Here is a 72,089-nt window from a genome sequence, read left to right on the forward strand (position 1 = left end):
GGTACTATTTGTATTTTCCCAAACCTTTGACAGGCCTGGCATCCTTTATAATACTTGAAGCAATCTTCCAGCATAGCAGGCCAATAATATCCCGAGCGTCTAATCAACCACTTCATCTTGTGGGCTGATTGATGAGTACCACACGTACCTTCATGGACTTCATGTAAGAGCCGATTGGATTCAATCGGCCCCAAACACTTAAGCAGTAGCCCTTCCAGAGTCCTGTAGAACAAGTCGTCCCCCATCAGAACGTACTTCATGGCTTTGTAACGTGCCTTCTTAGGTGCCCCCCGAGCCAGATCCTTCAAGTAATTGAAGATATCGGCTCTCCAATCCCCCTGATCCAGCAGGTTTATTGGGAAATCAGCTCCATCCGCCGTATCCTTATAACCTGAAGCCATCTGGGCAAGATCATTGGCCTCCGAATTTTGTACTCTTGGTATCCAATAGAAATTTATATATCTGAATCGGGCCATTAGCTCCTGGCATTGTCTCCACAACGGAAACAACAACTCACTCTCACATCGGTATGCTTCCGTGAGCTAAGAGATGACCAGTTTTGAATTTCCAAAAACTTCTACTGCTTCTGCTCCGGCCTTAAAAAGTAATTCCATACCTTTGTGCACCGCTTCATACTTAGCTAGATTATTGGTGCAAGGTGTTAGCAATCTGATTGAAAAGGAATATGTTGCCCCCCGAGGCGAAACGAGCAGGATACCTATGCTAGAACCATCTCCACAGACCGACCCATCAAAATACATTGCCCATGCGCGGATGGAAAGCGCTGCTATGTCTGAGCTGGTCCTTTCTACAATGAGGTCAGCCAGCGCCTGCCCTTTGACTGCCTTCGTAGATTGGTATCGGATATCAAACTCTGACAAAGCAAACATCCACTTACCGAGTCGGCCTTTCAACACCGGGGCCGACAACATATGCTTCATAACATCTGATTTGCAGGTGACAATCGTTTCGGCGGAAAGCAGGATGTGGCGGAGTTTCGTACAGGTAAAGAATACACAAAGGCATAATTTCTCAATTTCGGGGTACCTGGTCTCTACATCTAACATCCTTCTGCTGAGGTAAAAAACAACTCTCTCCTTGCCATCATGCACTTGTACGATGACCAAAGCAATAGAAGTGTCACCTACTGACAGATAAACATGGAATGGCTTACCCTGCTGGGGTGGGACTAACACGGGTGGTTTGGATAAATACTCTTTGATATCTTCAAATGCCTGTTGTTGCTCTGCCCCCCAGCGGAACTTGTCGTTGGCTTTAATCTTTACCAACTCCATGAATGGCTCGATTCTTCCTGACAGATTGGAAATAAATCTCCTGACAAAATTGATCTTGCCAATGAGTTGTTGGAGTTCCTTCTTTGTAGTAGGTGGCACCATTGTTCTTACAGCTTCTTGACTTTTTAGGCCGATCTCAATTCCTCGTTCATGAACCAGAAACCCCAGGAACTGACCGGCCGATACACCAAAAGCACACTTTTTTGGATTCATTCTAAGCCCGAACTCCCTAGTTCGTTCCAAAACTCGCCGTAGATCTCCCAAATGCCCCTCAGCCGACGCAGATTTCACCACCACGTCATCAATGTATATTTCCACCAGCTTACTGATTAAGTCATGAAACATATAATTCATGGCTTGTTGGTATGTAGCACGAGCATTTTTCAGCCCAAAAGTTATGACCACATACTTGAATAGTCCCACTGCACCTGGTACTCTGAATGTGGTCTTATGGATATCCTCTAGAGCTATAAAAATTTGGTTATAACCAGCATTGCCATCCATGAAACTTAACATCTTATGACCAGCAGCTGCATTAATCAACGTCTCCGCAACTGGCATCGGGTACTCATCCTTTGGTGTAGCTTTGTTGAGATCTCTGAAGTCCACGCAGACTCGCCACCGGCCATCCTTCTTCTATACAGGCACAACACTGGAAATCCATTCAGCATACCTGCATGTCCTGATGAAGCCTGCTTCTAACATCTTTTCGACTTCTTTCTTGACTTCTTCTAGGACTTCGGCCTTCATTTGCCGCGCTCGTTGCTGGAATGGCCGAAATCCTGGCTTAAGAGGGAGCCGATGCTCAACAATACTTCTATCCAACCCGGGCATCTCCATGTAATCCCAAGCAAAATAGTCCGCATATTCTTTCAGCAGCACTATCATCGGCTCTCGCAACTCTGGATTCAACTTCTTGCTGATAAATGTTGGCCGTAGCTTATCCCCAGGACCAATGTCGATTTCTTCCAACTCGTCAGCAGATGTAAATCCGTATCCTAGTTTTCCTTCATCCATTAAGTCGACATTGCAAATAAACGAAGAATATGATGTAAAAGGATTCGGCCGATCGCAGGGACTGGCCGACATGTTCTTTTCATTAATTTGTGCCACTTTACAATCAACATATGGCTGGCTGCTCGAGCGGGCCTCTTTGTGATCGTTATAATGATGTAACATGGTTGACAAAAATAATTCACTTCTTATTCTTTGGGGCTGATCGCAGGGATCGGCCTCTCCTGTTACCTTGGCACAAACTGTAACACGCTAATGTAAAATTTCATATTTTATAATAAATTTAGTTGGCCTCAATAAAGTTTCTAAGGTTTTTCTTTGTCAGCTTGCATTTAATTGTAATTTATTTTATAAGGAATTAAAATTTTAATTTAGTTCAACATGTTTGTGCATTCATGCTGGTGCAAAAGTTTTATTTGGTTGAGTGCATAGGAGTTGAATTGAAATTTGATTTGAATTCAAATAGATTTGAGTTGGTTTGAAAAAGAAAAGGAAAGGAAATAGGAAAGCAGGCCAGCCTAGCGGCCCAGTCCTTCCCGCGGCACGATCTCCCTCGCACAGCCTGCCACTTCTTTTTTCCCCCGCCGGCCCACGTTCCTTCCCAGGCCCAGCAGCGCCGTGCGAGCGCCCTCTCCCTGGCGCGTGGGGTCCGCCTATCGGTGCCCCTCTCCTCACCCGCCAGCGCAGCACACGCGCTCTCTCTCTCCCCCCCCCTCTGACCGCTTGGCCCCGCTCGTCAGCACCCTTTCCCCCTCTTCTCCTTCTTCCCCGACGCGCAACGGCCACCCGAGATATCCGGCGAGCCTCGGCGCCGGGCCCGCACGCCGAGGATGCCCCACCGCCCCACAAATAGGATCCCCCAACCCCCCTGCGCCCTTATCCCCTATCCCGTGGCTGACGCCCCAAACCCTAGCGCCATCCCCGCCTTGCTCCGCCGCGTAGAGCCCCTGCTCCGCTGTGGTCTCGCCGCACCTCTGCACCCCAGCCACGGCCAAACCCCGCAAAAGCCCCGCCTCACCGCCAGGAAGCTCCCCAAGCTCACCACCCACGACCCCGACCTGTGTAGCGCCGGAATTGCACCGAGGACCGCCGCCGGTGAGTTGCTCCGCCACCTCGATTCCTCACTGTCGGTGGTTCCCCGACCTTCTTGACCCCAGTATCACCTCCGCAGGAACAGCACGGGTAGACCTGTGGAGCCCAGGAGCCCGGAGAACCCCTACAGTAGTCCTCTCCACAAGCGCCGCCTCATCTCCACCGTCCGCCATCGGTGTCGACCCCCCTGCACTGCTTCTCCGGCCAATTCGAGCCCTCGGTGAGCACAGGCGCCCTCTCCTATCCCTCTTGCGCTAGATGTTGTAGACCGTAAGCCGTTCCTGCAGCCGGAACACCGCACGCCGGCGAGCGCCGCGCGCGCAGCCCCGAGCCCTGCCAGGGCCAGAAAGTGCCCCAGGTGGATCACGCGTGTCACGCTGATCACGACAGACCCAAGCCCCGCTCGATTTGACCCCCAGAGCACCGTTTATGGTGAAGTCTAGCGAACCCCGAGCCGCGCTGCCGCGGAAAGGAGTCGTCGGCGTTACAGCGCCGCCGCCCCGCGCCCTGATAGGTCCTGGACATCCGATCGTGAACGGGCGATCCAGATTAGAACGATCCCAGATTGGGATCGGACCGTCCGATCCACCGCCGAGATCGGACCGTTCGATCCATCCCCGTACCACGCCCCCAATAGGAGATCGGACCGTCCGATCCAGATCCGACGGCCTCCGACCGAAGATACCGGTTAGCACTTGCCCTTTTGCTAAAGAGTCCCTGGAGTTCTTAGAAATCAACCCGCAGTCCACGCTAGTTCAAAAGTAATTGCGTTTAGACCCTTTCTTTTACGTTTTAGACCCTGAGCTTCTTAGATATAGAACCCACCATCTAGCCCCTATGTTTTTGCATGTTAGACCTTAGATCTAACATTTAATTATGTATATGTCCCTAGATTTTGCGCAGAACCCCTGGAAACTTCAGTTTTCTCACAGAAAAGCCCCTGGATCTAGTTTTAGCTCTAGTTTTCGTGTCCTGGCTCCATTTTAGGTGGTTTTTGCGCTCACGCGATCATTGTAATGCGTAGAATAGTTCTAGCCTAGTTTTGTGCGTTGTTTTTATGTAATGTTTTACTGTTTCTTAGCTTTTGCTTTGATTTGCATGTATGTGTATGTGCTGGACCATGTTTTGGCGTTGCGATCGTGAATAGACGTTGAGCCACCGGAGGAGTACCAGGAGCTAGCTTCAGAGCCCTTTGAGCAGCAGGAGAACTTTGAGGAAGGCAAGTATAACATGAACATCCTATCACTTTGAAATACAATTTCATACTGCATTTTGACACTGTGTGCCTATAAGTATTTCCTAGCCACTTTTATCCTTTATATATAAATATCTTGGGTTGCATTTTGGTTAAGTTGTGCTAGGTGCTGCGCTCTCACACATTATGGTCCTTTCTTATTAAATTTGATTAATGGTATATGCAACTTGATTCTGAGAGTGGCCCTCTGTGCTGTGTACTTGAGCGGCTCACGTCTCGTTAAAATATGTTTTTATAGAAACATGGTTTAGTGGGCCAGCACAGTGCTTAGTGCTTGTTTGGCCACTCTCCATAAGGACCGGTTCGTAAAGCGACAACCTAGGACAACCGCGCAACCACAAGACTGGGATGGGACGGTCTTGGCTTACTAATTAGGTCATTTTGGTTTGGGAGTTACTTACCTGCGGGCAAGAGGGGTGATGAGGACATCACTCCTTTGGATATACAAGAGGTTCCTTCGCTGGACATTCAAACCATTCAAGCTCCAATCACAAGAGCTCGCGCGCGACAATTAAATTTAGAGGTGAGCTCGCTCCTAAGCGTTTCTATTAATAATTGTGAGAATGGTTTGCTACCTAATTTTTACAATGTGATTAGGAACCAAGAAGAGGTCCAGGGAACACATGGAGAGGAGCATGGAGGTGTGGAGGAACAGCAAGGGCCGCCAAGCCACATGGAGACCCAATCCAATTTAACTTCTAGTCCACCTCGGAGTCCAGGAGCAGCCTGATGTAAATTGGACGCCCAGGCCACATCCGGAGTCCGAATTCGACGATCCACATATGGACGGAAAGATAATTTCATGGAGCTTCTATTGGCGTTGGTTTCAGGACCAAACTCCTTCTGAGTCGTCGGAAATTGTCCGAGGAAGTTGGCGTCCAGATTCTGTCCCGGTGCTGCGACATCGTATTTTGGCCTTTGGGCCGTGTATCTTTGTTGAGCCCATTAGGGGCGCGTCCAGGGGGAAGCCACGCCCCTATTCCCTATATCTCAGCAGCCGCCGCCCTCATTAGGGTTTGGGTTTTGCTTTAGATCAATCTGTCTTGAACAGTCGCCATCTTTCGGTTTGTAGAACCCCAACTTTCGAGCTTAATCGTTCATCTGCAATTGTCACTTTAATTTAAGTGCTGCGTTTCTTTCGAGTTCTTGCTTGTGTTCTTCATTTCGCAGGCAGGGATTAGCCTTCTCGGTGAGGTCAACCGGATTGTGACTACAGTTGATAACCAGAGGAGTTGTGGTGCTAAGATTGCGGGGTTCAAGTTGCTGACTTGAAGCCGAATCGGTGTGTCGCATTCTGACCAAAACGAATTTTCCTTCACCTGACGGAAGATCGGGCACCCCCGTTCATATCAAGTGGTAATCAGAGACTCAGGTATTACCGTCAGGCTTTCCCTAGTTTAGTTTGTTCCATCATCCTATAACTCCAGAAAATTGCCATACAAAAAAATATTCTGCTGTCCTAGAACCCTTGTTTAGCCTTTGCAATTTCGTTTTCAGACTCGCTTTGTTCAATTTCTGTCCGTGGTCGAGTCGTGTTGTTGGTTTAGGGTTTGTCTTCGTCGTAGTTCAACTGCACCATCGCTGTGTTTTTGTTTCCACCGCTATCCCATCCACCATTACCCAGATCCCAAGTCGATCCATCCCATTACTCGACTTGCCCTCGCTAGCCGCCTTGTGTGAACTCTCGCCGTGCCAGCCCTAGATAGGTTGCGAGCCGCCTTGTGCCTTCCGTCTTGCACCGCAGCCCCCCTTGGATTCATCTGGTGATTACCCATTGCGCATACCAGGGAGAATTTGTGCCGCTGCTGATCTATCTGCCGGGTTGTGCCTTCGCAAAAAACATAACTTGAGATACCTTCCATAAAACAGGCATAACTTTTCGCTCGGTTCTCCGTTTTGGCTGAAATTTTTACAGGAGCTTGGCAACGAAAAGTTGCACATACAAATTCACCCGGCTTTGCCGGTCAGGCCGTTCTCAAAAAATTCAAAAAAAATCAGGAAGATAATTAAAAAATTTAGTTTCTCTCCAGCACGCTTTTCGGCATACCTGTTTGATTTTCTGTAGACCACATCTGATCTCTGTTTTAGGTGAAACTTGGTGTGGTTCCTATTCTGGTGTTGCTTGTACTGTGAAAAATATCAAAAAAATCATTGAAAAAAGAAAATCAAAATCAACTAGGCTTTGCACTAGTGCCTTATTGGCATTGCTAGTACAATATTTACGGTACTGCTATTCTGATTGTTCTGTGAGATTCTTCCATTGTGCTTTGTTCCAACTTATTGTGCTACGCCTAGGATACATCTTAGCCAGCAATTGTGACTTGTACTTTGGATATTTATTGAACTTTGCTGATCTGCACTCGATTTTGTTCCACATACACATACATATTGTGCCTGTCCTACAGCTCCATATACATACACTTCATCTCAGTGCAGCGAAGGACCCTTGCAATCTTGGTACCCTCTTCTCACAGGTTTTTCACCGTCCACCGATTGTACCATCCCACTGCTTGTATTGGTAAGAACTTGGTAAGAACTTGGTAAGATGCGTGTGAGGGTGTGATTCCACCACCAAACCCAGGGTCTTTTTGTTTCACTAACCATGCCGGATGACAGGCCTGTTTTGTCTAGTGAATTGCAGGCCATGAAGGATGAACTCAAGGAGTTTTTCGCTAAGGAGATAAATAAGGTGGCGCAAGACGTCCAAGGGGCCAATCATACGATTGAGGGTGTGAACAAACGCCTCTCTACACTGACTGACAGGGTTCAACGTCTTGAAGTCAACCCTTCCAAGAGCAAAGACGATGATGATGACTGGCTAGAGGATGATGATGACATCATTTTTGGGTCTGATGGCGAGCCTGATATGGCTAAGACTCGTGCGGAGAAGGTCCGTCATCAACGTCTTCGCAAGAATAAAACAGGTATGGGAGGAACCAAACATCGGCGCACTACAGGTAATGATGATCCTTATGCCAAAGTCAAATTTACCATACCTTCTTTCCATGGTCGTTATGATGCAGAGGAATACTTAGATTGGGAGATGACAGTTGAACAAAAATTTGCTTCCCATCTTGTTCCTGACCAACATAGGGTTAGACAAGCCACTAGTGAATTTAAAGATTTTGCTATAATCTGGTGGCAAGAATGTGCTCAATTAAATATACAACCTGATTCATGGGACGCGCTTAAGATAGCAATGCGTGATCGTTTTGTTCCTGCATCTTATAAACATGATATGCGTAAGAAATTACAACGTTTAGATCAGGGTGATATGTCTGTTCAGGAGTATTACGCAGAGCTTCAAAAGGGCATGGTTCGATGTGGTGTAGTTGAGGATGCTGAGGATAAAGTGTGCCATTTTTATGGTGGTTTGAAACATGAAATTCAGGACATTATTGACTATAAATCTTTTACTACCACCAACCAGTTGTTCCAGCTTGCTATGCTTGCAGAAAAAGAATTGCAGGGACGACAACAGCAGCAGCAACCACCTCAGAGCAGGAGCACCTCCACCAGATCCTACATGCTTAAGTCTTTTACTCCCAAAGGTGCTTCCACGGCGGTGTCACCAGCTCCAGCAACCACGCCCGCCGATGGTAAGTCTCGTGTGCAGGAACCGACCAAGAGTGCCTCACCAGCAGCACGCTCTTCCTCGGGCATTCAGTGCCATCGTTGTCAGGGCTTTGGCCATGTGATTCGAGAATGCCCAAGCAAGCGGACATACATTGCCACTGCTGATGGTGGCTACGTCAGTACTTCAGATGCTGAGGACGACACTACTATTCGCTACCGTCATCCTATACCTCGGTTAGATGATATGCTTGATGAGTTAAGTGGCGCTATAACTTTTACAAAGATTGATTTGCGTAGTGGATACCACCAGATTCGCATGAAGTTGGGTGATGAATGGAAAACTGCTTTTAAGACAAAATTTGGTTTATATGAGTGGTTAGTGATGCCTTTTGGTTTAACTAATGCACCTAGCACTTTCATGCGTTTGATGAATGAGGTTTTACGTGCTTTCAATGGTAAATTTGAGGTGGTTTATTTTGATGATATCTTGATATATAGCAAGTAACATGAGAAACATTTGGATCATCTACGTGCTGTTTTTGACGCCTTGAGAGCGGCGAGCTTTTATGCTAACCTTGAGAAGTGCATTTTTTGCACCGATCGAGTTGCTTTTCTTGGCTATGTTGTGACTCCTCAGGGCATTGAAGTGGATGGTGCAAAGATTGATGCCATTAGGAGCTGGCCTACTCCTCAGACTATTACACAGGTGCGAAGTTTTCTTGGTCTTGCAGGGTTCTATCGGCGTTTTGTGAGAGATTTCAGCACCATTGCCGCCCCACTACATGAGTTAACGAAGAAAGGTGTTTCTTTCCATTGGGGCCCAGCACAAGATCAAGCTTTTGATACTTTGAAAGCGTGGCTTACTTCGGCGCCCTTGCTGCAACTTCCTAACTTTGGTAAGACTTTTGAGCTTGAATGTGATGCTAGTGGCGTTGGCATTGGTGGCTTGTTGATGCAAGGAGGTAAACCTGTTGCTTATTTTAGCGAGAAATTGAATGGGCCTACTCTGAATTATTCCACGTATGATAAAGAATTTTATGCTCTTGTTCATTCTCTAGAGACGTGGCAACATTATTTATGGCCTAAGGAATTCATTATTCATTCTGATCATGAATCACTTAAGTACCTTCGCATGCAAAATAAACTGAACCGTAGACATGCCAAGTGGGTTGAATTTATTGAATCTTTTCCATACATCATTAAACACAAGAAAGGGAAAGATAATGTTATTGCTGATGCCTTGTCTCGTCGTTACACCATGTTGTCTCAACTTGATTGTCGCATTTTTGGACTTGAGTCGATTAAGAGACAGTATGAACTTGATGCTGCTTTTAAAGATGTGATCCTAAATTGTAAAGAGGGTCGTGCTTGGAATAAATATGTGCTGAATGATGGGTATTTATTTAGAGCTAACCGCCTATGCATTCCAGTTGGATCCGTTCGTCTTCTCTTGTTGCAGGAAGCACATGGTGGAGGTTTGATGGGTCACTTTGGGGCCACAAAGACGTTGGATGTGTTGGCCAACCATTTCTTTTGGCCACAGATGAGGCGAGATGTTCAGAGGTTCGTGAGTCGCTTCACTACATGTCAAAAGGCTAAGTCACTCTTGAATCCACATGGTTTGTATATGCCTCTTCCTGTTCCTTCTATTCCTTGGGCGAATATTTCTATGGATTTTGTGTTAGGATTGCCTAGGACTAAGAGGGGGAGAGATAGCATTTTTGTTGTGGTGGATCGGTTTTCTAAAATGGCACATTTTATACCATGTCATAAAAGTGATGATGCTGTTCATATTGCTGACCTCTTTTTCCAAGAGATTGTACGCTTGCATGGTATGCCTTCTACTATTATTTCAGATCGTGATGCGAAGTTTTTGAGTCACTTCTGGCGTACTTTGTGGAACAAGTTGGGTACAAAATTGTTATTTTCTACCACTTGTCATCCGCAAACTGATGGCCAAACGGAGGTGGTGAACCGTACCTTGGGGACCATGTTGAGGGCTGTTTTAAAGAAGAATTTGAAGATGTGGGAAGAATGTTTCCCTCATGTGGAGTTTGCATACAATCGAGCAACACATTCTACCACCAAGGTAAGTCCTTTTCAGGTAGTGTATGGTTTTAACCCCCGCGCTCCTATTGATATTTTACCTTTGCCTACTAGTGAGCGAATTCATAGTGAGGCTAAAGACCATGCTGAATTTATATTGAAAATACATGAAACAACTAAGCAAAATATTGAAAAGATGACTGAAAAATATAGAGTTGCTGGTAACAAAGGTAAGAAAGAATTAAAGCTTGAACCGGGTGATCTTGTGTGGTTACACTTGAGAAAAGAACGTTTTCCAGATTTGAGGAAGTCTAAGTTAATGCCAAGAGCTGATGGTCCATTCAAGATACTTGAGAAAATTAATGATAAGGCATACAAACTTGAGTTGCCTTCCGAGTTCGGGGTTAGTCCCACCTTTAATATTTCAGATTTGAAATCTTACTTGGGAGAAGAGGATGCGCTTGAGTCGAGGACGACTCCGATTCAAGAGGGGGAGGATGATGAGGACACCACTCTTTTGGATATACAAGAGGTTCCTTCGCTGGACATTCAAACCATTCAAGCTCCAATCACAAGAGCTCGCGCGCGACAATTAAATTTAGAGGTGAGCTCGCTCCTAAGCGTTTCTATTAATAATTGTGAGAATGATTTGCTACCTAATTTTTACAATATGATTAGGAACCAAGAAGAGGTCCAGGGAACACATGGAGAGGAGCATGGAGGTGTGGAGGAACAGCAAGGGCCGCCAAGCCACATGGAGACCCAATCCAATTTAACTTCGAGTCCACCTCGGAGTCCAAGAGCAGCCTGATGTAAATTGGACGCCCAGGCCACATCCGGAGTCCGAATTCGACGATCCACATATGGACGGAAATATAATTTCATGGAGCTTCTATTGGCGTTGGTTTCAGGTCCAAACTCCTTCTGAGTCGTTGGAAATTATCCGAGGAAGTTGGCGTCCAGATTCTGTCTCGGTGCTGCGACATCGTATTTTGGCCTTTGGGCCGTGTATCTTTGTTGAGCCCATTAGGGGCGCGTCCAGGGGGAAGCCACGCCCCTATTCCCTATATCTCAGCAGCCGCTGTCCTCATTAGGGTTTGGGTTTTGCTTTAGATCAATCTGTCTTGAACAGTCGCCGTCTTTCGGTTTGTAGAACCCCAACTTTCGAGCTTAATCGTTCATCTGCAGTTGTCACTTTAATTTGAGTGCTGCGTTTCTTTCGAGTTCTTGCTTGTGCTCTTCATTTCGCAGGTAGGGATTAGCCTTCTCGGCGAGGTCAACCGGATTGTGACTACGGTTGATAACCAGAGGAGTTGTGGTGCTAAGATTGCGGGGTTCAAGTTGCTGACTTGAAGCCGAATCGGTGTGTCGCATTCCGACCAAAACGAATTTTCCTTCACCTGACGGAAGATCGGGCACCCCCGTTCATATCAAGGGGTGGTAAGCTTCTATGGCCCTCGTGCTACGAGGCTTGGTCTGTGCTATGTGCTTGTACCCCCTCGAGGCTTGCTCCATAGTTGCTGATCCAAAATCCTTAGCGGTTACACCTTATTAACATGTTCTTTGTAGCAGCCTCGTAGTGTGCTTACTAGTCATCTCACCTAAGGAAGTGTGATGAATAACTAGCATAGCTCACAACTTGTGGGTAAAGATGTGCAACCTCTCGAGAGTGTAAAACTGGTATACTAGCTGTGCTCACGGTCATGAGTGGCCCAGATCCTCCATCTGATTAGTGGGGTCTATCTGGCTTGGATTTCAGTAGACTCATGAGTAATTTTAATTAATTATTCAGTAACTTGGGTTATGGTAATTCATCCACTTGTAGTAAATAGCTTTAATAAAATTTGCCCAGATTAAAAGCTAACGCAGTTGAGTCAGCTAACCATAGAGCCTCATAGTTTGTGTTATACTTGTTGAGTACAAGTTGTGTACTCATACTTGCCTTCTCTACTCTTCTGTTCTCTTTGGGATATCTTTGACTGCTGCTCAGTACCAGGCGACGTGGAGGACTACATCAGCGGACTCGACTATTTCTAGGTGTTTGTCTCCCAGCCGACGTCCCTGTGGCGCCCTGTTCTTCATGTATTCATTTTATGCTTCCGCATTCCTTGAACTAATTCTTGATTCGGTTGTAATAAAGAATTCATTTACAATTTATACGCTTCTATTCGTGATATGTGTTGTAATATCTTGATAATTCTGTTGTATATATGCATGACTTGATCCTAGCGTATATATGATTACTCGGTTTATGTCCTTGTAAATCGGGTGTGATAGAATTGGTATCAGAGCCATGTCGACTGTAGGACGAAGCCTAGGTAGAACCGGTCGAGTTTAAGGACCTCTTTTCTCTTGTCTTGCTTCTGCCAAATCCAAAATTGTTTCTGCTTCTATTCCTTGAGTCCTAAACTTTGGTCTGCTTGCTCTCTCTCTTGTTCTTTCCGAGGGTCAGTTTAATCCTTTCCGTAGACGTTGACCTGTAATTTTCTATCTGTCCTCATAAGCCTAGGATGCCTTTGCAAAAATACGCTAGAGCGTCTGTTTGTTTTAGTCGAGTGGTGTGATCAACTCGGCTAAAGTGTGGATATTGAGTGTTTGTGATTGTGCAAAATGTTTAATTTGGATTTTTGGTTGACTGCATAGTTTAGAAGTTAAACTTGCTCATGCAAATCGACTTTAACGCAAACTTGAATTAAGTAATAAAACTAAGATAGATTGTTGGGGGTAAAACCGTACACTCTTTACTCTCTACCTTATCCTGCCAGAGTTTTCTTCCGGAGTTGTACAATATCGGTCTCTTATAAATTTCGTTCTGCTGCAATCAGATGGTGAACACCAAGAGCACCGATTCCGGTTCTGGCCAGCAGGGGAAGAACAACCAGAGTACCGGCCAGCCGATGCTGATGCCTCCACCCCTGACTCCGAAGCAGTTCTTCCAACTCCAGATGCAGATGATGGCTACCTTGAACAACACTGTTCAGGCTCTGTAGCAGATCCACACTCGGCCGCCGCCTCCTCCGTCGCAGCAGCCCCGCGATAGGCGTGCGGACTTTCTGAGGGGTCAACCGCCGACATTCTCCCACGCGGCTGATCCACTCCAGGCAGATGACTGGCTTCGTTCGGTAGAGCGTCAGTTGGACGTCGCTCAGTGCGACGACCGGGAGCAGAGTTCTATACGCGGCAGGGCAGCTGCGAGGCTCAGCTCTCGGTTGGTGGGAGTCTTACCCAGCTCGGGACCGTGACGCCCTCACTTGGGTCCAGTTCCGGGAACGCTTCAGGAACCATCACATCCCCGCTGGAGTCATGAAGATGAAGCACAAGGAGTTCCTTGTGCTTAAGTAGGTAGATTAGAGTAAAATCTTTCCGCAACTCCTTTTGAGCTCAAGCCCACCCTTGTTTACCTCCGTGAAATAGGAAATGCTGAGTAATTTCCATCTTCTTTTTCTGGTACTTATCATTTCAGGGAGCTATGACAGTGACCGAGTACCGTGACCATTTCCTCCAGCTCGCTCGCTATGCCCCCGCTGAGGTCGCCAATGATGGTGATAAGCAGGAGCGCTTCAGGGAGGGGCTGGACGATCACATTGAGTACGCGCTCCTGAACCACCGCTTCGATAACTTCAACCATCTGGTTGAGTCCGCCCTCAACACCGAGCGCAAGTGCTGGGAGATTGAGGACAAGAATAGGAAGATGACTCCTGCTGCGTCTGGCAGGAACACTCGGCCTCGGTACCAGCACCCGCAGCAGCAGCAGCAGAAGCCACTTCAGCCGTACCAGCCGCGACAGCAGCAGTACCCGCCTCGTCCCCAGCAGCAACAGCAGGCGGGACAGGGCCAGAGGTTCCCAGTACCTCCGGCACGCTCAGCTCCACCGGCTCCACCAGCTCCGTGGCAGGGAGTGCCTACTCCTCCTGCCGGACAGTAGGCTCCAGCACCCGCACGGGCGTGCTATCAATGTGGCGAGCCGGGACACTACGCCAACGCTTGTCCCCGGAAGGTGCAGTCTGGACCACAGGGGCGCCCAGCTCACCCAGGGCGCCATCACAGGGTAGGGTGAACCACGTGACTGCCGAGTCGGCAGCCGAGGCTCCTAAGGTGGTTATTAGTACGTTCATGGTTAATACCCACCCTGCTACAGTTCTTTTCGATGCTGGTGCTACGCATTCGTTTATTACTCAGTCATTTGCTGAGAAACATCATATACCGGTATCCTGCATGAGGACTCCTATGGTAGTTACTACACCTGGAGGCAAGATCCATACCTGCTCTATCTGCTCCAGGATTAGTGTGATCATAAGGGGGGTAGAGTTCCGCACCGGGCTTATCGTCATTGACTCGGTGGGGATCGATGTGATCTTGGGAATGGAGACCCTTGCTAGATGGGGTGTCAGGATTGATTGTGCTCAGAGGACTGTCCACTTGTCAGCACCGGATGGACAGGAAGTCACAGTCAGTGCTTCGGAGCCCTCTGGATTTCTTTGTCAGATGGAGGCTAGACCCACAGATGGCATCCGCGTGGTGTTTGAATTCCCGGATGTTTTTCCGGATGATTTGCCAGGTATGCTGCCTGATCGCGACATTGAGTTTTCTATTGATCTCTTGCCTGGCATAGCTCCTATTGCTAAACGGCCCTATCGTATGGCACCCGTTGAGCATGAGGAAGTTAAGAAGACCATTGACGAGTTGCTAGCCAAGGGCTATATCCGTCGTAGCTTCTCTCCTTGGGCTTTTCCTGTATTGCTTGTAGAGAAGAAGGATGGCGTGAAGAGAATGTGCGTCGATTATCAGGATCTGAATGCAGTCACCATCAAGAACAAGCATCCATTACCCCGTATTGAGGATCTCTTTGATCAGGTTCAGGGTGCTTGTGTATTCTCAAAGATTGATCTGCGTTCGGGTTATCACCAGCTGAAGATTCATCCCGAGGATATCCCGAAGACGGCATTCACCTGCAAGTATGGGCTATATGAGTATACGGTCATGTCCTTCGGCTTGACCAATGCTCCGGCTTTCTTCATGCATCTGATGAACAAGGTTTTCATGGATTATCTAGACATCTTTATGGTGATATTCATTGATGATATCCTGGTATATTCCAAGTCAGAGGCAGAGCATGAGAAGCATCTGAAGCTCGTGTTGCAGAGGTTGAGAGAGCACAAGCTATATGCCAAGCTCAGCAAGTGTGAATTCTGGATTGAAGAGGTTCCATTCCTCGGCCATGTCATCTCCAAGGGAGGTATTGCGGTAGATCTGAGCAAGGTGAAGGATGTGCTCGAGTGGGAGACACCGCAGACAGTGAAGGAAGTTCGTTCCTTTCTGGGCTTAGCACGATATTATCGGAGGTTCATTGAGAATTTCTCCAAGATTGTGAAGCCTTTGACTTCCTTGCTAGAGAAGGGTGTGGATTTCTCCTAGACTGATGAGCATCAGATGGCCTTCGATGAGCTGAAGAAGAGGTTGACTACGGCACCAGTCCTTACTCTGCCAGACCAGAGCAAGAGGTTCACATTGTATTGTGACGCTTCGAAGGATGGTCTCGGTTGCGTTCTGATGCAGGAAGGCAGAGTTATAGTTTATGCTTTGTGGCAGTTACGCCAGCACGAGCTGAATTATCCCACTCATGATCTGGAGTTAGCCGCTGTTGTGCATGCTCTGAAGATATGGAGGCATTACTTGTTTGGGCAGAGGTGTGACATTTACACCGATCACAAGAGCCTCAAGTACATTTTTACGCAGAGTGACCTGAACATGCGGCAAAGAAGATGGCTAGAGTTAGTCAAGGATTATGACCTGGAGATTCACTATCATCCGAGCAAGGCCAATGTTGTAGCAGATGCTCTGAGCAGGAAGAGTCATGTCAACATGGCCATGGCTTTTCAGATGCCTCAGGAGTTATGCGAGTAATTTGAGCAGTTGAGTCTAGGTTTCTTGCATCACACCTCGAGTGCATCATTCGAGGCAGAACCAACTCTAGAGGCAGAGATCAGGCAGCATCAGAAAGAAGATAAGAAGCTGCAGGAGATCCGTGAACTGCTCAAGATTGGCAAAGCACCTCATTTTAGAGAGGATGATCAGGGTACCTTGTCGTACAAGGGCCGGATATGTGTGCCAGATGTAAAGCATCTCAGGAAGCTGATTTTGAGTGAGGCTCATGATACAGCATATTCCATTCATCCGGGCAGCACGAAGATGTATTATGACCTCAAGGAACGATTCTGGTGGTATGGGATGAAGCGTTCCGTTGCAAAGTACGTGGCTATCTGTGACACCTATCAGCGTGTCAAGGCAGAGCATCAAAGGCCAGCAGGTCTATTGCAGCCGTTGAAGATTCCAGAGTGGAAATGGGAGGAGATCACTATGGACTTCATTGTTGGATTGCCTCGTACTCAGAAAGGGTACAACTCTATATGGGTAGTAGTGGATCGGTTGACGAAGGTTGCCCACTTTATTCCGGTGAACACTTCTTACTCCGGTGCTAGACTCGCAGAGTTGTACATCTCTAGGATCGTCTGTCTGCATGGTGTTCCGAAGAAGATCATATCTGACCGAGGATCTCAATTCACTTCACGGTTCTAGGAGTAGTTGCATGACTCATTGGATACGAAGCTACGCTTCAATACCGCCTATCATCCTCAGACAGATGGGCAGACAGAGAGAACCAACCAAGTGTTGGAGGATATGCTTGGAGCCTGCGCTATTCAGTATGGTACCAGCTGGGATAAATGCCTGCCGTTTGCAGAATTTTCCTATAACAACAGTTATCAGGCCAGTCTGAGGAAGTCTCCTTTCAAGGCCCTGTACGGTCGGAAGTGCGGAACTCCGCTGTATTGGGATTAGATTGGTGAGAGGCAGTATTCGGTCCAGATATTATCGAGGATGCAGAACAGCTGGTACAGCAGGTACGAGAGAACCTGAGGGTCGCACAGACTCGTCAGAAGAGCTATGCGGATGTCCGGTGATGGGATCTGACCTTTGCAGTGGATGACCATGTGTATCTGAAGGTCTTACCAATGAGAGGAATCCGCAGGTTTAATGTGAAAGGGAAGCTAGCCCCTAGATACATCGGTCCATTCAAGGTGTTGGAACGGAAGGGTGAGGTAGCATACCGTTTGGAGTTACCTCCCAATCTCTCAGGAGTGCATGATGTCTTGCATGTATCTCAGCTGAAGAAGTGCTTGAGAGTGCCGGAAGAGCAAGCACCACTAGAAGGGTTAGATGTACAGGAGGATCTAACCTACACCAAGCATCCGGTGAAGATTCTAGAGACGTCTGAGAGAGTTACTAGGAACAAGAGGATCAAGATGTGCCGTGTTCAGTGGAGTCATCACACCGAGGATGAGGCTACTTGGGAGCGAGAAAATGAGTTGAAGAAGACATACCCCGATCTCTTTGCTAGCTAGCCTATCTGAATCTCGGGACGAGATTCCTGTAAGGGGGTAGGTTTCTAACACCCTAATGTAAAATTTCATATTTTATAATAAATTTAGTTGGCCTTAATAAAGTTTCTAAGGTTTTTCTTTGTCAGCTTGCATTTAATTGTAATTTATTTTATAAGGAATTAAAATTTTAATTTAGTTCAACATGTTTGTGCATTCATGCTGGTGCATAAGTTTTATTTGAGTGAGTGCCTAGGGTTGAATTCAAACTTTGTTTTGAATTCAAATAGATTTAAGTTTGAAAACTAGAAAAGTAAATAGAAAAGGGTTTGGAAAAGAACAAACCAGCCCAGCAGCCCAACTCCCCGCGGCCCACCTTTCCCCTCACGCGGCCCGCCTCCTCCTCCCCGCGCTCAGCCCAACTTGGCCCTCTCTCTCTCTCTCTCTCTCTCTCTGGCCGCTTGGCCCCGCTCGGCAGCGCCCTTCCTCCTCCCTTTCTTCTTCCACGCTGCGATGCGCCGCGCAGCAACGGCCCCGCCGATCTCACCGGGATTCCGCTCGAGCCCGCACACCGAGATCCCCCGCTTCCCCCTTTAAACTGCCCCACGCCCTCCTGCGCCCTAACCCTAAACCCTACTGTCGCCCCAAAACCCTAGCACCACCGTCCCTGCCTCGCTCCGCCATGCGGAGCCCCTGCTTCATCATGGCCTCGCCGCCCCGCTGCACCCGAGCCCCGGCCAAGCCCCGTAATAGCTCCGCCTCACCACCGGGAAGCTTCTCGAGCCCTACAATCGAGCCCCCAACCCGTGCCTCACCGGAATTCCGCCCGGCCCAGCCTGTCCCGGCCCAACAGCGCCGCGCGAGCGCCCTCTCCCTAGCACTTGGGGTCTGCCTGTCGGCGCCCCTCTCCTCACCCGCCAGCGCAGCACACGCTCTCTCTCTCTCTCTCCCTCTGACCGCTTGGCCCCGCTCATCAGCACCCTTTCCCCCTCTTCTCCTTCTTCCCCAACGCGCAACGGCCGCCCGAGATCTCCGGCGAGCCTCGGCGCTGGGCCCGCACACTGAGGATACCCCACCGCCCCACAAATGGGATCCCCCAACCCCCCTACGCCCTTATCCCCTATCTCGTGGCCGACGCCCCAAATCCTAGCGCCATCCCCGCCTTGCTCCACCGCGTAGAGCCCCTGCTCCGCCGTGGTCTCGCCGCACCTCTGCACCCCAGCCATGGCCAAACCCCGCAAAAGTCCCGCCTCACCGCCAGGAAGCTCCCCAAGCTTGCCACCCGCGACCCCGACCTATGTAGCGCCGGAATTGCATCGAGGACCGCCGCCGGTGAGTTGCTCCGCCACCTTGATTCCTCACCGTCGGTGGTTCCCCGACCTTCTTGACCCCAGTATCACCTCCGCAGGAACACCACGGGTAGACCCGTGGAGCCCAGGAGCCCGGAGAACCCCTGCTGTGAGAGCCGCCCAATTTAACATCATTTTAAGTGAAACCGTCGGACCTTATCGTAAACATGAGAGCTAACACGCGTTCGCACAACTGGGGCACCACGGGTTAACCCACATCTAAACTACCAAGGACCCACTTAACTTTTCACCGAAAATAACGTTAAACCCGGTAGTCCCGGTATGTGCTCCAACATATGCCCAAGATCATGCACATGCACATACCGTCACAAGCTCATACGTCACCAATGATCCACAAGTGCCAAATTTTAATACAAAGTTAAGCCAATAACCATTACAACATTGACATAAGGGAAGGTTCCAAATCTGAATTTTAAGGTTCAAATAAAGGATACAAGCCTCGGGCTCACAATAACATAGAAGAGATAAAAACCATAGAGTTTAATGTTTATCATGATAACCCCAAGTACGATACGCAACGGAAAATATAACGATAGATAATATTAATGGCATCTTGCTCAAGGACACCATTGACCATATTGGCCTATTCCTCGCCCACGCCGGGTTCGGCGGGGTAGAAATGGTCACACACCACTTCTGGCTCACCTGCAACTTAGTATAACAAAGCAACATGAGTACAAAGGTACTCGCAAGACTTACGAGAATAATTAAATCAAGGAATATGCATATGAAGGCTCACAAAAAGGCTTTAGGGCTAAGTAATATTAAATAAGCATGAGCTCCCTAATTCCACCATCTAGCCTCCTAGCATTTTAATTAACTTGCCCAACCCACCTCAAATTTTAGTTAATTAGATAACTCCATTTCTAAGTATCAACAGGAGGTAATATGAAACCAAACACTTGACCAAAACTTCTACGAAGATTTCGTAGGATAAAGAGCTTGCTCATAACCGAGAGAGCGGCAATTCGAATTGATTCATTAACCTTGCAAGGGTGTACATCTTTACCCACACGACACAAGGACCATGCGACTCACCCAACCGATCACATTGGGCAAGGGAGTACTCGCATCAACCTTTCCTGATAAGTTGTAACCGTTGAACATCACGCCTAGCTTGCACGAGAGTTACCTAGGTCCACCGGGGACACCCCTAAGCCTCTCTACAAAGCCCTATGGCCACGCATCTAGGACCGTGCATCAACGATTAGAACTAGAGGGTAATCGGTTTATCCACCCCATGAATGGATATGTGGTAGTACGATAAGTGCTCAATTTCCGAGGTCATCCACGGACGGTCCTTAATCGGTTCAAGCAGACTAAACCTTCGAGACTCCTTTCTCTAGACCCTACCTTCCACTCAAACCTCGAAACCACACTTCCAACTAGACCGATCCAAAACCAACAACCCAACACCGGACAACGTATTTCAGATAACAAAATGTGGGTGAAACAAGTGATCCTATTCCAATTTTCCCTACAAGCCATCTACCAACTCTAGGCACGACTAAGCATTTAGATAATTGGGTTGCAACTAGCTACGTGTGCCAAGGGCATGGATATACAAAATCAAGAGAGGACATTGCATGAAAATAGGGCCAACGATGCAATAGATAAATATTAACATAAGCATAGATACCCCAAGTGAAATAACTAAATTTAAGCAAGTTAAGTAGGTCAAGGGATCATGCTTAGCTGCTTGCCTTGGTTCTCTTCTTGTTCAACAACACACTCGGCTCCCGGCTCGGTCTCAACGATCTCGGTGGGCTCAACGGGTGCGTTCTCCGACGTCTCGGTCACTATAATGCATGAATGAGATGTGTGCATTAGAATGATGCCGATGACATGAAAAGAGATGGCATGATATGAAATGGAAATGAAGTACCACTCAACGCAAGGAGGCACGCAAGCAATGTACACGAAGCTCGATCAATAAATTAAATTCTAAGCCCGAAGGCGAACTTGCTCACACAACAAATAGCAAGAATAAATCATGATTTTATTTCTGCACACAGGGGATCTCAAGGGACAATCATGAGAGTTGAATTTGCAGCCCAATTAGTTTTGTGGAATCACTTATTTACAATTTTAAGCCACTAGAATCAAGTTAAATCTTAAAAGCCATGCAAAACATCTTCAAAACTCCTAATAAAACTACCAGTGGTACAAGACATGATAACAAGGATAACAGAAGTGGTTTTATCATTTTATCAATTTTCAATCAAAACTTACACACTAAACAATTTTGCAGGCAGAATTTAAGTAAACACATTAAAACTCTAGCAAACAGCATGAAAACACCTGCAACAACTATATCATCGCCTAGTACTTTCAGTAAGGATTCCAACAAGACTTGATTTAACATTTTTAGAGCACCACAAAATAAGTTAAGCATTTAACTAGGTTTAGAAAGGATAAATTATAACTAAGTGTACAGAGCTTTAACATGTATAAAATTAATTTCTCTAAGTAGATCTATTACAGAGGAGTCAAACAAAACAAATCTCACAATTTTTGGAGACCTACAACAGTTTCTATGCAATTTACAATTTCACACATGAAATGACAAAAAGGAAACGAGGCGGCAGCGCAAGATCCACCCGGGCCGGCACCCAATAGGCGCCGACAGGTGGGCCCAGGCGGCCAGCGCATGCCCCGGGCAGAGTCAAGGCCAGCTGCTGTGGCCTTGACTCGCCACGGGAGCAGCCCGCGCGCGGACGCGCGCGCGTGGCGCGACGCAGCGACGGCCAGCAAGCGGAGGCGTGGGAAGGGGCGCGAACGGGGGCGGGGCGCACGCGCACCAGCAGCACAGCACGACGGTGAGGCTCACTCACGGCAAGGGTGAGCGGAACGGGGTGGCGGGCGGCGGTGCAACGGAGCACGACGGCGGTGAGAAGAGGCGGGTGTCAGGAGGCTCGGGCGGCGAAGGGGGAAAGGCCGGGGGGAGCTTGAATCGGGCGAGGGGATGGAGGAGGTGCTTCGCGTGCGGGGAATCGGGCGGAGGTGGAGCGACGGCGGTGGATTGCGGCGGCGAGCGGCTCGGAGCGGAGGGAGCGGCGGCTAGGGTTTTGGGCCGAGGAAGGAGAACGGGCGCGGTTTGAAGCGGGGAGGGGAAGAGAGAGCGGCGGGCGCGCGGGGAAAACGAAGCGGCGGCGGCCTTGACTCTGCCGGGGTGCGCCACCGGGGTGTGCCACCGCGCGGGCGCCAACGGGCGGGGGCAGAGGCGCGGGAGGCACGGAGGGGGTGGCTGACACGCGGGCCCGAGCGCGCGGGAGAGAGAGGGGAGGCAGACAGGTGGGGCCGGGAGGAGGGGGAAAAAAGAAAGGCAACGGTTCAACTTGCAAATTCAAAAACATGCATTTCCCGGGCTCCAAAATTCACCAAATTTTTACTAGAGCAATATTAAACCATCAAGAACACAATGCAACCACTAGAGCTCAAAAATCTATTATGGATTGTTCATAAAATTCAAACAACATTGCAGTTTTCATTGTTTCCAAGAATTTTATAGCTCGGGTTAAACATCCAAAAATTGAATAAAAACTCTACAAATCACCATTTGAACTCTAGTATTTGAATCAAATCTTTGGGGGCACAGCCACATAGCAAATTTTGAACTTTATTCACAAGCTACACTCAACAATAACAAGAAAAATTAAGTAACTCAAGTCAAAACATGCACATGATGCTTGATTATGCTTGGATGATGCTCATGATGATGTTTTAAATTTTTAACCATGTGGTTTTAATTTTTGGGTCGTGACACCTGCAGCAGTCCTCTAAACGAGCGCCGCCTCATCTCCACCGCCCGCCATCGACGTCAACCCCCCTGCGCTGCTTCTCCGGCCAATCCGAGCCCTCGGTGAGCACCAGCACCCTGTCCTGTCCCTTTTGCGCTAGATGTTGTAGACCGTAGGCCGTTCCTGCAGCCGGAACACCGCACGCCGGCGAGCACCGCCGTGCAGACCCACCTCCGCCACCGCATGCGCAACCCCGAGCCCCGCTAGGGCCAGAAAGTGCCCCAAGTGGATCATGCGTGTCACGCTGATCACGACAGACCCAAGCCCCGCTCGATTTGACCCCCGGAGCACCGTTTACGGTGAAGTCCGGCGAGCCCCGAGCTGCGCCGCTGCGGAAAGGAGTCGCCGGCGTTCCAGCGCCGCTGCCCCGTGCCCCGATAGGTCCTGGACGTCCGAACATGAACGGGCGATCCAGATTAGAACGATCCTATATTGGGATCGGACCGTCGGATCCACCGCCGAGATCGGACCGTCCGATCCACCGCCGCCCCGCGCCCCCGATAGGAGATCGGACCGTCCGATCCAGATCCAACGGCCTCCGACCGAAGATATCGATTAGCACTCGCGCTTTTGCTAAAGAGTCCTTGGAGTTCTTAGAAATCAACCCGCAGTCCACGCTAGTTCAAAAGTAATTGCGTTTAGACCCTTTCTTTTACGTTTTAGACCCTGAGCTTCTTAGATATAGAACCCGCCATCCAGCCCCTATGTTTTGCGTGGTAGACCTTAGATCTAACCTTTAATTATGTATAAGTCCCTAATTTTTGCGCAGAACCCCCTGGAAACTTCAGTTTTCTCACAGAAAAGCCCATGGATCTAGTTTTAGCTCTAGTTTTCGCGTCCTAGCTCCGTTTTAGGTGGTTTTTGCGCTCACGCGATTGTTGTAATACATAGAATAGTTCTAGCCTAGTTTTTTGCATTGTTTTTATGTAATGTTGTACTATTTCTTAGCTTTTGCTTTGGTTTGCATGTATGTGTATGTGCTGGACCATGTTTTGGCGTTGCGATCGTGAGTAGACGTTGAGCCACCGGAGGAGTACCAGGAGCCAGCTTCAGAGCCCTTTGAGCAGCAGTAGGAGAACTTTGAGGAAGGCAAGTATAACATGAACATCCTATCACTTTTAGATACAATTTCATATTGCATTTTAACACTCTGTGCCTATAAGGATTTCCTAGCCACTTTTATCCTTTATATATAAATACCTTGGGTTGCATTTTGGTTAACTTGTGCTAGGTGCTGCACTCTCACACACTATGGTCCTTTTTAATTAAATTTGATTAATGGTATATGCAACTTGATTCTGAGAGTGGCCCTCTGTCCTGTGTGCTTGAGCGGCTCACGTCTCGTTAAAATATGTTTTTATAGAAACATGGTTTAGGGGGCCAGTGTTACACCCGATTTATAAGGACATAAACCAAGTAGTCATATATGCGCCAGGATCAAGTCACGCATATATACAACAGAATTATCAAGATATCATGACACATATCACGAAATAAAAGCATATAAATTGTAAATGAATTCTTTATTACAACCGAATCAAGAATCGGTTCAAGGAGTGCGGAAGCGTAAAATAAATACATGAAGAACAGGGCGCCACAAGGACGTCGGCTGGGAGACAACGCCTAGAAATCGTCGAGTCCGCTGATGTAGCCCTCCACGTCGCCTGGTACTGAGCAGCAGTCGAAGATATCCCAAAGAGAACGGAAGAGTAGAGAAGGCAAGTGTGAGTACACAACTTGTACTCAACAAGTATAACACGAATTATGAGGCTCTACGGTTAGCTGACTCAACTGCATTAGCTTTTAATCTAGGCAAATTTTATTAAAGCTATTTACTACAAGTGGATGAATTACCATAACCCAAGTTACTAAATAATTAATTAAAATTGCTCATGAGTCTACTGAAATCCAAGCCAAACCACCAAAAACAAACGCCACTAATCAGACGGAGGATCTGGGCTGCTCATGATCATGAGCACGGCTAGTATACAAGTTTTACACTCTCAAGAGGTTGCACAACTTTACCCACAAGTCGTGAGCTACGCTAGTTGTTCATCACACTTCCTAGGTGAGATGACTAGCAAGCGCACTACGAGACCGTTACAAAGGACCACATTAGTAAGGTGTAACCGCTAAGGTTTCTGGATTGGCGATGATGGGACCCACCTCACGGGGGTACAAGCACACAGCACAGACCAAGCCAGAGGAGGAGGGACCATTGAAGCTTACCACCCCTCTTGCCCCGCAGGTAAGTTACTCCCAAACCAAAATGAACTAATTAGTAACCCAAGACCATCCCATTCCAGTCTTGTGGCTGCGCGGTTGTCCCAGGTTGTCGCTCTATGAACCGGTCCTTATGGAGAGTGGCCGACCAAGCACTAAGCACCGTGCTGGCCCCCTAAACCAAGTTTCTATAAAAACATATTTTAACGAGACGTGAGCCGCTCAAGCACACAGCATAGTGGGCCACTCTCAGAATCAAGTTGCATATACCATTAGTCAAGTTTAATTAAAAAGGATCATAATGTGTGAGAGCGCAGCACCTAGCACAACTTAACCAAAATGCAACCCAAGGTATTTATATATAAAGGATAAAAGTGGCTAGGAAATCCTTATAGGCATACAGTATTAGAATGCAGTATGAAATTGTATTTAAAAGTGATACGATGTTCATGTTATACTTGCCTTCCTCAAACTCTCCTAGCTACTGCTCAAAGGTGTCTGAAGGAGGTGGCTCCTGGTACTCCTCCAGTGGCTCAATGTCTACTCACGATCGCAACGTCAAAACATGGTCCAGCACATACACATACATGCAAACCAAAGAAAAAGCTAAGAAATAGTACAACATTACATAAAAACAATGCACAAAACTAGGCTAGAACTATTCTACGCATTACAACGATCGCGTGAGCGTGAAAATCACATAAAACGGAGCTAGGACGTGAAAACTAGAGCTCAAACTAGATCCAGGGGCTTTTCTGCGAGAAAACTGAAGTTCCAGAGGGTTCTGCGTGAAAACCAGGGGTCTAAACATAATTAAAGGATAGATCTAGGGTCTAACACGCAAAAGCATAGGGGGCTAGACGGCGGGTTCTATATCTAAGAAGCTCAAGGGCCTAGACGCTAAAAACAGGACTTAAATGGAATTACTTTTGAACTAACGTGGACAGCGGGTTGGTTTCTAATAAACCCAGGGCCTCTTTAGCAAAACTGCCAGGTCGAAGGGGTATCTTCTAATCTGGGCCACTGGATCTAGATCTAACGGCTCAGACCCGATCTAACTCGCGAACCGTTATCTAAGGATCTCGGCCGTTGGATCCTGATTTGACGATCTGGACCCCAGCTTAACCTAGATCTAATCCCGGGCGTTGGCTTCTGATCTGGCGGCTCTGGGCGAAGCGGTACGCGGGATCTAATCTCACGCGCTGATCTCGGATCGGACGGCCAGGGTCGGTTGGGCGCGTGGGGTGGCGGCGCTGTAACGCCGGCGACCAATCCCGCGGCGGCGCTTCGCCGGCGTTGGCCGATCTTGGCCGTCCGGGCTTGATTCTGGACAGGGTTTGGCCCGGGAGGAAGCTCGCGGCATGCGTAATCCACCTGGGTGGTTTGCATGGGTCTGCAGCGGCTGTAGCAGCGCGCGCAGCGGCGGGGGCAGGTCTGCGCGGTGGCGCTTGCCAGTGAACGCGCTCGCGCGCAGTTTCGGGCACGGGACTGGGCTAAAAAGGGTGTGTGCGCGTGCGTAGTGCCAGAGTGGCATGGAACCGGGCTAGTGTGGGGTTGTGCAGTGCCGCAGGCATGCTGCCACGGTGGAGCAACGGCGGCGGAGCGCCTGCGTGCGACACTCCAGTCTCTGCGGTGACCTAGGTGCTACGAGACCTAGCGCAACAGGAGGAGCAGGACCATGTAGTGCTCATCGAGGGTTTGGTCCGGGCGGAACTGCAACGAGGCAGCGTGGCCGCGGCAGCGCATGTGCGAGATGGCGTTGGAGCTCGGTGGCGGCTGCAGTGCGACGGTAGGGCACAAGGAGGGGTCACAGGCCCAAATAAGGGGGAGGCCGTGGGTCTAGGCGTGCACGCTGTGAGCACGGCGGAGATCGCGGCCGGCGATGCAGGGAGAGCGGATCGCGCAACAACCTCGCGCAATCCCGGGCTTTGGGGCTCGGCTTCTAGAAGGTGAGGGCGCAGGCATGGCTGGTCAGTGGGCCTTGGGGCATGGTGGAGCGGGGCCACGGGCAGCGAGGGAGCGGCCGGGACGGCGGAGGAGGAACAGAGGAGGTCGGGCGCGGGGAACAAGAAGGAAAGGAGAGGGGGGTGCCGACAGGTGGACCCGCCTGTCGGTGGCTGGTGCGGTTGCGGGCTGAGGGAGGCGGGGTGAGGGAGTTGGGCCAGGTGGGCCAAGCGTGGGGAGGGGAAAGAAAAGGAGAGAAACGGGCCACGCGAGGGGGGGGGGAAGAGGTGGGCCGCGCGAGGGAGATCGGGCTGCGGGAAAGACTGGGCTGCTGGGCTGGCCTGCTTTCCTATTTCCTTTCCTTTTCTTTTTTTCAAACCAACTCAAATCTATTTGAATTCAAATCAAATTTGAATTCAAACTCCTATGCACTCACTCAAATAAAACTTATGCACCAGCATGAATGCACAACATGTTGAACCTAAAATAAATTTTAATTCTTTGTGAACTATATTATAATTAAATGCAAGCTTGGCAAAATAAATCCTTAGAAAATTACTGAAGCCAAATTACATTCATTATGAATCTCAAAATTTTACATTAGGGTGTTACAAACCTACCCCTCTTACAGGAATCTCGTCCCGAGATTCAGACAGGCTAGCTAGCAAAGAGATCGGGGTATGTCTTCCTCAACTCATCTTCTCGCTCCCAAGTAGCCTCATCCTCCGTGTGATGACTCCACTGAACATGGCACATCTTGATCCTCTTGTTCCTAGTAACACTCTTAGATGTCTCCAGAATCTTCACTGGATGCTTGGTGTAGGTCAGATCCTCCTGTACATCTAACCCTTCTAGTGGTGCTTGCTCTTCCGGCACTCTCAAGCACTTCTTCAACTGAGATACATGGAAGACATCATGCACTCCTGAGAGATTGGGAGGTAACTCCAAATGGTATGCTACCTCACCCTTCCGTTCCAACACCTTGAACGGACCGATGTATCTAGGAGCTAGCTTCCCTTTCACATTAAACCTGCGGATTCCTCTCATCGGTGAGACCTTCAGATATACATGATCATCCACCGCAAAGGTCAGATCCCGATGGCGGACATCCGCATAGCTCTTCTGACGAGTCTGTGCAACCCTCAGATTCTCTCGTACCTGCTGTACCAGCTGTTCTGCATCCTCGATAATATCCGGACCGAATACCTGCCTCTCGCCAATCTGATCCCAATACAGCGGAGTTCTGCACTTCCGACCGTACAGGGCCTCGAAAGGAGACTTCTTCAGACTGGCCTGATAACTATTGTTATATGAAAACTCCGCGAACGGCAGGCATTTATCCCAGCTAGTACCATACTGAATAGCGCAGGCTCGAAGCATATCCTCCAACACTTGGTTGGTTCTCTCTGTCTGCCCATCTGTCTGAGGATGATAGGCGGTACTGAAGCGTAGCTTCGTATCCAACGAATCATGCAACTACTCCCAGAACCGTGAAGTGAACTGAGATCCTCGGTCAGATATGATCTTCTTCGGAACACCATGCAGACAGACGATTCTGGAGATGTACAACTCTATGAGTCTAGCACTAGAGTAAGTAGTGTTCACTGGTATGAAGTGGGCAACCTTCGTCAACCAATCCACTACTACCCATATGGAGTTGTACCCGTTCTGACTATGAGGCAATCTAACAATGAAGTCCCTAGTGATCTCCTCCCATTTCCACTCTGGAATCTTCAACAGCTGCAATAGGCCTGCTGGCCTTTGATGTTCTGCCTTGACACATTGGCAGGTATCACAGATAGCCACGTACTCTGCAACGGAACACTTCATCCCATACCACCAGAATCGTTCCTTGAGGTCATAATACATCTTCGTGCTGCCCGAATGAATGGAATATGCTATATCATGAGCCTCACTCAAAATCAGCTTCCTAAGATCCTTCACATCTGGCACACATATCCGGCCCTTGTACCACAAGGTACCCTGATCATCCTCTTTGAAATGAGGTGCTTTGCCAATCTTCAGCAGTTCACGGATCTCCTGCAGCTTCTTATCTTCTTTCTGATGCTGCCTGATCTCTGCCCCTAGAGTGGGTTCTACCTCGAATGATGCACTCGAAGTGTGATGCAAGAAACCCAGACTCAACTGCTCAAACTCCTCGCATAACTCCCGAGGCATCTGAAAAGCCACGGCCATGTTGACATAGCTCTTCCTGCTCAGAGCATCTGCTACAACATTGGCCTTGCCCGGATTATAGTGAATCTCCAGGTCGTAATCCTTGACTAGCTCTAGCCATCTTCTCTGCCGCATGTTCAGCTCACTCTGTGTGAAAATGTACTTGAGGCTCTTGTGATCAGTGTAAATGTCACACCTCTGCCAAACAAGTAATGCCTCCATATCTTCAGAGCATGCACAACTGCGGCTAACTCCAGATCATGAGTGGGATAATTCAGCTCGTGCCGGCGCAACTGCCACAAAGCATAAGCTATAACTCTGCCTTCCTGCATCAGGACGCAACCAAGACCATCCCTCGAAGCATCACAATACACTGTGAACCTCTTGGTCTGGTCTGGCAGAGTAAGGACTGGCGCCGTAGTTAACCTCTTCTTCAGCTCATCGAAGGCCATCTGACGCTCATCAGTCCAGGCGAAATCCACACCCTTCTCTAGCAAAGAAGTCAAGGCTTCACAATCTTGGAGAAATTCTCAATGAACCTCCGATAATATCCTGCTAAGCCCAGAAAGGAATGAACTTCCTTCACAGTATGCGGCACCACCCAATCAAGCACATCCTTCACCTTGCCGGGGTCCACCGCAATACCTCCCTTGGAGATGACATGACCGAGGAATGGAACCTCGTCAATCCAGAATTCGCACTAGCTGATCTTGGCATACAACTTGTGCTCTCTCAACCTCCACAACACGAGCTTCAGATGCTTCTCATGCTCTGCCTCTGACTTGGAATATACCAGGATATCATCAATGAATATCACCAGAAAGGTGTCCAGATAATCCATGAAAACCTTGTTCATCAGATGCATGAAGAAAGCCGAAGCATTGGTCAAGCCGAAGGACATGACCGTATACTCGTATAGCCCATACTTGCATGTGAATGCCATCTTCGGGATATCCTCGGGATGAATCTTCGAGAATACACAAGCACCCTGAAGTTGATCAAAAAGATCCTCTATGCGGGGCAATGGATGCTTGTTCTTGATGGTGACTGCATTCAGATCCCGATAATCGACACACATTCTCTTCGTGCCATCCTTCTTCTTTACAAACAATACAGGAAAAGCCCAAGGAGAGAAGCTGCGACGGATATAGCCCTTGGCTAGCAACTCGTCGATGGTCTTCTTAACTTCCTCATGCTCAACGGGTGCCATACGATAGGGCCATTTAGCAATAGGAGCTGTGCTAGGCAAGAGATCAATAGAAAACTCAATGTCACGATCAGGCAGCATACCTGGCAAATCATCCAGAAAAACATCTGGGAATTCAGACACCACGCGAATACCATCCATGGGTCTAGCCTCCATCTGACAAAGAAATCCAGAGGGCTCCGAAGCACTGACTGTGACTTCCTATCCATCCAGTGCTAACAAGTGGACAGTCCTCTGAGCACAATCAATTCTGACGCCCCATCTAGCAAGGGTCTCCATTCCCGAAATCACATCGATACCCTTGGTGCCTAGCACCATCAGATTTGCACTAAACTCTACCCCCCTTATGGCAACGCTAACTCTGGGGCAGAAGATATGAGACCTCAACTGCCCTCCAGATGAAGATACTAACATGCACCTCTTTAATGTGCTAGTATGAATACCATGATGCTCGACAAAAGACTGAGTAATGAAGGAATGCGTAGCACCAGTATCGAAAAGCACTGTAGCAGGGTGGGTATTAACCATGAACGTACCAATAACCACATTGGGAACCTCGGCCGCCGACTCGGCCGTCACGTGATTCACCCTGCCCTGTGATGGCGCCCAGGGCTGAGCTAGTCGCCCCTGCAGTCCAGACTGCACCTTCCGAGGACAAGCGTTGGCATAGTGTCCCAGCTCTCCATAGTGATAGCACGCCCGTGGGAGTGCTGGAGCCTGCTGTCCGGCAGGAGAAGTAGGCACTCCCTGCCGCGGAGCTGGTGGAGCCGGTGGAGCTGAGCGTGCCGGAGGTGCTGGAAGCCTCTGGCCCTGTCTCGCCTGCTAGTGCTGCTGCTGGGGACGAGGCGGGTACTGCTGCTGCCGCAGCTGGTACGGCTGAAGTGGCCTCTGCTGCTGCTGCTGCGGGTGCTGGTACCGAGGCCGAGTGTTGCTGCTAGACGCAGCAGGAGTCATCTTCCTCTTCTTGTCCTCAATCTCCCGGCGCTTGCGCTCGGTGTTGAGGGCGGAGTCAACCAGATGGTTGAAGTTGTCGAAGCGGAGGTTCAGGAGCGTGTACTCAATATGATCGTCCAGTCCCTCCCTAAAACGCTCCTGCTTATCGCTGTCATTGGCAACCTCAGTGGGGGCGTAGCGAGCAAGCTGGAGGAAATGGTCACGATACTCTGTCACCGTCATAGCTCCCTGAAATGATAAGTACCAGAAAAAGAAGATGGAAATTACTCAGCATTTCCTATTTCACGGAGGTAAACAAGGGTGGGCTTGAGCTCAAAAAGGAATTGTGGAAAGATTTTACTCTAATTTACCTACTTAAGCGCAAGGAACTCCTTGTGCTTCATCTTCATCACTCCAGCGGGGATGTGATGGTTCCTGAAGCGCTCCCGGAACTGGACCCAAGTGAGGGCGTCACGGTCCCGAGCTGGGTAGGACTCCCACCAATCGAGAGCTAAGCCTCGCAGCTGCCCTGCCGCATATAGAACTCGCTCCCGGTCGTCGCACTGAGCGACATCCAACTGACGCTCCACCAAACGAAGCCAGTCGTCTGCCTGGAGTGGATCAGCCACATGGAAGAACGTCGGCGGGTGACCCCTCAGAAAGTCCGCACGCCTGTCGCGGGGCTCCTGCGGTGGAGGAGGCGGCTGAGTGTGGATCTGTTGCAGAATCTGAACAGTGTTGTTCAGGGTAGCCATCATCTGCATCTGGAGCTGGAAGAACTGCTTCGGAGTTAGGGGTGGTGGCATCGGCGTCGGCTGGCTGGTACCCTGGTTGTTCTGCCCCTGCTAGCCAGAACCGGGACCAGTGCTCCTGGTGTTCTCCATCCGTTTGCAGCAGAAATGAAATTTATAAGTGACCGGTATTGTACAATTCCGGGAAGAAAACTCTAACCGGATAAGATAGAGAGAAAAGAGTGTACGGTTTTACCCCCAATGATCTATCTCAGTTTTATTACTTAATTCAAGTTTGCGTTAAAGTCGATTTGCATGAGAAAGTTTAACTTCTAAACTATGCAATCAACCAAAAATCTAAATTAAACATTTTGCACAATCACAAACACTCAATATCCACACCTTAGCCGAGTTTATCACACCACTCGACTAAAACAAATAGACGCTCTAGCGTATTTTTGCAAAGGCATCCTAGGATTATGAGGACAGACAAAAAAATTACAGGCTAACGTCTACGGAAGAGATCAAACTAATTCTCGGAAGGGACGAGAGAGAGAGCTAGCAAATCGAAGTTTAGGACTCAAGGAATAGAAGCAGATATGAATTTTTGAGTTTTGCAGAAACAGGGCAAGAGAAAAGAAGTCCTTAGACTCAACCATTTCTATCTAGGCTTCGTCCTACAGTCGACATGGCTCTGATACCAATTCTGTCACACCCGATTTATAAGGATATAAACCGAGCAGTCATATATGCGCCAGGATCAAGTCACGCATATATACAAAAGAATTATCAAGATATCACGACACATATCACGAAATAAAAGCATATAAATTGTAATGAATTCTTTATTACAACCGAATTAAGAATTAGTTCAAGGAGTGCGGAAGTGTAAAATAAATACATGAAGAACAGGGCGCCACAGGGACGTCGGCTGGGAGACAACGCCTAGAAATCGTCGAGTCCGCTGATGTAGTCCTCCACGTCGCCTGGTACTGAGCAGCAGTCAAAGATATCTAAAAGAGAACAGAAGAGTAGAGAAGTCAAGTGTGAGTACACAACTTGTACTCAACAAGTATAACACGAATTATGAGGCTCTACGGTTAGCTGACTCAACTGCATTAGCTTTTAATCTGGGCAAATTTTATTAAAGCTATTTACTACAAGTGGATGAATTACCATAACCCAAGTTACTGAATAATTAATTAAAATTGCTCATGAGTCTACTGAAATCCAAGCCAAACCACCAAAAATAAACCCCACTAATCAGACGGAGGATCTGGTGTAACACCCTAAAATTTCAAACTAGAGGTTTAAATTAAACTTGGTTAGTTGATATTTAGATTTCACAGTATTTAATTTAAACCCTTTGAATTTAGAATGGTTATAGTGAATCAAAAGTATTTTTCTTTATCTATAAAAGAAAATATAAGGGAAATATATAATATGTGCCTTTCATGCTCTTTGCATTGTTTCATTGGTGGAGGTTCATTTGGATTTAAATTTGATTTCAACATTCAAAAGCATTTGAATTTGTAATTGTACCTTTCTTTCTTTCTCTCTCTTTCTCTCTCGGGCCGGCCCATCTCCCTTTTCTTCTTCTTCTTTTCCTTCCCCGCACAGCCCGGCCCATGGCCTCTCTTTTCCCTCTCCCTCCTCTCCTGCACGCGGCCCACGCGGGCACTCATCCCACCAGCCGCGCGCGCCCCCTCCTTTTCCCTCTCCCCCGCTTCTTTCCTCATCCCTGGGCCGGCCGCGCGCCTCGGCCCGTTACCACCCCCCCGCGTCCCACGCCTCACTTTCTCTCTCTCTCTCTCTCTCTCTCACCGACCCATGGGGTCCGCCCGCCAGGGTCGTCCTCGACCTCGAGCCAGGCTCAGGCTCGAGGTCGGGTCGGACGTGGCGCCACCGGCCGCCCTCCGCCTCGGGCCCGCATGCCCAGGCACCTCCGCGGCCCCCTATAAGAGCCGCCCAAACCCTAGGGATTTCCCCCCAAGCCGCAGCTGCCTTGCGCCCCTAAACCCTAGCATCCACGCCCGCCGCCACCGCCATTGCCGCCCGCGCCTCGGGCCGCCGCCGCGCCATCATTCCGCCGCTCCCCGCCGTCGAACAAACCCTCCCGGAGCACCGCGTGGTGGTGAGGACGCTCGGTCACCCTCTTTTTCCCTCTCCCCCGCTTCTCCCGTGGCCGCTCGGCGCGCACCGAAGATCCCCGCCGCCTCTCGACGCCGGCCGCCGCCTCTTCCTCGCAACCCCCTAATTGGGTTCCCCGTGTCTCCCTCTACCTCCCCGTCCAAACCGCGCTCGAAACCGAGGCAGGGAACGCGATTTCACGTTTTCCCCGGCGAGCCGCCGCCGCACGCCATCACCCCCGCCTCACCGCCGGCGCCCCGCCGCCGCTCCCGCGCTGCCCCAAGCCGCCAGCACATCCCCACCGTCGGGTTTTGATCCAACGGCCCAGATCCGATCTCCCCCGAGTCAAACCAATCCAATACCGGTCAACCTGTGGCCTTTTTGTGAGTTAGCCCCTCAGCTTTCTGGAAATCAACCCACACTCCACCTCAGTTCAAAAGTAATCGTGTTTAGGTCCTTTTTCTTCCGTTTAGACCCCTGTAGTTTTCCAAAATAGAACCCGCCGTCCAATATCACTCTGTTTTGCAGTCTAACCCCTCTATCTAGGGTTTAATTACAATCTAGCCCTTGGTTTCTTCTGTCAGAGCCCTTTTAGATTCAAAACCTTTACAGATAGGTCCCTAGAACCCTGTTTGAACCCTAATTTCTCCGTTTTAACTCCGATTTCAACGATTCTTGCGCTCATGCGATCCTTGCAGCATAAGGAGTAACTTTTTAGGGCTATTTTGTTCTGTTTTGATTGATTGGTGTACTGTTCTTATTTTATTTTATTTGTTTGTTTGTATGTGCTCATGTGTCATGATAGACGGTGCGCAGTTCGAGGATCCGCAGGGCCAAGACTTTGAAGAATTTCCTGAGCAGCAGCAGTTTGCTAACGAAGGCAAGTGGTTCTTGATCATGTTTCAGTCCTATTAATATCACAATTACACCTTTACTTTATATGCATGCATGTGTCTAGAATATGATGGATCCCAAGTTAAGGACATGCCTAGTTTCAATTTAACTTCCTTGATTAAACTTGGGTATTCACATTTATGTTGTAGCTACGCTTATTGCTTCTACATAGATTTTTGGTTGAATAACCTGGATATCATGGTAACGTTTTACCAATTTTGGAATACTGTTTGGTGATAAATAAGATTATTGAATCAATTGGAACATGGAGAACCACCCAGAAAAACAGTACAACCACAATACTATATGGCTCTCGCTTATGATGATCTTACCGAAAGGGCAAGAGGGGTTGCATCATCGGGGTATAGCTTGGTCCTCTTGAGGGTGTGATATGGTCCTGGGTAAGGTGTCCGCCTCATTAGGGGAAGTTATGACCGCTTTGACTTGAAACCTTAGCAGATTGTCATAAGTTAGGGGATCTTTGTAAAGGCCTCGTAGTGAATCCCTGCCACTCACCTTGGAAGTATTTAAGGGCCTTGCAAACCTGGGCATCAAGGGAAATATGAGTTGTGGGTAAAGTGTACAACCTCTACAGAGTGAAAACTGATATATCAGCCGTGCTCACGGTTAAGAGCGGCTTGGACCCTCACATGATAATTAAACTTAAAGATGATCTAAATTGCTGGTTCTGTTTATTTATCTCTGTGTTATGGATTATTTCACCTCAGATAGTTTATTTTTAAGGGTTGGTATAAACTTACATTTAGCTAATGCTTGCCTAATTAAAACTTGACCCACTAAAAATGCTTACCGTAGTCAAACCATGTCAGCTTTTCCTTAATTATGGCCTTGCATGTCATATAATTTACTCCACTTGCTGAGTACCAACCATAAGTGTACTCACGCTTGCTTTATTAAAACCCATGCTGCTCACAACAAGATAATTGTCCGGAGTTTCCTGAAGAGATTGGAGATTTCTAGGCATATGTCTCCCAGTCAACTGCCTGTGAAGTTGAAGTCCGCTGCTATTTATCAACGTTTATTTATTCGTTTAAGGTTAAGACTGTCAGTCATGTAATAAAGTACTATTATACTCTATTTCGTTATGACATTGATGCTGTAATCACTTGTGACGTCTATCATATGTGGAACTTGATCCTGGCGCACATATGAGATGCATTGGGTTGTCCTTCTTAAACCGGGTGTGACATCTGGGCTGCTCATGACCGTGAGGACGGCTAGTATACCAATTTTACACTCTCGAGAGGTTGCAGAACTTTACCCACAAGTCATGAGCTACGCTAGTTGTTCATCACACTTCCTAGGTGAGATGACTAGCAAGCACACTACGAGACCGTTACAAAGGACCACGTTAGTAAGGTGTAACCGCTAAGGTTTCTGGATCGGTGACGATGGGGCCCACCTCATGGGGGTACAAGCACACAGCACAGACCAAGCCGGAGGAGCAGGGACCATTGAAGCTTACCACCCCTCTTGCCCCGCAGGTAAGTTACTCCCAAACCAAAATGACCTAATTAGTAAGCTAAGACCGTCCCATTCCAGTCTTGTGGTTGCGCGGTTGTCCTAGGTTATCGCTCTATGAACTGGTCCTTATGGAGAGTGGCCAACCAAGCACTAAACACCGTGCTGGCCCCCTAAACCAAGTTTCTATAAAAACATATTTTAACGAGACGTGAGCCGCTCAAGCACACAGCACAGAGGGCCACTATCAGAATCAAGTTGCATATACCATTAATCAAGTTTAATTAAAAAGGACCATATCGTGTGAGAGCGCAGCACCTAGCACAACTTAACCAAAATGCAACCCAAAGTATTTATATATAAAGGATAAAAATAGCTAGGAAATCCTTATAGGCATACAGTATTAGAATGCAGTATGAAATTGTATTTAAAAGTGATAGGATGTTCATATTATACTTGCCTTCCTCAAACTCTCCTGGCTGCTGCTCAAACGTGTCTGAAGGAGGTGGCTCCTGGTACTCCTCCGGTGGCTCAACGTCTACTCACGATTGCAACGCCAAAACATGGTCCAGCACATACACATACATGCAAACCAAAGAAAAAGCTAAGAAACAGTACAACATTACATAAAAATAATGCACAAAACTAGGGTAGAACTATTCTACGCATTACAACGATCGCGTGAGCGCGAAAACCACCTAAAACAGAGCTAGGACGCGAAAACTAGAGCTAAAACTAGATCCAGGGGCTTTTCTGCGAGAAAACTGAAGTTCCAGGGGGTTCTGCTTGAAAACCAGGGGTCTAAACATAATTAAAGGATAGATCTAGGGTCTAACACGCAAAAGCATAGGGGGCTGGATGGCGGGTTCTATATCTAAGAAGCTCAGGGGCCTAGACGCTAAAAACAGGACTTAAATGGAATTACTTTTGAACTAACGTGGACTGCGGAATGGTTTCTAATAAACCCAGGGCCTCTTTAGCAAAACTGCCAGGCCGAAGGGGTATTTTCTAATCTGGGCCACTGGATCTAGATCTAACAACTTGGACCCGATCTGACTCACGAATCGGTATCTAAGGATCTCGGCCGTCGGATCCTGATCTGACAATCTGGACCCCAGCTTAAGCTAGATCTAATCCTGGGAATTGGCTTCTGATCTGGCGGCTCTGGGCAAAGCGGTACGCGGGATCTAATCTCACGTGCTGATCTCGGATCGGACGGCCAGGGTCGGTTCGGCGCGTGGGGTGGCGGCGCTGTAACGCCGGCGACCAATCCCGCGGCGGCTTTTCGCTGGCGTTGGCCGATCTCGGCTATCCGGGCTTGATTCTGGATAGGATTTGGCCCGGGAGGAAGCTCGCGGCATGCGTAATCCACCTGGGTGGTTTGCGTGGGTCTGCAGCAGCTGTAGCGGCGCGCGCAGCGGCGGGGTCGGGTCTGCGCGGCGGCGCTCGCGGTGAACGCGCTCGCGCGCAGTTTCGGGCACGGGACTGGGCTAAAAAGGGCGTGTGCGCGTGCGTAGTGCCAGAGTGGTGTGAAATCGGGCTAGTGTGGGGCTGTGTAGTGCCGCAGGCATGCTGCCACGGCGGAGCACCGGCGTGCGACACTCCTATCTCTGCGGTGACCTAGGTGCTACGAGACCTAGCGCAACAAGAGGAGCAGGACCACGTGGTGCTCACCGAGGGTTTGGTCCGGGCGGAACTGCAGCGAGGCGGCGTGGCCACGGCGGCGCACGAGCTCTGCATGACAGGGCACCGCGGGTGATGGCGTTGGAGCTCGGTGGCGGCTGTAGTGCGACGGTAGGGCACAGGGAGGGGTCACAGGCCCAAATAAGGGGGAGGCCGTGGGTCTAGGCGTGCGCGTTGTGAACACGGCGGAGATCGTGGCCTGCGACGCGGGGATAGCGGATCGCGCAACAGCCTCGCGCAATCCCGGGCTTTGGGGCTCGACTTCTAGAAGGTGAGGGCGCAGGCGAGGCTGGTTAGTGGGCCTTGGGGCGTGGTGGAGCGGGGCCACGGGCAGCGAGGGAGCGGCCGGGGCGCGGGGAAGAAGAAGTAAAGGAGAGGGGGTTGCCGACAGGTGGGACCCACCTGTCGGTGGCTGGTGCGGTTGCAGGCTGAGGGAGGCGGGGTGAGGGAGTTGGGCCAGGTGGGCCGAGCGTGGGGAGGGGAGAGAAAAGGAAAGAAACGGGCCACGCGAGGGGGGGAAAGAGGTGGGCCGCGCGAGGGAGATCGGGCCGCGGGAAAGACTGGGCTGCTGGGCTGGCCTGCTTTCCTATTTCCTTTCCTTTTCTTTTTTTCAAACCAACTCAAATCTATTTGAATTCAAATCAAATTTTAATTCAAACTCCTATGCACTCACTCAAATAAAACTTATGCACCAGCATGAATGCACAAACATGTTGAACCTAAAATAAATTTTAATTCTTTGTGAACTAAATTATAAGTAAATGGAAGCTAGGCAAAATAAATCCTTAGAAAATTACTGAAGCCAAATTACATTCATTATGAATCTCGGAATTTTACATTAGGGTGTTACAGCCAGCACGGTGCTTAGTGCTTGTTTGGCCACTCTCCATAAGGACCGGTTCATAGAGCAACAACCTGGGACAACCGCGCAACCACAAGACTTGAATGGGATGGTCTTGGCTTACTAATTAGGTCATTTTGGTTTGGAAGTAACTTACCTGTGGGGCAAGAGGGGTGGTAAGCTTCTATGGCCCTCGCGCTACGAGGCTTGGTCTGTGCTATGTGCTTGTACCCCCTCGAGGCTTGCTCCATAGTTGCTGATCCAGAATCCTTAGCGGTTACACCTTATCAACGTGTTCTTTGTAACGGCCTCGTAGTGTGCTTACTAGTCATCTCAGCTAAGGAAGTGTGATGAATAACTAGCGTAGCTCACAACTTGTGGGTAAAGATGTGCAACCTCTCGAGAGTGTAAAACTGGTATACTAGCCGTGCTCACGATCATGAGCGGCCCAGATCCTCCGTCTGATTAGTGGGGTCTATCTTTGGTGGTTTGGCTTGGATTTCAGTAGACTTATGAGTAATTTTAATTAATTATTCAGTAACTTGGGTTATGGTAATTCATCCACTTGTAGTAAATAGCTTTAATAAAATTTGCCCAGATTAAAAGCTAACGCAGTTGAGTCAGCTAACCGTAGAGCCTCATAGTTTGTGTTATACTTGTTGAGTACAAGTTGTGTACTCATACTTGCCTTCTCTACTCTTCTGTTCTCTTTGGGATATCTTCGACTGCTGCTCAGTACCAGGCGACGTGGAGGACTACATCAGCGGACTTGATGATTTCTAGGTGTTTGTCTCCCAGCCGACGTCCCTGTGGCGCCCTGTTCTTCATGTATTCATTTTACGCTTCCGCACTCCTTGAACCGATTCTTGATTCGGTTGTAATAAAGAATTCATTTACAATTTATACGCTTCTATTCGTGATATGTGTTGTGATATCTTGATAATTCTATTGTATATATGTGTGACTTGATCCTGGCGCATATATGATTGCTCGGTTTATGTCCTTGTAAATCGGGTGTAACACAAACTAACTTTGGCACCCCATCTACTCTGTAAGGCCAATGGATAAGACCAGCCTCACCCCATTTTTTGTAGCTTCCACGCGGTCGCAGCCTTCCAAGCTAATCCCTGAGATTGGCTCCTGGTCTTCTGCATCCCAGACACTCATGGCGGCATGTGAAACTTCAACGGAATCGTCCGCATGGACCACTTCTACTTCGTCTCCATCCCATTGAATCAGATACTGGTGCATTGTGGAAGGGATACAGCAATTGCATGGATCCAATCTCTCCCAAGCAGGACAGTATACGAGTCCTTGCTGTTGACAACAAAAAACAAAGTAGGGAGGGTCTTGCCTCCTACCATCAAATCCATACTGAGGACTCCTTGCGCCTCCGAAGTTTGTCCGTTAAAGTCACTTAACGTGATGTTGGTTTTGATCAGATCCTCAACAGAATGCCCCAATCAGCGCAGCACTGAGTACGGCATTACGTTAACTGCCGCTCCCGTGTCGACTAACATCCTACTGACAGGCTGGCCGTTTATGTAACCCTTGAGGTATAAAGCCTTCAGGTGCCTATAATTCCTCTCTCGGGGCTTTTCAAATATGACTGGCCGTGGCCCCAAGTCAAGCTGAGCTACTGGCATCTCCTCACGGCCTGGTGCATGAAACTTTGCAGGAAGAACAAACACCATGTGTGCATCAGCCGATGTCTTTAAACTCGGCTTGTCCATGGCGGGGCTGCACTGGTCCTAAACGCTGAAAAATTGAGGCACCTCTTGCATCTTGTTGCTGAGACTTACACTCTAGGCAATCCTCAAAAGTGGGTAATCGTTTCATGCCAGAATCCCAACAGTACTTGAAAAATGGACAATGCCAAGGATCTCGCGTATCCTCTTGCTTCCTGAGGCGTTTCCCAGTGCGCCGCTCGTACTCTTCTTCTTCAGTCTCGCGTTGGAGACGCTGTTGATATTGATACTTGTACTTTCTCAGAAGATGAGAGGAAACTGGTCGTTGATTCCTGACGTGTCTCACCTGCTTTTAATTTACAGAAGCTTAAACATTATTACACACAATTTTAAACTTAAGGTAAACTTATACAAACATTGTTTAAAATGACAAGCTAAACAGCTTGTCCAGGTTCACAGTGGAAGAAAAATAAACACGCGACTACGCACGTCGCGAAGGTTGACACCACGCTCAGCCCAAAGCTTGGTGTCACTCAGGAGGGTCACTTCCAGTCGGGGACGGTTCCCACTCCACGGACCAGCCAAACGGAACAGAGGTTGGCCATGCCGTACTATCCGTGGGGTTCTCGAAGGTCATACCTAAAAATTTCACTAGCAAGACTGAGTATACTAATAGCTTAACCGCTTCATGGTATACTTAGCCATGTAACTAGACTCATGAAGGCTTGAAATGGTTCTAGGCTTAATTTCAGCTGAAAAGCAACAAAGAATATGAACTAACTTTCATATTAGCTGTCAGGTTCTAGTTTCATTAATCATTCTAGGTTAGCACCTATACTAGACAAACAAGGTATGGTTTAGCATCCATCCAGTTTATCCCATAATGGTTATTGTTCTTACTCTATGTGGCAGCAGGAATAAGCAGTCTCAATCTCCACGAGACACGGACGATTCTGAATCATATTTCCAAACCTTGCAAGGCAAATTTAACTCACACGCTTGGAACATCCAACGATAGCTCCAAAGCAACCGTTTGCCTTTCATTCCGACTCGTGGAACAGAGCCACCACAAGCGACTGTAGGACCGTACGCACACCAATTGTGCAGGACATACGTCTGTAGCGCGACTACATGACCGTACTCCTGTCCGCTGCGCGGAACGTACTCCTGCACATCAGTGCGTGAGAAAAACCAAATTACGAGTATTGGGAGGTATCTCCACTCCTCGGGCCGATTGGTTACTAGGCTTACCGCTTTACCATATTTCGCGGCATGTGGCTAGTACTTTCAAACGCTTAGCCACCACTACCACACACTGCGACCTTATCAACTTTGATCAACACAGACGGGGTAAACTCCCAAGCCATGATACTGCACACGACCCCGTCCATCATCCTTATAGTGATTGCAGAATAGTAAACATTCAATTCCTATATCGTGCGAGTGACAGAAAATCACCCGACTTCTACCGGTCTTATTAGCAGAGCATCTATTCGATATGGACTCAGGTACAATACATAGGTTCCTAGTATCAATGCATCTAGGGTTCCATTTCAACTCCTAGACTTAATGCAAGATATAATATATAAGTATAAAATTGTAGTAAATTGAAATACTGGGTTATGCAACGGGGCTTGCCTTCTTGAGCGAGGCTAGGGTCAGTGGTGTTAGAGACTTCCGAACTTTGGTTCGGGGCTTCAGTTATAGTCTCGACGACGTTCGCAGGATCTTCAGAAAATCCAAGCTCGGCTTCCTGAACCAGCTCGTAGACTCCGTCGTCGAGTGTTGCTGACTCTGAATGATATGCAATGCAATGATTTGAGTTAGGTGGTTCTTGAGTTAAGAATTTTACTTCACAATAAAGTTGCAATCCAACACGTTAATACACTCAAACTCAAAAAACAAGAGGGTTAAACATAAACTCATTATTAGTATTCTAATCTAATTATCCCATTTAATTGAATTAGGTTAATAAGTTTGATTTTTAATTTGAAAACCATAAAGGTTTTGACTTTGAATTTTTGGTGGATAAACTTATTTCTAATAATAAGCTTATTGTAAATTTTTCATAATTTTCTGAAAACAGAAACTAAAGCATTTGAATTCAAAATCAAATTTCAAGTTTAAATTCAAAACTTAAGCAAACAGAGCTTTAATTTCTTGAAAATTTAATTAGGAACTCATTATCAACAAATTAGGTTATGGTAAAAAGATCTAAACAGAAAAGCCTCAGCAGCATGCTTAAATAAATTCAAACCACTTCAAATTTGATTTGCAAAAGTTTAAAAGAACTTAAACTACAAAGCAGTAATAAGCATAAAAGTTTTACACAAGCTTACTCATGACCTAAACAGGCTACAAACCAAAAATCACAAGAAAATAAGCTTACATGCAAAAGTTATGCCCAAGATACTCTTTGTCTAAACTTTTAAATAACTTAGAAAACATTTGGTTTCAAACCAAACTCTATTAATAAAAGTTGTAGAATTTGGTTTCTAGTTTCCAACAAAACCAGTTTACCAATTTTTGGAGTTTTCTACAAATTCCTATCAATTTTACAAGTTGGCTGATTTGCAAACTAAAAATGAAAAAGGGGGTTTACAGAGAGGTCCTCGGGTTTTTGCACAAAGGCCCTTAGAACAGGAAAAGAAATTGCAGATGTGCCCTTGCCAGCTCTCGACGGCGACCGGCCGGTCTGTCCGGCATGTTCTCGCCGGCAGCGAGGTTTCTGGTGGGGAAGGACAGGCCCAGCATGGCCTACGGGACAGGTGGTGCCTGTTGGTGGGTGATGTGCTCGAGAAACAGTGGTGGAGCATGGCCGGCAGCGAGGAGTGGCGGCGTGCTCATGTTCCCGGTGAGGGGCCGGTGAACATGGACGAACAAGGCACGCATAAGCACCATGGAGATGTGGGGGTGTGATTCCAGTACCCAATTTGGCTGGAGGTGGGGTGGAAAGGGGTCGTCGATGGTGAGGTGGACCTCGGGCTCCTCCGGCGAGCAGCGGCGCGGGATCGCGTCGATTCCGGCCAAGGGAAGTCAGAGGCTCGACCAGAGCGGGTCAGAAGGCTGGCGGGGGAGGAGAGGAAGCTCCTGGGTGCTGGGATTTGGGCGGGGTGGAGCGGCCGCGGAGAATTTCGGCGAGCGGCTCGGTGGTCGGCTTGGTGGTCACGAAGAAAAAGAAAGGGAAAGAGCGGGAAGGAAAGGGCTCGGGTCGGGCTTTATAGGCGAGCATCACTCTGTAGAAGAGAGGGAGAGAGAGAGCAGACGCGCGGCCGGGCTCAGGTTGACGGGAGGCGCCGACGTGCCCCTCGGGCATGCGTGGCGGCCGCTCGGCACCGGCGGCTCGACGTGGCAGGGCAAGGGGAAGCCAGCAGAGGCAGCGCGGGCGGTGGGAGGAGCAGCCAGGCGACACGTCGAACGAGAGAGAGCGGCGCTGGGGCAGCTGGGCCTCGGGAGAACGGCCGGCGAGGGCGGCGGGGAGCTCACGGGCGTGAGCAGAGGAAGCTGGGGCTGGAGGAGGAAGACGAGGACTGATCTGTGATTTTCCAAAAGTGCAGGGACCTCACTGTAATGTCTTGGTAACTTTCAAACCATAGCTCAAATGAAAATGTGCCCAAAACCAAAAGTGTAGAGTTCAACAAGATCTACAATTTTTCTTTAAGGTTCAGTTTTAAAAGAGTTAAGGATTTGAAAATAAGTTAAAAGTTGGGCAAAAGTTAAATTTCAAAAATAACTCTTTTAACTACCACACTCAAAATGAATCCTAGAGGTAGTTTCACTTCTATCTACGGTTTAAAAGTAAGTTCTTGCACTTTTTCAAAACAACCCAAGCAAAATATGGTTTTACCTCCCATTCTCGCACATTTGCACAAAAGGACCTTTATTAAATTATAATTATATAAATACCCCTTTTTCCTTATCATTTAAATTTTTAAACACACTTTCACAATATTTTGCACACAACTTCATACTAAAATCTAGTGTGTGTCAATACCAAGTACCTCAGTGTCACACCTGCCGTCTTCACTAGGTAGAGCTTCAGCAAAATGCCGAGGGCCTCTCCTCCCTCTCACAACTATCGGCGGTCACTCCACAACGCGATTGGAGGGTCTCGCAAGACTTACAAGCCCCGGATTTACAACTCTTGATGCGTGCAAGCACCGATACAATGGAGGTGTGCAAACCTCACCTAACTCTAGGCTAAAACCTAAATGACGGAGGTAGACCAACGGGTACCCTAATAGAGAGCCCGACCAGCAACCAGCAAGGAAGGCATATTCTCTATAGTTGTAATCTGATTAGATCTAGTAACCGACTAGAAGACTTTCCATGTAAACTCAATCCCCTAGAGTATATAAGGAGGGGTAGGGGTACCCCTAGGGCATCCCAGCCTCAACGGCTAACCCTAGACAACGCAACTAGCCTACTCATTCCACAAACCCTAAATCAGGCAATACAATCCCAAACATAGGATGTAGGGTGTTAAGCTCTCAGCGGTCTGAACCTGTCTAAAACCCTTGCGTCTTTGTGCTACCATCAAGTTCTTGGCTCTACGATCTCCCTCACCAACAAATCTACTAACTGAGCATACCCTGGATGGACTTGTTGAAGTACAAATCCGACACTAAAGCAATGCGCTAATAGGCCTAAACTAGCACTAATCAAGCCCTAAGACTTTTGCTAATTGCCTTAATCTTCTCTTGAGCACTTTGGTGGATAGAGCACTTGAATATGTGTGGAACACAAGTCTACAACTTCCCCAAGCTCTAACACACTTGAAATGGTTGGGTGGAGGGGTATTTATCAATCTTAGCCTAAACGATAAACGCTAAACGGTTAGTGGTGCCGTGCAGCGTGTAGACTGTATACACGGCGTGTACATGGAATTAAACAGATTACAAGTTTTTGTACTATATTAATAAAAAGTAGCTACAATGACATGTATATATGTCTAAAAAACTATAATCACAGCTCACAAACTTAAGAAGGCGAACATTAGTAATCAAAAAACATAAGAAGGTGAACATTAGTAATCAAAAAACTTAAGAAGGTGAACATTAGTAATCACAGGCCAATAGGTGAACAAAGTTTTGAAAATTTATTTGCTATACATGAATCAATGATCAATTGACAGGATACTTGCTGGCTGAACATACAGCTAGCACGACTCACCATCGCCTAAACGTTGTTGTAGTCAACCGTGCAAAATTGAGTTGCGGCCGTGTCGTGTCAACCTTGCAGGCCGTGGATGGTCGAATTTGACCGTTTAATCGAGCTGCCCGTGTAATCACCATTTTTGGCCTAAATTGCACATATGCTTGCCGAGTAACGTTTACATGCCATGTACTCATTCTACACGGCCATGTAGGCGAACACTGGTTTTTATAGCCCCAACCAAAGATACTAGTCGTTGCTCCAACGGCCAGAAAATCTACCTTGACAGACTAAATAGGTCAATTGACCGATTTAATCGGTCACCTCACTATGCACTAAACGAACTAATCGGTCAAGCTATGCCCCCCGCACCTCCATCAAGTTGCAAGCTTTGGCCGATTTATTGGCTGAATGGACAGAGCCCCAGACCCCAACTCCGGACATTGCCCACGAATACTGGACCCTGTACTTTGAGTGGTCGGTTATGGAGCCGGGCGCGAGGGCCGGAGTGGTGCTGATCTCACCCGAGGGGAGCAAGCTCCGCTACGCAATCCGCCTCCACTTCCCATCCTTGAATAACGTTGCTAAATACGAGGGCCTTGTCAACAGCCTCCGCATCGCCATCGAGCTCGGAGCAACCCAGCTCTATGCCTACGGTGACTCCAAGCTAGTGGTAGATCAAGTCATGAAAGAGTCCAACTATGAAAGCTCCCTCATCGACACATATTGCCAAGAGGTGTGCAAATTGGAGGACAAGTTCCACGGAATGGAGCTGCATCACGTCCCATGAAGGGACAACAATAATGTCGATGCGCTCGCCGAGCTGGCGACCATCGGGGACCCCGCTCCCAACAGGATCTTCGTCAACGACCTCCATGCACCCTCAATCCACGTCAAGCCAGACCCACCTCAAAAGCCATCCGACCCAATGCTTGGGGGCCCCAGCCTGGTGCTTCCTAACCAGACGTCCCCCGACCGAGGGCCCGGGGGCCCCGGCTGCCTCGCAGTGGAGGCTGCGACTTCCGCGGTCGGCACAGTGGCAGTCGACTCCACTGACTGGAGGGCGCCCCATCTGGCCTACCTCTTGTACGAGGTCCTCCCAGCTGACAGGATGAAGGCACGAAGGATCACCCGACGTGCCAAGATGTTTGTCGCCATCAACAACGAACTTTACAAACGCAGCCCCTCGATGGTAGGAATGCTTATGAAATGCATCCCGACCCAACAAGACAAAGAACTGCTCCTCGAGATCCATGCTGGCATGTGTGGGCACCACGCAGCCCGCGGTCGCTGGTCGGCAAGGCCCTTCGCCGGGGCTTCTATTGGCCAATAGGGCTGCGCGACGCGGAGGAGGTCATCCACATGTGTAAAGGGTGTCAGTTCTATGCTCGGCAGACCCACTTGCCAACACAGGCACTCCAGACCATCCCTCTTACCTGGCCGTTCACGGTCTTGGGCCTCGACATGGTCGGACCCCTCAAGAAAGCTCTTGGTGGTTTCACTCATCTGCTCATCATGGTGGACAAGTTCACCAAGTGGATTGAGGCGAAACCCATCACCAAGACTAACTCTCAAGAGGCTGTCAAGTTCTTCCTTGACATCATCTACCGGTTCGGTGTGCCCAACATCATCATCACAGACAATGGGACAACCTTCACAGGCAAGAAGTTTTTGGAGTTCGCTGACGGATACAGATTAAGATCGACTGGACATCGGTCAGGCACCCATGCACTAATGGGTGGGTTGAAAGGGCAAATGGAATGGTCCTCCAAGGACTCAAACCTCGCATCTTTGACCAGCTCAAAAAGTTCATTAGGCGTTGGGTCGAGGAGCTCCCAGCCGTTCTCTGGAGCCTGAGGACAACTCCCAATCGATCCACGGGATTCACCCGTTCTTCCTAACATACGGGGTAGAAGCTGTACTACCCTCTGACCTAGACTATGGCGCCCCAAGGGTCAAAGCCTTTGACCCGACCGAGCTACGGAAGCTCAGTAGGACGCGGTCAATTTGCTGGAGGAGGCAAGGGAGATCGCCCTGGTTCGCTGTGCCCGCTACCATCAAACCCTTCGCGGGTATCATGAGAGGAAGATCCAGGGAAGAACCCTTGAAGTTGGTGATTTAGTGCCGCGGAGGACGCAGTCGACGAAGGATAGGCACAAGTTCACTCCGCCCCGGGAAGGACCATACACAATCGTGGAGGTGATCTGACCAGGCACCTACCGGTTGAAGGAGCGATGGCAGCATCCTCACCAACACCTGTAACATCAAGTTGTTACATTGCTTCTTCCCCTAAACTCAATCCTTTCCCACGCTTCCATTTGAACACCGGCTCCTACAACACCCCGGCCTGAGCACTCTCAACCCGGGTCGCTTGGGGGCCCCACGGGGGTACACCGCCACGCGGAACGCCCCCCCCCCCTCTTTTCTTTTGTGAATCACGCACAAAAAGGCAACTCTTTTTTCACCCAAGCGAAAGGGCAACCCATTCTCCCATCGCGACCTAAGTGATATTTGTTGGGCCACAGGACGTACCAAACCCACGTCACAACCTACGGCGAACGAGTAGCTGATGCCACTCGAGCCAGCCCCTGGCTACATACTGCAGCCTACGGTTAACAAGCAAGTTTGAAAGGAAAAGTGCAATGGAAGAAATCACTACAGGAAGCAAAGGGATACGGGCGGGACAAGCTCCCCAAAAACTATAAAACAAATGCGATTACAAGCACTTAAATTGTTCAACTGGGGGCCCTTCAAGACCCCCGCACAAACCATCCTAGAGACAAAAGCTAACTACATGACAAATGCTTTTTACTGCTGCACCCCGTCCGTGTTGGCCGACAATGTGGGCGGGAGGCGCTGTACTGCAGGGTCGACCAAAGGATTCCCCTGGCAGGAGGTCAGCATGGGCAGGGTTACACTCGACTCGACCTCCGCTGGTCAGGCGCCGCTACGGCCTAGGGATGCCTCTCTCTCCACGCGTCGAGCTGCCTTTATCCACTCCATGTTGGTGGCCTCCGCAATCGCTGTCGCGACTGGCACTAAGTTTTGCCCAAGTTCGCAGAGCTAGTCGGCGCTCCACCCAGTGGTGCAGCCTCTCCCGACCGCCTCAAAATCCAGGATCGGGTGATGTGACGCCACCGATGTCAACACACCCGAGGCACCATGGAAAACTCCATCGGTGATGAGCCCCGCCACCTCACCTAGAATCTCCATGAGGTCGGCGGCAAGCGCCATCAATCCCGGGCGAGGCCTGAGCACCGCCCCCCGGAGCTGGCCAAGTTCCTCTTCAAGGACCTTGTTCCTCCCCCAAAGAGTCAGACAGCGCTTGTGTGTTCTGCATCACCACCTCCTCGGCGGCTGCTAGCTTGGACTCGGCGGCATGGCGAGCATCATCCGATCACTTCAAGTCATCCCATAGAAGCCTATTCCTCTTCCCTAGCTCTGAATATGGATAAGGCAGGAATAAGGGATCGCCAAACGCGAATCAAGAATCAACAGGATAGAGGAAAGGTGCCACTCACCGGCCATGGCCTCATTGACAATCTTAAGCCCCTCCTCTTCCTGGGCCAGCACCGCATCCAGCTGGGTGATTCGCTGCCCCCTGGACTGAGCCTGCCCCTCAAAAAAGCTCAGGCCGCCTGCTCCGCTCCCAGCGCCAGCTGTTCTGAGCTCAGAGCTAATCGGGCCGTGGTGAGCTGCTGGTTGGCAACGGTCGTGCGGTCACGTTCGTCAAGTTCTGATGCCCGAGCGGCCTCCAATTCACGGGTCAGCTCCTCGACCTGCCATCACGCTGTAGTTTCCTACCCCAGTCGGGCATGCTCCTCCCGTAGGAACTGGGACTTGTTCAACGAGATTCCCTCTAAGGCTCTTAAAAGCAAGAAGTCAAGAATATCAAAAGAAAATTGCCTACCAGCGGAAAAGAGAAACCATAAGGACTTACCCGAGCAAAGTTTAGCAGCTCGACGGACGCCGTCCGCCGAGCGAGCCTAACCTTCTTGAGGGACTTCACAAGCCCCACCTCCGCGGTGGTGAGGTCGTTGCAGGCTGACAGCTCACTCTGATCGAGGCGGCTCCAGAGTTCCTCCTTTTGCTGGTCGCGCAGGACAAACCGGGCCTTGCATGGCCTGCCAGGGTCGGGCCACACCCACTCACCAACCGACCCGCTTGCAGACATGGATGGCCTGCAGGACACGACCATCGCTCGCTCCTGGTTCCCCACCAGCACCACCTGTAGCATCAGAGGGTCACCCGTCTGATCGAGCTGTTCGTCCCGCCAAGAACGGGTCTCCTCGGGCTTGGTGAGCGGTCCGGCCTCGACCTCCACATTTGCAGACACCGGGATGACTTCCTCCTCATCCAGCTCAAGCCACGCGGGTGAATTGAGTGCCCCTCCACCTGGGGACATGGGGGCCATGATTCGTTTCCCCATTCCCGTGCCCAGCGGAGGAGGTGCTGCCACGGTCACCTCCACACCATATTGAGCGGGGATCACCGTCATTACCGTCGCCCCGCTCGCGGAGGCCATTCCCAGGTCCCTTCCTTAGGTCAAAGAAAGCAGCGCCAGTTTGGGCCTCCAAAACATATGCCCAACACCGAGCTGGAGGCTGGTTGACATCCGGTCGCTACGGGAAAAATAGGGTGCACAAAACATACAAAAATGGAATCAAACCGCAAAAAATGATCCCATTACCTTGACGCCCGGCCGATCGGAGGAGGTCTGCTACTCCCAAAGTTCCGAATGCCCAGCAGGGGCCGCGAGCCGAGCCTGACACATCAGTCGAGGCGGGGACTGCCCCCGCTGATCCCCAACCAGCCTGAAGAACGCTGTGACCGGTGCCCTCGGTTGGGTAGCTCCAAGCAGCTTCCTCCTAAATACCGCGCATGCTGGCCGCGCTCGCCTTTCCCGAACGTGCCATCGGTCGGGCATGCTCCTCCGGCTCGTCCCCCAACCTCTCTACATCCACCACCTAAAGGGACGACCCCCGCGGTACCTCCGAGTGATGCTCCACTCAAGCTCGCTTTGCCTCCTCCGCCTGCATCATATCCTCATCGGCGGCACGCTTCCTCGCCTTCGGCCCACTAGAGGATGCCCCGGGATCCTCTACGGCTCTCGATGCGATAGAATCATGGGGTTGCACCATGAATGTGGAAGCATCCTCGTACTCCGACTCCACGCCCTCCAAATCCTAGCCGCCGTCGGAGTCGGTCGAGGTTTTTGACTCGAACTCCTCCTAAACGGTGTCGCGGTTCTCCCCCATCCAGACCCGGTGCGCAATCTCCATCTCTTTTTTCCACTTCCTCCTAGCCTTTCTTGCTTTCTTCTCCTTCCTGGCCCGGGAAGCTTCCACTTGGGCGGCCTGCCTTGCCATGCCCTCTGGCCCCTTCTGGAGATGTGGGCAGGACCGGGGATGACCAAGCCCCTAAAAAGCAAGGCAATCTCAGAGCACGACCGGATACTCGAAGGCTCACTAGAAGAAGAAAAGGAGAAAAATCTACCAAATTCGGAGGATGCTCCCTGTCGAAGGCCGTCGGACCCCTAACGGCCCATTGGTTCCCCACCTTGAGGACCATCTTGAGCCATGACCACACCTCGTCATCAGACATGGGCTCCGGCGATACACGGTCGGGGTCTGCGGGTCCGGTGTACTCCCACATCTTGGTCGTCCTGACGGCCAGCGAGACAACTCTGCGGGAGAAGAAGGTGCCGAAAGGCCACACCCCATCGAGGCCTCCCACGACGAGCTTCTTCAACGCCTTCTCAATGAATGCCACGCATTGTTTCTTCATGGCGAGGGACCCCCACGTCCAGCTACCTTCTTCAACGGGCGCGCTCCTGTGAACTCCGGGAACGGCATCTGTTCCGGGTTCCTGATGTACAACCATTCCTCATGCCACCCCCGATTCGAATCCGTGGGGGTGTACGCTGGGTACTCTCCTGACCAGCCTTCTCTCTTCTGCAGGGCAAAGCCCCCGTCCGGTGCGAGCTCCAAACCCCCCTTCACTGACAGGCCTCACCCATAGAAGAAGGCTCGGAATAGATTCACGTGCGGATCTATTCCGAGGAAGCCCTCGCACAGAGTGATGAAGCCCGCAATGTGCAATACCCAATTCGGATTGAGATGCTGCAGTTCTAGTTCCCCCTCGTTTAGCAGCCCGAGCAGGAACGGGTGCGTGGATGCCTGAGCTCGCGCTCATAGAATGCAAGGAAGCTCACAATCTCATCGGCTTCGGGTTGGGGCTCTTCATGCCCCATCGAGGAGCCCTCCAATGGGCCACCTCTATGGGCGGAAGCTGCCCCTTCTCCGCGAAAGCCTGTAGATGCTCCTCTATCACAGTCGACGGTCCTCAGATCGACTTGGCGGCTGCGGAGCTATGGCAGAACCAACCTGAATTACACTAGCTCAAGTGCGCTGATCCTTCCTCGGAAGGTAGCAAGGACTCAACCACACTTCAAATAGTGTAATCCCGTGGTCTGTCGGGTAAAGTCCCGATAAAACCACCTAACTCAGGATCAAAACAAGGTACCTCACACGAAGGCGAGTCCAGAGATACAAACACCGACAATTTTACATAACAGGCATAATATTACATGAGTTTCGGATATATATAGTAGTAAGACCTAACTAGTAAGAATTTATACAAAATCGTTTAAAAGGTGAGTATCTGCAGCGGAAAGTAAAATGCGACACTACCAGACATCGCGGAACGGATATCGAACCAAGCCCAAGCTCAATATCACTCGGAGGAGCCTGTGTTGGCCGGGGACGGATCCCATTCCATAGACCAACCATCGGGAAGAGCATAGGGCTAGGGTACAGGTAGAGTAGAGTCCTCAGGGGGATTACCTGAAATATAGTTAAATTTGCAAGATTGAGTATTCTAATACTCATCAAGGCTTACCCGTTTCATGGTATACGTAGCCATGTAGCTAGACTATGAAGGCTTTGTGAACAGTTTTGGGTTTGTCTTTTACTGAAAAGCACCAAAGAGTAGGTCCTTAATTTTTAAATTTTAGCTTTCAGATTCTAGTTGATTATCGATTCTAGGTAAGCAATTATAGCTACTCAAGCATGGTAGAACTTTTTAACAAACATCATCTTTGATATTCATAAGGTTGCTCTTATTACTCTATGTGGCAAAGGGATCAAGCAGTCTCGATCTCCGCGAGAAACGGACGATTCAGAATCGAATTTTCAAACCTTGCAAGGGTAAACCTAACTCACACGCTTGGAACATCCAATGATAGTTCTGAAGCAACCGTTTGCCTTTCATTCCAACTCGTGGAACAGTGCCACCACAAGCGACTGTAGGTCCATACGCACATCCAATATACAAGACGTACGCCTGTAGCGCGACTACATGATCGTACTCCTGTCCGCTGTGCGGAACATACTCCCGCACGTCGGTGCATGTGCAAAAAACCAAATTACGAGTGGTGGGGGGTATGTCCACTCCTCGGGCCGATCGGTTACTAGGCTTACCGTTTACCATAATTCACGGCATGTGGCTAGTACTTTCAAACGCTTAACCACCACTACCACACACTACAACCTTATCAACTTTTATCAATACAGACGGGGTTTCTGCCAAGGTCATGAATCATAATCACAACCCCGTCCATTATCCTTATAGTGATTGCAGGAATGTAAACATTGCAACTCCTATAAAGCTCGCGAGTGACAGGCAATCACTCGACTTCTACCGGTCTTATTAGCATAGCAGCTACTCAGACTCAAGTTTTAATATACAGTACATGGGATTCTAGGATTGTGCAACTAGGGTTTCCATACAACTCCTAAGGACTTAGATGCATCAGTACAAAAAAATAATATTTAAATTGCAGTGGATGAAAATAGGGTGTATGTCTGGGGCTTGCCTTCGCTGGCGGGGCTAGGGTTAGAGATGTCAACACTAAAACTTTCCGAACCGGGGTTCGGAGCTTCAGTTAAATCTCCGGTAACGTTCCCGGGGTCTTCAGAAATTCCTTCTTCTGGTTTCGGGATTAGCTGATAATCTCAGTCAGCGAGAGTTGTTGTGACATCCAGGTAATAAGATACATGAAAATTTAACCTTGGATGTAATAGACATAGATGTTAAGGGTGTATTTGAAAATTTTCATGCACCATAGGTTTCTAAGTGCAAAGTGTGTGCCTTGGATATGATCAAATAAGCCCTTAAGTAAGGACAGGGGCCTATGTGTAAATAAATCTAGGTTATAGGGTCTTTTGTGCAAAAAGTTGAGAAGTAAAAGTAATTTTCATGCTTACTTGAGGACTTCTTTGTAAAATTGTTTGCCATCATGACATTTATTAAATATTTGCAAGTATGTCACAAGTTTAAACAAATCTCCCTTGGTAAGGACAAGGGTAATTCAAAATTTTACCCTGTTCAAAACTCAATATGTAATGCTGCTAATGTTGAGTTTTTGAATTTGATCCCTAAAGCAATAATGTAGAGCTTGAAAAACTCTACAACTTTGATTTTGGGCACTTTTTCATTTGAGCTTTTGATCAACGGGGATTTTTTTACCTTACAGCGAAGCCCCTAGATCTTTTCAGTTTTACACATGAGTCCTTGGCCGTTTTTCTCTCTTATCTTCTTCCTCTGAACCCCCTCTGTTCTCTGCTTCCTCTGCCCCGCCGCCAGTGCCGCTCCCCTGGCCGTCGTCGTGCAGGTCGCCGCCGTCTACCCCCTGCTTCCCTTCCCACGTGTCGCCCTAGCCTTGCCTGCCGCCGTAGCCCCTTCTTGCTGTCCCCTCATCCTTGTGCCACGCAAGCCCACCGGAGCTGAGCGTCTGCCACGAGACCGAGGGAGTTCGCCGGCGCTGCTCACCGTCCTGCGTCCGAACCCGTGGACAATTACTATCTTCCTTCCTTCCTTGAAGTACCGCACTGCCATAAGGCTACCTAAAACCCCTTCTCTCGGCCTATTCCCTCCTCTCTTCTTCCTTGCATCACCGGAATCCGCCCGCACCCCTCGCCGACGTCCACCGCAATCGCTTCACCCCGCCCAAATCCCGCTGACCCAGAGCTTCCCCATCTCCTTCCCTTGCCCCACAACCTGATCCAGTCCAGCCCCGGCCCTCCCCCTCGCCGGATGTTCTCCACCCCGAGCCGCCCCTCCATTGGCGCCGCCGAGCTCGGCCTCGTCGTCGACCGCCCGCACCGCCACCCCTCCGTCTAATCCACGTATGGAAATCGCCTTCCCATGTCCCAGTGATGCTCATGCGCGTGTTTAATCCCCATGTTCGCCGGCCCTTTGCCGGGAACAGCGATGCGCCGCCACGGCCGCTGCCCCCGTCCGTCGGTCGTGCTGTTCCTTTGCTACCCGTCCAGTGCTCCCCCGTCCTGTGCTCTTCCAAGGTTCTATAGAAGGTGTTAGACCCGTCCTCCTGGCCGGGATCCTCGCCGCCGGCGAGAATGCCATCGTGCCCGACGCGCCGGCCGTCGCCATGCCTGAGCAAGGGCGTCTTTGTAAGAAGAAAACCCTTTATCAGGGGCCTGGACGCAAAAGTGCCGAAACCCCCCCCCCCTAGACGTCTGTTATTTTATGTGATATGCTTGTGCTATCTTGTAAAATGCATAACAAATCGTAGGAAATTCCAAAATTGACAAAACTTGTTTTGTTGGAAACTAGATTTCAAATGCTACAGCTTTTGTTAATAAAGATTGCTGTGAAATCAAATAATTTTGGATCTATTTTAAATTCAAAGTAAAATGGTAAAGGGTGCATAACTTTCACATGATTGCTTTGTTGCTTGTAATTGTTGGTATGTAGCTTCCATAGGATATGTGTGAACTTGTGTAAAAATTTCAAACCCAACACTATTTTGAAGTTTAAGTTCTTTTGAATTTGGGCAATTTAAATTTGAAATACTATGAAATTAATTAAGCATTTTCCTTAGGCTTAATTAACTAGATTTTTTTTTCATAATCTGATATGTTGATAATTAGTCTATAATGAAATTTTCAAAACTTTATAATTCTATTTGTCTAAATTTGAATTTAAACTTAATAGTTATATTCAAATCCAAATGTTTTAGCTCCTGTTCCAATAACTCCAATACGCTAATCACGACTTAATTATGAGTGCTATCTCAAAACTAAACCCCCTTCTGTTTTGTGAGTTCACATATGATAACTACTTGGATTGCAACTTTATCGTGAATTGAAATGAAAGTGTATGCATCCATTGAACTCCATCTTGCATATCATGTAGACTCGATCTCTCCCTCGCTGACAGAAATTACCAGCTAATCCTGGAACCAGAAGGAGGTTGTTCTGAAGACCCTAAGAACTTCGTCAGGGAATTCTCTGAAGGCCCGAACCAAAGTTCGGACGTTATTAACTTGACTAACCCCAGCCCCGCCAGTAAAGGCAAGCCCCGGACATAACCTACTATTTTTATTACACTGCAACCTATATCTATTTACGTATTCTATGCATTAAGTTCTTAGGAATTGCTTGAAACCCTAGTTGCATTCTCCTAGGAACCAATGTGATGGATACTAGTACTTGAGTCCGACTAGCTGCTATGCTAATAGGGCCGGTAGAAGTCGGGTGATTTCCTGTCACTCGCGCGATATAGGAGTTGTAATGTTTATATTCCTGTTTTCACAATAAGGATGCCGGACGGGAGTTTGTAAGGTATCATGGTCGAGATGATACCCCGTCTGTGTTGATGAATCTGATAAGGTCGCAGTGTGTGGTAGTGCGGGTTAAGCGTTTGAAAGTACTAGCCACATGTCGTGAGTTATGGGTAAGCGGCAAGCCTAGTAGCCAATCAGCCCGATGAGTGGACATACCTCCCACCACTCGTCTTGCTTCTTCTGGTTACTCATGTTCGATTGGGGAAATACGTGTTGCAAGGGCAACCAGGAATACGGGTTTTGTAATCGCGCTACAGACGTATGTCCTGCACTTTGGGAGTGCGTATGTTCCTGCAGTCGCTTGTGGTGGACCTGTCCACGAGTCGGAATGAAAGGCAAACGGTTGCTTCGGAACTATCATTGGATGTTCCAAGCGTGTGAGTTAGGTTTACTTTGCAAGGTTGAAAATTCGATTCTGAATCGTCCGCTTCTCACGAAGATTGAGACTGCTTGATCCCTTTACCACATAGAGTAACAAGAACAATGTTATGATCATTAAAGATGATGTTTGGCTAAAGATCTTACCATGCTTGAGTAGTTATAGGTGCTCACCTAGAATGGATAATCAACTAGAACCTGAAAGGTAAAAGTTGAAATTAAGGATCTACTCTTTGTTGCTTTTCAGCTGAAACTAAACCCAGAACCATTATAAGCTTTCATAAGTCTAGTTATGGGCTAAGTATACCCAATTCCGGGTAAGCCTTGCTGAGTATTAGTATACTCAGCCTTGCTAGTTATATGTTTTGCAGGTAATGTCTTGAAGACCCTACTCTTCCCTTGCCTTGGCCCTGCGCTCTTTCAAAAGATTGGTCCGTGGAATGGGATCCGTCCTCGGCCAACATTGATGGTATCGAGCGATGTCATGCTCGGGCTTAGCATGACATCCGTTTTAACGACGTATTGTAATTATCACGTATGTTTTCCGCTGCTAAAAACCATAGTTTTAACAGTTTGCAATCTTTTCTCTGAATTTGATACTTCATACCTCTTTTGGATACCCTTGTAATGTAATTTTCTCTGTGATGTAAAAATGTGATGGTGATTGTATCTCTGGACTCACCTTCGTGTGAGGTAACCTTATTTGATCCGGTGTATCGGTGGTTTATCGGGACGTTACCCGACAGGCCAATGGATTATACCGTTTGAAGCACGTTGGAGCCCTCTAGAGTGGACTCGCGTACTTGAGGCGGTATAATTCAGGTTGGTTCTGCCACAGCTGGTATCAGAGCTATAAGGTTACCCTGAAGCTACATTTTACCTTAAAAATGCTTTCAGTATAAAAAAAATTGACCAACAAAATGTTTGAAAAAGTCACGTTGGATTCGTTAAGGTTTGTGCTTAGTACGTAAAGCCCTAGGGTAATGTTTAAGGGAAAATAGAGGTGGCTATATTATATAACCCTAACTACCAGCATTACTTTCCTGTCAAAACTTAAATTCATGCACAACCCAACCTTACTTTCTGTAACGACACCTTCGATCGTGAGGTAAGAAGGTAAGGATCCTCAGCCAACTGAGGGAGCTTGGCCTTCCTGTCGGTGATGCGAACCGAACGCTGTTTCTCAAGCAGTGGCCTACTTGAGATGCTGCCAATGTACCAACTCGGTTGACTACATTGGGAGTATATAGTTAGGTAAGGGGGTATGAACAGCAACACCCCCGCATTTTGCGGTACCCCCGTGAATACGTTGTTTCGATAACGTATGCTAACATTGTCTGTACGGCGGTAATTGTACAGATGCTGTTTCTATAGTGAACAGTAATGAATGGGAACGCTTTCATGACATGCTGGCATGAAAGGTTCATTGAATATATATATTGTGGTTTTCTGCAGGTACACTAACCACGAATACGAAACTAGGACGGATAAGGTTTATCGACTAGTTAATAGTGAGAGACGTATGTATTATGCCACCGAAACTAACCACGTAAGTCCGAAGATATTTGGCAGTTGTTTTTGGTTTGTGAGAACGAATAGAGCATGCATGCATAACTCATCATCATACAATGTGTGTTTTGTTTTTCTAAGGATGTGTGGTAGAATGTTGATCTTTGGCGTGGTTAGTGGGATTCTTGTAGTAGTGTTGATTAAGTCTCTTAAGTATCTTTCTGCTTCCAGCCCTTGCTATATCAAAATCAGTTGTCTCGTCCTATTTACCTTGTAAGTCTTCAGCAGGGTAAATAAAGTTTATCATCTGAATTCTTGTTTCAGATGGTTGGAGCCACACGTGGAACCCCGGAAGGTTTTCGGGCAGATCAATCTAGCAATTCCCAACAACCATCCCTATCACTTTCACATCTAGCCGAGGTTATGGCTCGGCAAACTGAACTTCTCAATCTATTGGTTCAAGCACAGCAGAATCAACAATCCCAGCAGTCACAAGGTCGTGATGAACCCCTGGTAGCAACCTATCAAGATTTCCTCAGTACTCAACCCCCGCTGTTCAGCAAAGCAGAAGAGCCCTTGGATGCCGATGCTTGGCTCCGCACCATTGAATCTAAGTTTGCCCTTCTTACGATTCCATGTGCGGACTCCAACAAGGCTCATTTTGCTGCCCAACAATTGCACGGAGCTGCCCGTATTTGGTGGGATAATTATTGTGCTATGCAAACTGATGGCCATGTTATCTCCTGGGAAGAATTCCGGAATGCCTTTAGGGCACATCATATACCTGAAGGGCTGGTGGAACGGAAACTGAATGAGTTCTTGGCACTTACTCAAGGCACCCGCACCGTACTGCAGTATGCACAGGCTTTTAATCACCTGTGTCAGTATGCGGGCTATCATGCTGATAATGATGCCAAGAAGCAAGATCGTTTTCGTCGAGGTTTGGATACTAAGCTCAAAGAACATCTAAATCTTGTCAAGGCGAATACTTTCAGTGAGTTAGTCAACATGGCACTAACTCAGGAGGATTGCATTATGGCACACCGTGCCGAAAAGAAGCGTAAGGTCTCCACTGGATCCACGAGCGTTCAACCCTCGTGGTATCAGTTTGATCAGAACGTATTGCCTGAAGCACCACCACAAAATGCTCTGATCGGTAGACTGGTTCTTAGGCCGCCTCAACAGCAAGAAGAGTATCAACCTCCTGTATTTCTACAACAACCACAACAATTTGGCCCACGGCCGAATATTCAACAAGCTCGACAGAAAAACAACACTCATTGCTGTTTAAAGTGAGGAAGTGCGGATCACCTCCTTAGAAATTGTCCGCAACTCAAGAAACCTAATCAAGGGCAGAATTCCAGTCAGAATATTCAAAACAAGGGTAAGAGGCCGATGGTGCAAGTCCGGTATGGACAAATCAATTTCACTACCCTTGCAGAACTTCCGGATGGAGCTCCTATCATGTCGGGTACATTTTCGGTACACCACAAACTAGTTGTTACATTATTCGATTCGGGAGCAACTCATAGTTTTATTAGTAACAACTGTAGTACCCGAATAGGACTTGATCTTTGCCCTACTAAGGGGTCATATGTAATCTCTACCCCTGGAGGAAAAATTTCATCTGGTCAAATGGTCAAAAAGGTGCCAATTCAATTAGGTAGCAAGGAAATCAGAACTGATTTGATTCTATTAAATCTAGAGGGTATTGATATTATACTTGGGACAAATTGGATGGCAGAACATGGAGTACTGCTAGACATCTCTTCCCGAGTGATTGAGATTGACTCACCACATCAAGGAGCAACTACCCTCTATCTGCCTCAGCAAGAGTATTTGTACTCTTGTACTTATGCCATCACAGACGTCAAAGTAAAAGCTATCCCAGTAGTCTATGAATATTCCGATGTCTTTCCAGACGACTTGCCTGGGATGCCACCAGACAGAGACATCGAGTTTATTATTGAACTTCAACCTGGCACCGCTCCTATTTCAAAGAGGCCGTATCGCATGCCTCCAAATGAATTGGCTGAATTGAAAATTCAACTCCAAGATCTTCTTGATAAAGGTTTTATACGCCCAAGTGCGTCACCTTGGGGTTGTCCTGCTCTCTTCGTCAAAAAGAAGGACAATAGCCTAAGGCTATGTGTTGATTATCGTCCACTCAATGCGGTCACTATCAAAAATAAGTACCCACTTCCCCGCATTGATATTTTGTTCGATCAATTAGCTGGAGCTAAGGTCTTCTCCAAAATTGACTTACGCTCTGGCTATCATCAGATCAAGATTAGGCCTTGCGACATTCCAAAAACGGCCTTCTCAACCAGATATGGACTTTATGAATATCTGGTTATGTCATTTGGGCTTACCAATGCACCGGCATATTTCATGTATCTTATGAATTCAGTCTTTATGCCGGAACTTGACAAATTTGTCGTGGTCTTCATTGATGACATTTTAATATACTCCAAAACCAAAGAAGACCATGCTAATCATTTACGTGTCGTGCTTCAACGACTACGTGATCATCGCCTTTATGCCAAATTCTCGAAATGTGAATTCTGGCTGGATAGTGTGAAATTTTTGGGACATACTATCTCTAGTCAAGGCATATCGGTTGACCCAACCAAAGTCCAAGAGGTTATGGACTGGAAACCTCCAACTTCAGTCCATCAAATCCGAAGTTTCCTTGGATTGGCGGGATATTATCGCCGATTCATTCCAGATTTCTCCAAGATAGCCAAACCAATGACTGAGCTACTTAAGAAAGAAGTTAAGTTCCGATGGGACGATAAGTGTGAGGAAGCATTTCATACCTTGAGAAAACTTCTGACGACTGCTCCAGTACTAGCTCAACCAGATAGCACTCAACCTTTTGATGTCTATTGCGATGCTTCCAGAATTGGCCTTGGTTGTGTCCTTATGCAAAACAACCGGGTCATCGCTTATGCATCCCGAGCACTTCGGAGCCATGAGAAAAACTATCCAACTCATGATCTTGAATTGGCAGCAGTTATTCATGCTCTCAAGATCTGGAGACATCATCTTATGGGTGCTAAGTGTAACATCTACACTGACCATAAGAGCCTCAAGTATATCTTCACCCAAGCTGACCTGAATATGAGGCAAAGGCGATGGTTAGAACTGATCAAAGACTACGACCTTGAGGTACATTACCATCCTGGCAAGGCCAATGTGGTTGCAGATGCCCTTAGCCGCAAGGCACGTTGTCACTGTTTGTCTATAGCAACCATCAGTGACACTCTCTGCAATCAGATGAGGAAACTTAACTTAGAAATCATTCCTCAAGGTAGTCTGAATCATTTATCCATCGAGAATACCCTTCGAGATAAAATTATCAAGTCTCAACTACATAATGAGGGTATCAGTAATATCAAGCTAAAGCTATCACAAGGAGAAGCTAAATATAAGTGTTTTCACACTGATCATCAAGGAATTTTATGGTTCAACAATCGAATTGTTGTACCTAAAGATCATCAGCTTCGCAAGCAAATCCTTGATGAGGCACATCTATCCAAGTTCTCTATTCATCCTGGTAGTACCAAAATGTATCAAGATCTTCGACAAAATTTTTGGTGGACCAGAATGAAAAGAGAAATTGCCAAGTATGTATCTGAGTGTGATACGTGCCAGAGAGTCAAAGCCACTCATCTCAAAGCATCTGGTACACTTCAGCCACTACCCATTCCGTCATGGAAATGGGAAGACATCAGTATGGATTTCATTGTTGGTCTTCCCAATACATCTCAAAAGCATGACTCCATATGGGTAATCATTGATAGACTTACCAAAACAGCTCATTTTCTTCCCGTGCATACCACTTACTTAGCTAAGAAGTATGCCGAAGTCTATCTGGATCAAATTGTTCGGTTGCATGGTGTTCCTAAAACCATTATTTCTGATCGAGGGCCCCAATTCATTGCACGCTTCTGGGAACAGTTGCAGTCAGCTCTCGGAACTAAACTAATTCGAAGCTCTGCATATCATCCCCAGACTGATGGACAGACTGAGCGAGTCAACCAAATACTGGAGGATATGCTCCGAGCTTGTGTTATACATTATGGTACAAGCTGGGACAAATGTCTTGCCTTGGCCGAATTTGCTTACAACAACAGTCTTCAGATGGCTCCATTTGAAGCTTTATACGGTCACAGATGTCGAACTCCTTTGAATTGGTCTCAGACCGGTGAACGCAAAATCTTCGGACCCGATCTGGTTGTAGAAGCCGAAGATAAGGTCAAGGTTATTCAAGCCAATCTCAAAACCGCTCAGTCTAGACAGAAAAGCTATGCAGATAAAAGGAGGAAACCTTTACAGTTCCAAGTAGGAAATTTTGTTTATCTCCGAGTATCTCCTACCAAAGGTGTCCAGCGTTTCGGCATAAAAGGAAAGTTAGCACCACGGTATGTTGGACCCTTTGAGATTCTTAAGGTCTGTGGTCCTGTAGCTTACAAAATTCGCCTTCCATCTCAATTGGCTGCCATTCACGATGTTTTCCATGTCTCTCAACTCAAGAAGTGTATTAAAGTACCTACGGAGATCATTGAAACCACCGCCATTGAGATTGAGCCTGATCTGTCTTACACCGACCAACCTATTCAAATTTTGGATACCAAGGAAAGAGCCACCAGAAGAAAAACAGTTAAGATGTACAAGATTTTATGGGATCACCACACCGAAGAAGAAGCTACCTAGGAAACGGAATCCTATCTTCAACAAAATTTCCCAAACTTCCTTCAAGCCAATTCCCAAATCTAATTGTCCAATCATTTTCCGCTACCGAATCTCGGGACGAGATTCTTTTTAGGGAGGGAGGCTGTGACATCCAGGTAATAAGATACATGAAAATTTAACCTTGGATGTAATAGACATAGATGTTAAGGGTGTATTTGAAAATTTTCATGCACCATAGGTTTCTAAGTGCAAAGTGTGTGCCTTGGATATGATCAAATAAGCCCTTAAGTAAGGACAGGGGCCTATGTGTAAATAAATCTAGGTTATAGGGTCTTTTGTGCAAAAAGTTGAGAAGTAAAAGTAACTTTCATGCTTACTTGAGGACTTCTTTGTAAAATTGTTTGCCATCATGAAATTTATTAAATATTTGCAAGTATGTCACAAGTTTAAACAAATCTCCCATGGTAAGGACAAGGGTAATTCAAAATTTTACCCTGTTCAAAACTCAATATGTAATGCTGCTAATGTTGAGTTTTTGAATTTGATCCCTAAAGCAATATTGTAGAGCTTGAAAAACTCTACAACTTTGATTTTGGGCACTTTTTCATTTGAGCTTTTGATCAACGGGGATTTTTTTACCTTACAGCGAAGCCCCTAGATCTTTTCAGTTTTACACATGAGTCCTTGGCCGTTTTTCTCTCTTATCTTCTTCCTCTGAACCCCCTCTGTTCTCTGCTTCCTCTGCCCCGCCGCCAGTGCCGCTCCCCTGGCCGTCGTCGTGCAGGTCGCCGCCGTCTACCCCCTGCTTCCCTTCCGACGTGTCGCCCTAGCCTTGCCTGCCGCCGTAGCCCCTTCTTGCTGTCCCCTCATCCTTGTGCCACGCAAGCCCACCGGAGCTGAGCGTCTGCCACGAGACCGAGGGAGTTCGCCGGCGCTGCTCACCGTCCTGCGTCCGAACCCGTGGACAATTAGGGCCAGTTTGGCAGAGCTTCCAGAGCTGATTCTCTGCTGAATCCAGCAAGAGCTCTGCCAAACAGTTTTCCAGAGAGAAGCGATTCTCTGCTGATTCTGTGGAGTGATTCTCTGAAATGAACTAAGAGGCTGGGAGCTGAAAAAAGTAGCTTCTCCTGATTCTGTGAAGTGATTCTCCATCCTAATTTTAAGAGTTTATGCTAGAGAATCAAAGAGAATCACCTTCAGCCACAGAATCACTTCTCTTAGAGAATCAGCTCCCACAGAGAATCAGGATCAATTGGAGCTCTACCAAACTGGCCCTTACTATCTTCCTTCCTTCCTTGAAGTACCGCACTGCCATAAGGCTACCTAAAACCCCTTCTCTCGGCCTATTCCCTCCTCTCTTCTTCCTTGCATCACCGGAATCCGCCCGCACCCCTCGCCGACGTCCACCGCAATCGCTTCACCCCGCCCAAATCCCGCTGACCCAGAGCTTCCCCATCTCCTTCCCTTGCCCCACAACCTGATCCAGTCCAGCCCCGGCCCTCCCCCTCGCCGGATGTTCTCCACCCCGAGCCGCCCCTCCATTGGCGCCGCCGAGCTCGGCCTCGTCGTCGACCGCCCGCACCGCCACCCCTCCGTCTAATCCACGTATGGAAATCGCCTTCCCATGTCCCAGTGATGCTCATGCGCGTGTTTAATCCCCATGTTCGCCGGCCCTTTGCCGGGAACGGCGATGCGCCGCCACGGCCGCTGCCCCCGTCCGTCGGTCGTGCTGTTCCTTTGCTACCCGTCCAGTGCTCCCCCGTCCTGTGCTCTTCCAAGGTTCTATAGAAGGTGTTAGACCCGTCCTCCTGGCCGGGATCCTCGCCGCCGGCGAGAACGCCATCGTGCCCGACGCGCCGGCCGTCGCCATGCCTGAGCAAGGGCGTCTTTGTAAGAAGAAAACCCTTTATCAGGGGCCTGGACGCAAAAGTGCCGAAACCCCCCCCCCTAGACGTCTGTTATTTTATGTGATATGCTTGTGCTATCTTGTAAAATGCATAACAAATCGTAGGAAATTCCAAAATTGACAAAACTTGTTTTGTTGGAAACTAGATTTCAAATGCTACAGCTTTTGTTAATAAAGATTGCTGTGAAATCAAATAATTTTGGATCTATTTTAAATTCAAAGTAAAATGGTAAAGGGTGCATAACTTTCACATGATTGCTTTGTTGCTTGTAATTGTTGGTATGTAGCTTCCATAGGATATGTGTGAACTTGTGTAAAAATTTCAAACCCAACACTATTTTGAAGTTTAAGTTCTTTTGAATTTGGGGCAATTTAAATTTGAAATACTATGAAATTAATTAAGCATTTTCCTTAGGCTTAATTAACTAGATTTTTTTTCATAATCTGATATGTTGATAATTAGTCTATAATGAAATTTTCAAAACTTTATAATTCTATTTGTCTAAATTTGAATTTAAACTTAATAGTTATATTCAAATCCAAATGTTTTAGCTCCTGTTCCAATAACTCCAATACGCTAATCACGACTTAATTATGAGTGCTATCTCAAAACTAAACCCCCTTCTGTTTTGTGAGTTCACATATGATAACTACTTGGATTGCAACTTTATCGTGAATTGAAATGAAAGTGTATGCATCCATTGAACTCCATCTTGCATATCATGTAGACTCGATCTCTCCCTCGCTGACAGAAATTACCAGCTAATCCTGGAACCAGAAGGAGTTTGTTCTGAAGACCCTAAGAACTTCGTCAGGGAATTCTCTGAAGGCCCGAACCAAAGTTCGGACGTTATTAACTTGACTAACCCCAGCCCCGCCAGTAAAGGCAAGCCCCGGACATAACCTACTATTTTTATTACACTGCAACCTATATCTATTTACGTATTCTATGCATTAAGTTCTTAGGAATTGCTTGAAACCCTAGTTGCATTCTCCTAGGAACCAATGTGATGGATACTAGTACTTGAGTCCGACTAGCTGCTATGCTAATAGGGCCGGTAGAAGTCGGGTGATTTCCTGTCACTCGCGCGATATAGGAGTTGTAATGTTTATATTCCTGTTTTCACTATAAGGATGCCGGACGGGAGTTTGTAAGGTATCATGGTCGAGATGATACCCCGTCTGTGTTGATGAATCTGATAAGGTCGCAGTGTGTGGTAGTGCGGGTTAAGCGTTTGAAAGTACTAGCCACATGCCGTGAGTTATGGGTAAGCGGCAAGCCTAGTAGCCAATCAGCCCGATGAGTGGACATACCTCCCACTACTCGTCTTGCTTCTTCTGGTTACTCATGTTCGATTGGGGAAATACGTGTTGCAAGGGCAACCAGGAATACGGGTTTTGTAGTCACGCTACAGACGTATGTCCTGCACTTTGGGAGTGCGTATGTTCCTGCAGTCGCTTGTGGTGGACCTGTCCACGAGTCAGAATGAAAGGCAAACGGTTGCTTCGGAACTATCGTTGGATGTTCCAAGCGTGTGAGTTAGGTTTACCTTGCAAGGTTGAAAATTCGATTCTGAATCGTCCGCTTCTCACGAAGATTGAGACTGCTTGATCTTTTTACCACATAGAGTAACAAGAACAATGTTATGATTATTAAAGATGATGTTTGGCTAAAGATCTTACCATGCTTGAGTAGTTATAGGTGCTCACCTAGAATGGATAATCAACTAGAACCTGAAAGGTAAAAGTTGAAATTAAGGATCCACTCTTTGTTGCTTTTCAGCTGAAACTAAACCCAGAACCATTATAAGCTTTCATAAGTCTAGTTATGGGCTAAGTATACCCAATTCCGGGTAAGCCTTGCTGAGTATTAGTATACTCAGCCTTGCTAGTTATATGTTTTGTAGGTAATGTCTTGAAGACCCTACTCTTCCCTTGCCTTGGCCCTGCGCTCTTTCAAAAGATTGGTCCGTGGAATGGGATCCGTCCTCGGCCAACATTGATGGTATCGAGCGATGTCATGCTCGGGCTTAGCATGACATCCGTTTTAACGACGTATTGTAATTATCACGTATGTTTTCCGCTGCTAAAAACCATAGTTTTAACAGTTTGCAATCTTTTCTCTGAATTTGATACTTCGTACCTCTTTTGGATACCCTTGTAATGTAATTTTCTTTGTGATGTAAAAATGTGATGGTGATTGTATCTCTGGACTCACCTTCATGTGAGGTAACCTTATTTGATCCGGTGTATCGGTGGTTTATCGGGACGTTACCCGACAGGCCAATGGATTATACCGTTTGAAGCACGTTGGAGCCCTCTAGAGTGGACTCGCGTACTTGAGCCGGTATAATTCAGGTTGGTTCTGCCACAGTTGTCGAGTCTACATGATATGCAAACATTATAATTTAGGGAATGCATACACTTTCATTTCATTTCACGATAAAGTTGCAATCCAATAAACAAATATTCTATTTAGCAAACCTATTATCTACTTCCCTACTGGGCAATCATTTATCGAGTACAAACTAAACTACCTAATTGCATTAAGTAACATGTTTAGTTACTCTAAGCAACCAAACTAATTACATTAGATAGCATGGGGGTGATCCTAATTTAGCAAACTAACTTTCTTAAACACCATTACTGGATTTTAGGAACTAGACTAATTATTCTTTTAAAGAAATGGGGTTATTATTATTAAAAAACTTTGTTTTTTGATCAATTAATCAAACCCTAAGTTAGAAGTAATTATTAATACTACAAAAATTAGTATAAATAGACCTAATTGAAATAATCTTATTAATTAGCACCTAGAACATGTTTTATTTCCATAGAGCAAACCACTGTAGTACCGGAGCTATAAATTTAATTGACTATTAGTGAAGCATGAATAAAGCTCCTGTAAATTTATCAAAATTTTATATCCACAGGAACAGTGCTAAAAAAATAAACAAAATGAGCATTATTATTTCAAGATCTATTTATATCTAGAGTTCCAGATAATTTTAGGTGCTGAAATATTATGGACATGTTAAGTAACTCCGAAACATCATTCAAAAATAATTTTAGAATTTTTCATGGACAGAATCTAGCATAATTATTTATTCTCGTGATACCCCCTATTTTTTCACAAAGAAGACCCTAATAAGATTGAAATCACAGCAATTGGGTCCTTGGCCGGAGTAGAGCAGGGGCAGGGAGGGGAACGGAGGCGTTCTGTCGGGGTGGCTCACCGGCTGTGGATCGGAGGTGGGGGAGAAGCTTTAGGGGGTCGAGGCGGTTCACCCGAGCTATTTGGCGGGGGCTAGGACCGCCGGAAGGGCGGGTCCCCACGGCGACCCGAGACGGCGGCGAGAGGGAGCTCAACGGCGAGGTGGATGTGGTGCTCAAGGGCAGCGATGGAGGGGCTAGGGAGCTTCACGAAATCAAGGCGAAGCTGCTAGAGGTGCTGGTGTGGCTCGAGAAGGGACGGGGCGAGCTGTCCACAGCGGCCCGGAGCGGCGGCAATGGAGCTCGACGGCGGCGGCGTTCTAGTGGCACGAGCATGAGGCAATGGAGAAGAATTGGCTATGAAGCTTCAGTGGGGTGTAGTGGTGCTGGTAGAGCACGAAATTGTGGGCGTGGGGCGGCGGAGGTGGCTGACGACGGCAAGCAGAGAGCGCGGCGGTGGTCCGGCGGGGTGCTGAGCGGAGGAGAAGTCGAAGAAGCAAGATGCAGGCGTATGAGCGGACAAAAGAAGTCGAGACGGACTTCTGGATGTGCGGCGGAACCAAGAAGAGGCACGGTGAGCTGGAGATGCTGCTGTCGACCGGCGGCGCAGCGTGGCAGCTTCAGGCGACGGCGGAGCGGCGTGGCATGCGTGGGAGAAGACAACGGGGAAGCGCTGAGGCGGTGGCAGGGCTTCCTGGCGATGCGTGGAGCGGCGCTGGAGCAGGAGCTGGCCTCGGGCGGTGCGGCAACGGCGGCCAGCCGCGGCGCTGCTGCGGCAGTAGAGAAAACAGAGGAGGAAGAAAGGGGAAAAAACATCCTAGGGTCCTATCTGCAATTACAGGAACTACATGGACTTCACTATAAAACAAAACTCCCCACTATTCTAAAGCTCAAATTAGAAAATGGTCAAAATAAAAGTTGTAGAACTTTTTAAAAACTACAACTTTTCTTTAAAGTTCAAGTTCAAAAACTCAAAGAATAAGGTTTTATTTTTGAACTCTTGGGCTAAATTCAAAATTATCAAGTTTTTGTCCTATTGAAGGCAAATTTCATTAGGTTTTGGATCTAAATGCAAGTTTTTATGCAAGGTAATGATGACTAACATTCTTACACTATGACCCCTAGTAGAAGTGAAAGTTACATTTGTAATCCAAAACTTTTGCACAAAAGGACTTGTATTTTTGAGAAATTACACATAAACCCTTATTTTCACACACTTCACTCAATTTCACATAATTCAATACATACATTTCAACGTCTCCCTCTATTTGCTACATTCAGACACCTAGGGTGTCACAACCTTCCCCCCTAAAAAGAATCTCGTCCCGAGATTACAGGAATGATACAACTTGGAAGATTGATACCTAAAGAGTCTTAAGGAATTCGGGGAAGTTCTTCTGAAGATAATCTTCAGTTTCCTAGGTGGCTTCTTCCTTAGTATGATGATCCCACAAGATTTTATACATCTTAATCTTCTTTCTTCTAGTGGTTCTCTCCTTGGTATCAAGAATCTGTTTGGGTTGTTCGGAATAAGATAGATCAGGCTCGATCTTGATGGCTTGTGGTTCAAGGATCTCAGTAGGTATTTTGATGCACTTCTTGAGTTGAGATATATGGAAGACATCATGAATGGCTGCTAATTGAGAAGGAAGATGAATTTTGTAAGCCACTGGGCCACAGGCTTCGGTGATTTCAAAAGGTTCGACATATCGGGGTGCTAACTTTCCCTTTATACCAAAACGTTGAACACCTTTGGTAGGTGATACTCGAAGATAGACATAGTCTCCTATTTGGAATTGCAATGGTTTTCTCCTCTGGTCTGCGTAACTTTTTTGTCTAGACTGGGCTGCCTTAAGATTTGCTTGAATAATCTTAACCTTATCTTCAGCTTCAGTAACTAAGTCTGGTCCGAAGATTTTGCGCTCACCGGTTTCAGACCAACTCAAAGGAGTTCGACATCTTCGACCGTACAATGCCTCAAATGGAGCCATTTGAAGACTGAACTGATAGCTATTGTTATAAGAAAACTCGGCCAAGGCTAGACATTTGTCCCAGTTCGTACCATAGTGAATGATACAAGCTCGGAGCATGTCTTCAAGAATCTGATTTACTCGCTCGGTTTGTCCATCAGTCTATGGATGGTAGGCAGAGCTTCGAATTAGCTTGGTTCCGAGATATGATTATAACTGCTCCTAGAAGTGTGCAATGAATTGTGTCCCTCGATCAGAGATGATCGTCTTAGGGACACCATGCAGACCAATAATTTGATCGAGATAGACTTCCCACTTGATCGTCTTTTGGCATACTTCTTAGCAGTATAAGTTGTATGCACAGGGAGGAAGTGTGCTATTTTGGTGAGTCTATCAATGATTACCCAGATGGAGTCATGCTTCTGAGATGTGTTGGGAAAACAAACGATGAAATCCATACTGATGTCTTCCCACTTCCAAGATGGAATAGGCAGTGGTTGGAGTGTACCTGATACCTTCAGATGACTGGCCTTGACTCTCTGGCAGGTATCACATTCAGACACATATTTAGCAATTTCCCTTTTCATCCTGGTCCACCAAAAGTTTTGCCTAAGATCTTGATACATTTTAGTACTACCAGGATGAATAGAAAACTTGGACAGATGTGCTTCATCAGGATTTGTTGATGGTTCTTAGGTACAACAATACGATTGTTGAACCATAGAACTCCTTGATGATCAGTGTGGAAACACCTATATTTTGTCTCTCCCTGAGATAGTTTTTGTTTGATAATTTTGATACCTTCATCATGCAATTGCGACGTGATGATTTTATCTTAAAGGGTAGGTTCAATTGATATAAGATTCAGACTACCTTGAGGAATAATCTCCAGATTGAGTTTTCTCATTTGATAGCAAAGGGTTTCACTGAAGGCTTCTATAGATAAGCAATGACAATGTACCTTGCAGCTAAGTGCATCCGCAACCACATTAGCCTTGCTAGGATGATAATGTACTTCAAGATCGTAGTCCTTGATCAATTCTAACCAGCGCCTTTGCCTCATATTTAAGTCAGCTTGGGTGAAGATATATTTGAGGCTCTTATGGTCAGTATAAATATTATACTTGGTGCCCATAAGATGATGTCTCCAAATCTTGAGAGCGTGAATAACAGCTGCTAACTCAAGATCATGAGTTGGGTAATTTTGTTCATGATTTCGGAGTGCTCTGAAAGCATAAGCAATAACCCAGTTGTTTTGCATAAGCACACAACCAAGTCCGGTTCCGGAAGCATCGCAATAGACATCAAAAGGTTTGGTATTATCTGGTTGGGCTAATACTGGAGCAGTGGTTAGAAGTTTTCTCAGTGTATGAAATGCTTCTTCGCATTTAACATCCCAATGGAATTTAATCTCCTTCTTGAGTAGCTCCGTCATCAGCTTGGCTATCTTAGAGAAGTCTGGAATAAACCGACGACAATATCCTGCTAATCCAAGGAAGCTACGGATTTGATGAACTGAAGTTGGAGGCTTCCAATCCATAACTTCCTGAACTTTAGTTGGATCAACCGATATGCCTTTACTGGAGATAGTATGCCCCAGAAATCTCACACTATCTGATGAGGACATCGCCACTAACGATACATCCACACCTACACCAGTATCTACTTAAACAACACCTCTTGGTCCTATTACTCGCGCTCGTGCTCATCGGCTTACCCATCAAGTAAGTTCACTCCTAAGCTCAGGTTCATCACATTTAGAGAATGGAGACACGTGCACTCTTGTTTTACTCAGGAACAATGGATTGGATCAAAAGGGAAGAGGCATCGCGCAGGCTGGATTCGGACTGCAGGACAG

The 72,089-nt window shown here is 47.7% G+C and overlaps 1 protein-coding gene across 1 annotated transcript; it reads left to right on the forward strand.

Annotated features, from left to right (window-relative positions):
• The first annotated feature begins 7,258 nt into the window (after positions 1-7,258).
• LOC112903599 lies at positions 7,259-46,699 on the forward strand. Its single transcript, XM_025972845.1, has 2 exons — positions 7,259-7,580; positions 46,329-46,699. Exons 1-2 carry the CDS (start codon positions 7,259-7,261, stop codon positions 46,697-46,699), a joined length of 693 nt encoding a protein of 230 aa, XP_025828630.1.
• The last annotated feature ends 25,390 nt before the right edge of the window (positions 46,700-72,089 follow it).

Source organism: Panicum hallii, chromosome 8, assembly GCF_002211085.1.
Source record: "Panicum hallii strain FIL2 chromosome 8, PHallii_v3.1, whole genome shotgun sequence".
Taxonomy (NCBI): domain Eukaryota; kingdom Viridiplantae; phylum Streptophyta; class Magnoliopsida; order Poales; family Poaceae; genus Panicum; species Panicum hallii.

Coding starts and splice junctions, on each gene's coding strand:
- LOC112903599 (XM_025972845.1), top strand. CDS start 7,259: ATGCCGGATGACAGGCCTGTTTTGTCTAGTGAATTGCAGGCCATGAAG. Junction 7,581..46,328: donor TCTTCGCAAGAATAAAACAG/GTATGGGAGGAA, acceptor CTGAATGGACAG/AGCCCCAGACCCCAACTCCG.